Source organism: Alligator mississippiensis, chromosome 13 (assembly GCF_030867095.1).
Source record: "Alligator mississippiensis isolate rAllMis1 chromosome 13, rAllMis1, whole genome shotgun sequence".
Taxonomy (NCBI): Eukaryota; Metazoa; Chordata; order Crocodylia; family Alligatoridae; genus Alligator; species Alligator mississippiensis.
In genome coordinates this window covers 34823903-34895991 of record NC_081836.1, presented here as the reverse complement: position 1 = coordinate 34895991, position 72089 = coordinate 34823903, and positions in this window count along the sequence as shown.

Below are 72089 nucleotides of genomic sequence, written 5' to 3'. Positions count from 1 at the left end.
TTTTATTACAATGAATCCACAAATGAGGCCAACAAAACAATAAATTGAAGTATCAATCATGCATAAATGCATCTGCAAAGCAGGATAAGAAATTATTTGAAATACAAAGTATAGTACATGGATCATATAAAGATAAGAAATGTTAGCTTAGTGCTACCTGAGGGCACCAAGCTCCAGCAGAAGACAGGAAGCACTGTCTTCTAAAATACTGAGCACACTAGTTTGAACAAGTTTCTACCTTGAAGATCCATCCCAAATTACATGCCAACAATCATGGTTTATCATCCCATGGTTTATCATCCCATATGCTGATTTATCATGGAGCACAAACAAGCGAGGAGGATCAACTGATTCTGATTTTGAAGACAGTTGGATTTGCTTTCCCTCTGAAAGTTTCATCTCATGTCAGTGCTGTCTTGCCATTTGAAAGTTTGATAGCACCAACATGCCTTATTTTCTTTTTTGCATGCAACCTGCACGTAAACTGGTTAAACTTTGCATTCAGAAAAGAAAAGAGCAGCACAATACTCAGCTGAGTGGATGGGGAGATAAAACTGAAACCTCTGTTTTCCTCAGAGCCCAACTGCAGGTGAAAACCATTGTGTTCTTCTGTTAAGCTAGGGCAGGAAAAGCCTGCAATCCATGTTCCCCCACAAGTTTCTACTGGTTCTTTCTCCCCAGAGGGTTCTTTCAGATGTCACCATGACAACTAAATATTTTTGTATTTTAAGAAATTGTTTTGTATTTTTAAAAATGAGACAGTCTTCAGCATACATTTAACTTCAAGCATGTGAGCAATCCTGTGGACTAGGAGCCAGCTTTATGCATCTGCCTTTTGGAATGATTCAGATGCTTCAGGTTAAACATTTGCCTAAGTACTTCTCTGGATCAGGACCTCTGTCTTCTCTTTATTAAAGTAGGACATTTTAAATCCTAGCAATAAAAAAGCAAAATGCATAAAGCTGGTTAGTGACATGATAAAGTTCACTTCTATACATGAGGCAATAACTTCCGTAACTCCTTCAGGTTTTTATTTGTAAATATTTGGGCACTGCAGACTACCATAATCCATATAGTTTTCTGAAATGTTGTATATTGATTGTTTGCCAGTTTAGACCTATACAAAAAAAGAATGCAGTCTCAGTAATTTTTTTTTCCACTTTTGTTTGATTTTCCATTCCATTCCCATCAAATTTAGGTACTATTAATTAAAGCGCATTAACACATATTTAGATGCAACCTAGCACTAACTTCAGTGTCAGATCTGCCCAGCCACTAAGGTCACATAGCAGGGCTGCAGGGACTTGGTGCTAAAGTTAGTGCCAAGTCTCTGCACATGTAGATACTTGCCAAAAATCACTTAATACACATTAGCTTAATATACATTAAATTTAGTTGTGCTTAAACACACATGTACAGGTGCCCTGAATGCCCACGAACAAAATAATTACAACTGAAATATGCCTACAAAAGAAATATAATTATGTAGGTCTATATTCTCCTTCCTCTGAAAAAATACTTACCCAAACCAAATGTCCAGACTTTGGGAAATATACCCATTATTAAGAGCTTATTTTATAATGCAATTCATTATTTAAAATGTAATATTTCCATGTATTCCCAATTCCCTGCCTTCTCTTAGACAGTGGTATTAAACCAAAAAAATAAAAATAACAGCAAATATTCCTCTTCAGAACTGAATCATCAACATGAAGAAAAAAAAAAATTCTCTTTCCAGTCTTGTATGCACCTGAATGCATTTTTTTTCCCCTAAATAAGAACATAAGAAAGTCAGACCAACCTGGCACAGTAAGGGCCCAAGGGACCATACTGGGTCAGACCAATGGTCCATACAACCTAGTATTCTGTGTCCAACAGTGGCAGGAGTTGATGCTATACTCCTTATAAGGTTGAGAGGAGACCTTGTGGCTGCCTATAAGTTCGTCACGGGGGCACAGAAGGGAATTGGTGAGGTTTTATTCACCAAGGCGCCCCCGGGGGTTACAAGAAATAATGGCCACAAGCTAACAGAGAGCAGATTTAGATTGGACATTAGGAAGAACTTCTTCACAGTTCGAGTGGCCAAGGTCTGGAACGGGCTCCCAAGGGAGGTGGTGCTCTCCCCTACCCTGGGGGTCTTCAAGAGGAGGTTGGATATGCATCTAGCTGGGGTCATCTAGACCCAGCACTCTTTCCTGCCTATGCAGGGGGTTGGACTCGATGATCTATTGAGGTCCCTTCCGACCCTAATATTTATGAATCTATACAGGGAAAGCACTGAACATCCTTGCTTGCCCTAGCTCTTGTTAAGCTCTAGCAGAAACCCCTTTTTCCCAGAAGATTGCTCATTCCCCAGAACCTAAGCAAGCTGCTTGTAGACCCCCAATTCAGCAATGTGTGCAAGTTTGTGCTTGAGTCTGACTGGCCTCAGTAACAGTCTATTTGAAGTCATGTGGGCTTCCCATACCCCTGTAGTTTTGCCCATCATGTTCTGTATTTGCAGAGAACTGAAATAACAGTCTATGTCCTTGAAAAGAAAAAGAAAACTCAGAGAGACAAATGGAAAGGTCAAATTTGATGGATGAAATACAATATAAAATTATGCTAACTAGATATGCTAATCCCAATGAGAAATAGGCTCCTATTGTAAAGTTTTCCCAGCAGAAATCTGAGACTCTAAAGGTTTGCTATCTCATGACAATTTAATAAATGTAAAGGAAAATTAATTTCTCTCTTACTACAGGCTAGGGAAATTTTAGTACAAAGCACTCTTGACCAAGACAAGGAATCCCTCTCAATTACTGCCTGTTGTGAGATACTCAAGTAGAAGTTTACCTTGAAAGGCTGGTGGAAGAAGCAGAATTATTATCTGATGACCAAACATTACCTTGAAATCAGGCACACCTGTGCATAATTATCATGAAGCAATAATCCCTTCTAAAACAGCTGCTTTTTGAGGCTTAGGTTTCTACTTCAAAGGGACTGTTTTGTGTGGGGGAGGTGAGGGGGGTAGTGTCACGGGATGGGGGTCCTTAAGGGTGGCTGTGATCTCCCAAGGCCCCTTACCATGCCAAGTTGACCCAATGGGCACCCTCGATTCTCACCCACCACGTCTTTGATGGAAAATATATAATAGGGAAGCTGCCTTTATGTCCCCTTGGACACAGTTTGCTGTACTCTCTGACCCTGTGGGCTCCTGGACCCCTTGTGGGTCCCATTTTGCAATAGGTGTTTCGGGGCACGCTAGCCTTATGGACTATGCGTGGCTCCAACCACCCCTTTACCAAGCCTCAAGCCTTGTAGATGGAACTGACATTGTTTGGTCTGGGCCTTGTTATAATTTGGTCCCCATGTTCTCCCTGGGCTCTCCGCAGCCCTGTCTCGCTCGGCACCTTCACTGGCTGTTGGGCTCTCTGCAGCCCTGTCTCGCTCGGTGCCTCACTGGAGCTTTCTGCAGCCCCCCCAAATGCTGGGCCCTCTCTGGTGCTGGGATTCCTACACTGCCAGGGGTCCCCTATGAGGCCTCCTCCATCCCCTAACAGCTTCACCTAAACCACCGGTCTTATGAGACAATAAACAAAACACAAGCCCCTGGGCTGTAACATACATTCAAGCCACTCAGCTATAACCTCATCCAAACCCTACTGGGGAATGCTCCATCCCTTAACAGTATCGGAGGGTGCTCCTGCAGACAAGCCTCTCCCCCCCCTTGCTTGCTCTCGGAGAGCTCCTTCCCCTTGGCTGCTGGCAGGGAACTGCCTTCCTGGCCTCAGCCCTGGGTTTTATATGTGAGCCAGGCCCTGCCCCCTCCAGTCAGCTGACTGCTGGCAGGTGTGGGCCACTAGCTCACTCTGGTTGCCCTGGTAACCAGCAGCTTGGGCCTCCAACTCACTGCTAGGGCTCTTCCCCTAGCATTTTCAGTTCTTTAAAGGAGCAGGGCACCCTAGTGCCCTGAGACAGGCAGGTACAGATGTGACACTTTTTCCAGTTTAGGTGCTTGGAAACCAGTCTACACCTGTGACAGAGCAGAAGTTTGGATCATGAAGATTGGTTGAAAAATGGTGATCCATGTTTAAGATAGACCTGGACTGATGTGGTATCAGACTTAATTGATCTAGGTTAGACCAGTAAATCAAACTTCAGTACCAAGTCTGCTCACAAATCAAAGCAGATCATTGTCTGCTGGTATCCCAGGTATCTTTGTGGGTCCCTGCTAGCCACCCTCTTAGGTTGCTATACAAGCTGCTGATGCCTATCACTGATGCTGACTGGTGATGGGAGTGGGGAAGAGTGGCCCAGCCATGCCTGGTTCCATGGCATTATGCTGGCTCACTAGAACCATGAGGGTCCCAGGGTGGGTGTGTGGGAGATCACTGAAAGACCCTCATGGCCTGTGAGGGAGTATACTGACTGAGAGCAGACCAGGCTGGAGATGTCTGTCAATGACTTGGCAATCTCCAGCAGCCTGGGGAGGCCATGGGTCACACTGGGAGGTGGTTTCAAGTGCCCTCAACCTGCTGGCCTCAGCCAGTTCAGGCAGCCTGTGTGCCCTGCCACCACTAAAGAACAAACTTCTATTCTCTTTGCTCCCAACCTAAACTAGGGCACTTACAGAAACCTGCATAGGTCTGAGTAATTCCACCTTGGGCTTTTTGAATGTTTATCTAACCTGTGTGTGTGTTTGCACGTGTGCACGTATTTGCAGACACAAATCATACTTATATGTCATCAAAGGAAAAAAATCTGGTGGTTAAGGTACAGGACCAGACACCAAGCAATATAGATTCTTTTCTCATCTCTGCCCCAACTTCTCCTGTGACCATACGCAGCTAATTTTATCATTTCTTGAGGAAATGATAAAATGAGCTGCCCAGGAAAAAGCGAACTTGCTAAATAGGTACTTTGCATCAGTTTTTCACCAATCCCATGGGACAGTCCTGCCCACTGTGGGTCAAGGAGGCCCAGGTGAGGGAGATTCCTTGCCCTCCATTGAAGCTGACCTCGTGGAAGAACACCTTGATAGGCTGGATACCTTCAAGTCAGCCAGCCCTGATGGGTTACACCCAAGGGTACTCAGGGAGCTGGCAAGCATCATAGCTCAGCCCCTGGCACGGATCTTTGAGAGCTCTTGGTGCTCTGGTGAAGTGCCCGAAGATTGGAAGAAGCCCAATGTCATACCTATCTTCAAGAAAGGGAGGAAGGTAGATCCAGAAAACTATAGGCCCGTCAGCCTGAACTCTATACTGGGGAAGGTCTTGGAAAAGATTATCAAAGAGGCCATCCTTAACAGACTAGCTGAAGGCAATATCCTGAGGGATACCCAGCATGGGTTTGTTGCGGGGAGGTATTGCTTGACCAATCTCATTTCCTTTTATGACCAGGTGACTTATCACCTGGACAAGGGGGAAGAGATTAATGTCATATATATTGACTTTAAAAACGCCTTCAATCTGGTATCCCATGATTACCTCTTGGCTAAACTGGCTAGCTGTGGCCTCGACCTCACCATGATCTGCTGGCTGGGGAACTGGCTCCATGGTAGGACCCAGAGGGTGGTGGTCAACGGGAGCCAATCGTCTTGGTGCAAGGTCACCAGTGGGGTCCTTCAAGGCTCCGTCCGAGGACCTATACTATTTAACATCTTTATCAAAGATGTGGACATTGGTGTCAGAAGCAGACTGGACAAGTTTGCTGATGACACCAAACTCTGAGGTAAAGCATCCACACCTGAGGACAGGAGGGTGATCCAGGCAGATCTTACAGGCTCATGAAATGGGCGGATGAGAAGTTGATGGTGTTCAACACCGAAAAATGCAAGGTTCTCCACCTGGGGAGGAAAAATCTGCATCATGCTTATAGGCTCAGCAGTGCTACGCTGGTTAGCGCTACAGATGAAAGGGACTTGGGGGTCATGATTGACCACGAAATGAACATGAGCCTTCAGTGTGATGCTGCAGCTAGTAAAGCAAGCAAAATGCTGGCTTGCATCCATAGATGCTTCTCAAGCAAATCCTGGGACATCATTCTCTCATTGTACTCGGCCTTGGTAAGGCCACAGCTGGAGTACTGCATCCAGTTTTGGGCTCCACAATTCAAAAAAGGATGTGGAGAAGCTTGAGAGGGTGCAGAGGAGAGCCACGTGCATGATCAGAGGTCAGGAAAACAGACCTTATGATGAAAGGCTGAGAGCCATGGGACTCTTCAGCCTGGAAAAGCACCGGCTCAAGGGTGATCTGGTGACCACCTATAAGTTTATCAGGGGTCCTCATCAGGATCTGGGGGAATATCTGGGGGAAACTTCTTCACTGTCCAAGCCCCCAAGATTTTGAATAGACTGCCAAGCACCCACTTTGAACACTTTCAAGACACATTTGGATGCTTATCTTGCTGGGATCCTATGATCCCTGCTGGCTTCCTGCCCCTGGGGCAGGGGGCTGGACTTGACGATCATCTGGGGTCCCTTCCAGCCCAAATGTCTATGAAATCAATTAAATTAAGGATCATGGTACTTCCTGTCAGATGTGGGAGGTGTCATTTATTAATGTTGTAAGCCACTTTGACATTCTCCAGTAGAAGGTGCTATGTGGCATCTGTTCTAGAACTCAAGGGGAAAAAGGACTCTATGTCTATTGTTTTCAATGGAAGAAAGAGCAAGCCTATAAAAACAAAAGTTAAATAGGTGTCACTTGTGACTGTGCCACAAACCTCAATCATAGTGTGGCAGGGCACTGGATGTGCCTGCCACTTTAAGGGAGCCAACCAGAGTTTGGAAGCCCTGGCAGGTATGACTGGTCCCCATTAAGGAGTCAGCAAACAAAAAGGCTGGCAGGTGGGGTGAATCAGGAGGCCTCACTTGACTAAGCCTGGTCTGAGTCAAGGCATAAGCCCATGCTGAATGGTTGTAAGATGGGTGACACAACAGAGGAGAAGAGACAGCCACACTCATTTTGGAAAAGAGCACATCTCTGGAAGGCCTTTGGTACTACTGGGGTAGGACTTACAGGGGAGGCAGAGGTTCCTAGGGACCCAAAGTGGAGTCCCCAACCTATCCAGCAAGCTGCAAGACTGATCAGAGGGAAAGAAGACCAGTGGTCTTGGGAAGAGTCAGGCCATACAAGATGACCAAGTGGACCTGGAGGGCTAGAGCCAGGGGTACAGGAGACGAAGTGTCCTGCCAGAGTGTACCTGAGGGGTAGAGAGGATAAGATCATGGTGGAGTTCCATGCCCAGTAGAGAGTGAGTGACATGAAGAGGCTCAGAGAGGAGGGATCAGGAGAAAACAGGGAAGGTGGCCTTGTGTGCTGGTATCAGAGACCTCTACGGGCCTAGTGGCAGCCAGGGCCCAGCAAAGGCCAAAGGGAATGAGTCCCACCATGAACGGTGGCCAATGTCATGAAGAGCCTGGTGCCTTGACTGGCTGGAAATTGGGGCCAGTCCTGGATAGGTGAAAGTCCCTGGATTGGGACTGCCAGTGAAAGGTAGGAGGCCAGGGTCATCAGAGCCTGCATGATGGTGACATGCAAAGTCACCTGAGGAGTGGGGATATGGAACAAGGACCTGAGAGAGGATTTGGACCAGGAAGACCATGAAATGGAGTCAGGGCTTGAGAACACCAGTACAGCTGGTGAAGGGAGAAGGGCAGGGGAAGTCTAGGAGCAAGTATAGTGAGATCAGGGTGGCCTGATGGAGTGGACCTGGGCCAGATCGAAAACTGCACCCAGCTGGAGTTGGTTTGTGTGGTAGGACTGCTTGTGGTTGGGCAGCCCCCAGGAAATGCCACACCTGTGCCTCCCCAGTGAAAGCCTCAGCTCCCACTTCCTTCTGGGTTACCCCATGTTGGGGAAAGCCAAGGGAGTATACTGTGACAGAAAATTGAGGGCTTGGAGAAAGATCGTTTGGGCCAGGAGGGTCCAGATGCCTCAGGATGGAGTGAAGAGAGGCCTGAGCAAAGTAGAGCCAGGCTTACAGAGTGGCTTGAACATACCAGAGCCAGGTCTGGGGCAACGGATATCGGCCTGAGTAGACAGAGCCAGGCCACCATGAAGTGAAGAGGGCCTGAGTAAGCAGAGTCAGGTCACTGTGAAGTGGATATGGGCCTGAGTAGGCAGAGCCAGGCCACTATGAGTGAAGAGGGCCTGAGTAAGCAGACCCAAGCCAGTGAGAAGTGAATCAGGTCTGCATATAACTCAGAATGGAGCAGAGGGGCCTGAGTGGGGCTAGGACCCATGAGCGGAGATGTGTGAAAGACCAAAATGAACGGTGGCCAATGTCATGGAGAGCCTGGTGCCTTGACTGGCTGGAGAGTGGGGCCAGGCCTGGATAAGTGAAAGTCCCTGGATTGGGGCTGCCAGTGAAAGGTAGGGCCAGGGTCATCAGAGCCTGCATAATGGTGACATGCAAAGTCACCTGAGAAGTGGGTGAAAGACCGGAAATGAGTGAAAGATCAAGGAATGCAGCCTAGTGGAAAAGACCTGAGTGATGAGGAGGCCTGGTAGGGACTAGAATCAGCTGAGACAGTGGAGTATACCATATGTGACAAACCTGATGTGACAGGAGAGTAAATACAAGGAACAGCTAAGTGTGGACCAACTGGGGCATGAGCTGGAGTGTGGCCCAGCTCAGGGAGCATACTGGATGTGACATAAACCAGACATGACTATAAGAATGCCATCTGCAAAGCATGGGACACAGTGTAAGGAAGGCAGGAGCTGTGTGTGGTAGCCTATAAGGCCAGGGCCATGAGAGCAGCCTGCATCACTAAATCAGAGTAGCCTCCCAGGGTGTGTCCAGACATGTGTGGATGTTTGGTTCCCTCAGGACAACTAGCAGTGGCACACTTTGTGTCACAGCTACTTGTCTCTGGGGAATGCCTGTGCCATGCGTGCTTTGATGCATGGCAAATTACTCTGGGGGCAGTAGGGTAGGTGGAGGCCAGGACTGTGATGGCCCCAGAAGCCTTACCTGGGATCCTGGAGGCATCCAGGGCTGCAGCCATGGTGATCCTGCTGGGTGGAGCCTGGTTGGCAGCTACAGTGTGGCTTTGAGTAACCCAGGTACGCTTTTCAGTAGTGTGCACTGCCTGAGTGTGTGCTGCTTGTTTTTTTTTCCTCACCATTTTTTTTGACCTACGGATATAAAAACCCATGGAAAAAAAAAAAAACTGGAGCAGCACATGCACGGGAAGCACACCCTTGCAATGTGTAGAACACTGGACTGTGGGGTATACAGCTACGTGTTTGCAGTGCCACATACTGCATGATCGTGCTTGTCTGGATGCGCCGTCACAGTCTAAATATTCACTAAGATATCAAGGCATGGCATATAACTGTGGGGTGGATGGGCTTGAAACAAGGTGGTGGAAAAAAAAAATTGGGGGGTGCCCTGGCACCACCGTGTTACACATAGACTGCCCCATGGGAAGATTAGGATTGGGCCAGAGAGAACTTCATCTAGTTACAATAAATCCTTGTTCTGTGGCAAACAATTGACATCAGTCCTGTACCTAGCAAGGCCCCATATCTAGTGCATCAGCATGCCAGGGAGTACCTGTTTTGACCCATCCACTTCTGTCCCATGTGGTGTGGGGAATTAAGCTTCTCTGTGATGCTACCCATAGTACGCATAAATAGTATAAATTAAGCAGGTGCCTTGCAAACCTCCGAATTCTTCTGTTCCTATGCACAAAACAAGCTACAATTGTGTCCATGTAATGTTATCAATTATATATGGTAATTACATTCTGTATTTATATGGAGATTTGGACTAGATGACCCTCCAGGTCTCTTCCAGACCTAAGATTCTTTAAATAAATTAATCTGATTATGCATGTGATACTTCAAAGCGTGTATAATGAAAATAAATCATAGTGAGTTTTTGTTTTCCATCCTAATGAAAGTGCATTTTTCCAGTCATTTAAGCTAAGTATAGATGTTCAAAAAGCCCAAGGCAGAAGTGCTCTAAAGTACTGCTTTACTCAAAGTGTTCTAGGTTAGGTAGGGAGTGAACGGGGGGCTTGGAGTCTGCTTGCACTGGCTAAGGCCAGAAGGCTGGAGGTGCTTCTGCACACCTCCCAGGAGGCTGCTGAAGAATGCTGAGCCCAGATGAGTTCAGCCAAGCATCCAGACACCATTCCCCCCTGCCAGCTGGTACCTGTCAGCACTGGTGTTTGGAGGGTGAGGGGAAAAACTGAGCCCCCCACCACATAGCTTCCTCCAGCTTACTGTCTCCTGGGGTGGGCTGGGCCAGGTCAACGCAGCAGGGTGTCCCAACTCAGCCCCTGCCTACTGACAGTTACAGCTTGGAGAAGCGTACAGCTTTTCACTGTGTCAGGAACTAGGGGCAGGCAGGAGAATGGAGCCCCTTGCTATGCAGCACCCCCCAGCTTGCTGACTTGGGTCCTGGGTGGGTCTGGGCCAGGCCTGCATGGCAGGGGGGGCTCTATTCTCTCCCTGCCTGTCCCCAGTTTCCAGTTCAGTGAAAAGCCATGCATGGCTGAGCTGTAGCAGTCAGGGTGTCCAGACTGTGGAATAAGCTCCCTCCAGAGGTGCTGCAATCACCTACCCTGGAAATCTTTAAGAGGAGACTGGACAGTCACCTTGCTGGGGTCACCTGACCCCACTTGTCTTTCCTGCATAGTGCAGGGGGCTTTACCCAATGATCTTCCATGGTCCCTTCCTGCCTTACAATCTATAAATCTGTGAAACTTGTAAGGAATATTTTTGGTGTACATCACCGTTCTTTTCTGTTTAGTTTATTATCAAATAGTGGTGACATTATTTGTCAAGATTGAACTTCCTGACAGATAAGTTTCCAAACAATATCTTTCTCATAGTATCCATGAAAGTGAGAAGAGCCGATCCAAAATATATAAGAAATGGCTGTCTCAAATCTTTCCTGTATTTCTAAGGACTAATAGACTGACATTCATGAAAGTCTGTTTAAAATGAGAAGACTATTCTATTTCATTGCGAACTTGTGCTTTCCAAAAGTCTTTTCATCCTCTTGTCCTTGACATTTCATTACATTCCATATCCATTTTGACAATCTAAACAGAACTTGATCTGGACATTGTATTTTTTAACTTAATGATCTTTATATCACCTGACACTCTCTTTTCCATTCTTCTTGAAACATGTTTTCAACATCTGGTAGAGCCAGTTGTAGCTGCCAGAACTTTTTAAATTCAATAATAAAAGCAGGTGCCAAGGAAGTAAATCGGCAACTGTTACTTTTCAATTTCTGCTCTTGATTTCTGCATTCCTTAATTGTTTTGAAATGAATGTCAGCTCAACTAGAAGGATTAGAAGGGTTTTGGCTGTCTCACCTTCAGATATGAGAAGTAACTTTCCATTAAAATCTAAATTGAATAAAGTTTGATTTGGATAGTGCTTGAGTAAAGTAACTTCATACAGCTAGTTCTAAGGCAAAGTTGTTTTTTTTTGTGGGGGGAGTTCTGGGGTTTTTTGCAGCATAAGAGGGACAGGAGTCCCCTAACTTTTGTGCTAATTCAGAAAACCAGCTATATCCAGCATAGTCAATAAGTTTATTGACTGTAAAAGGGTTTTAAGTTAAGCCAAGTGTATAAGTGCTTTGCTTTTCAGGAACAGATGTAAGTACCCACTTAAGTTTTTATAGTCAAACACATTTAATGGTTTTGAATGGGACTATCTCCTTAGTACAATTGGGAACTGATTTTTGTGTAATCAGGAGATCTTACTTTTTATTGCTCTGCGTGTGTGTATATATATCTATATATGTACACACACACACACACAAAATACACAGTCAGTCTGTGAAAGAATTTATTTGTGAATACAACCAATAATCCAAGGCTTTCATCTGGTGACAGTGCAGTTGTGGAAAAATCTCTCTCATCCTTTCTGATGTGACAGTTCAGTTTGGTTTAACAGTTAGAGCAAAGAATCTTTAACTTGTGTCATGTTTGCCATTGACTCTCTCTGTGACTTTGGACAACAACATTAGATTCCTGTGGGATATAGTTATTGTTGGCAAAGCACTATGGTAATCGGAATAAAGAATTCAATTCAAGTGCCAAGTATCATTGTATATCACTAGGTATTTCAGTGAAAATGTCCTGCTTCCTTAGCAATTAGAACAGGAAAACTTGGAGCAAAAAAATATATTGCCAGTAACTGGAAAAAGAGAGATTCGCTCACAGCTGCACTTGGTTGGTTCTGCCTAATTTAGAGGGCCAGTCTCACAAATGTTTTTTGGAGGGAAAAGTTCCCATCAAAGGGCAATCCTACACTGGGGATAGCAGAAAGTTACTAGGAAAGCTGTTCCTGAAGAAACGCTTGGATTGGGGTGTTCTCAGCAATATATAGCATTCATTAATGCATTACATACTATTAAGGACCCCAAACAAACATTTTTTGGCTGTGAACCTTGGTGGAGATGCTCTTCACATTCAGTCCCAGTCCGTTTTTCTCTCCTTCCCTTACTTTAGTGACTCCATTCTGTCCTTGCTGCTTCTCTGTCAAAGCCTTGTAGACTACAAAGGTTCTTGGATTTGTTGGCTGTGTTGCCACAGGGTCAGCTCCCTAATGAATAGCAGGCAACTTGCAGTGCATGGCAGCAAAACTGGTGCTGCTGTTACAGGTTTGGCTCATTGTCAGGTTCCTTCTAATCAAAGTGAAATTGCACAACCCTGCTTTTTAACTATATTTGCAGTTAGCAATGACCTTTCTGTTTGTCACCAGGATGACTTGCACAGCTACAGAAAGGGGCTGGCTTATATAAGGGAGAATGCCAAGTAATAAGAGTGTAGAGAACAAAATAATTATGCATTATGAAGGCCAGTAAGTGAAAAGTTTGCAGCTGCTCTTTATGTCCTGGCAGGCAGTAATTGAGGCCTATAGGTGGAATCTGTTGGGTACAAAGGGCCCAGGTATGCTAATCTCACTGCAGTGTGCATCTACATTGCTTGTTAACTCTACCAGATTCCTCAGTGACTTTTGCTAATCTCCTAAACCTGCATTTGAAACAATCTGAATTTCAGTCTGAATTTCTAAATTCCCAAACTTGCCCTGGATGTCCAGATTGTCACCATGATCGAAATTGCATAGTAGGAAAAAGTTTCCTGGTATACCAACTTCCTCTCTTTACCAGTCTTATTCTATATCATTAAAGAATAAAAGTCTGTAACTTTTATGCATATATTAAATATGTAGCCTATATTTTATTAGGTTTGTAGGTTCATAAAGAATTTATGAGGTTCTTTAGAGATATATAGAGTTTTATTAAAATTAGGAAAAAAGATATCTTGTTTAATGCAACAAATGAGGCGTGTTTCACTTGAATATTTGAATAATCCAAAACAATGAGTACACAATTTTCTTTGCCTCCAGCCTCATATGATTATCCAAAATGATTCATAGATTCATAGAAGTAGGGTAGGAAGGGACCTTGTAGATTATCAAGTCCGAACCCCTGCCCTGGGCAGGAGAGAAAACCGGGCTCAAATAACCCCAGCCAGGTAGACATCAAGCCTCCTGTTAAAGACCCCCAGGGTAGGAGCCATCACCACTTCCCTTGGAAGTTGGTTCCAGATCCTAGCCACCCTGACTGTGAAGTAGTGCCTTTGGATGTTTAGTCTAAACCTAGACTCTAACAATTTGTGGCTGTTACTCCTTGTTATCCCGGGGGGTGCTAGGGGGAACAGGGTCTCTCCCAAACCCTGCTCGTCCCTCCTGGTGAGTTTATAGATGGCCACCAGGTCCCCCCTCAGCCTTCTCTTGCTAAGGCTGAACAGGTTAAGGTCCTGTAGCCTTTCTTCATAGGGTCTGCCCTGCTGTCCCCGGATCATGTGGATGACCCTCCTCTGGACCCTCTCAATGCTGTCCACATCCCTCCTGAAGTGTGGCACCCAGAACTGAACACAGTACTCCAACTGTGGCCTGACCAGTGTCGCATAGAGGGGGAGGATCACCTCCTTGGCCTTGCTTGTGCATCTGTGGATGCACGACAAGGTACGGTTAGCCTTACTGACCGTGACCTTACGTTGTCAGCCCATGCTCATCTTGGAGTCAATAATAATCTCTTTCTGCCACCATGCTCTCGAGAAGGGTGTTTCCCAGCTTATAAGTGTGCTGCCGGTTCCCACTGGCCAAGTGCAGCACCCTGCACTTCACAATGGTCAGACTTCTGGTTCAATTCAGAGAGCAACTCTCAATTCAATGCAATGAAGGCCATGCCTATGTTATCATCAGCTTCCATTGTTTCCATCTAAATGTAGGAGTCAGCTGTAAAAAGTTCATGCTACCGTGCTTTCAAATGTGAGGGACAACTTGCACCAGTGCTGAAAACATATTAACTGCAAGTTTAGACAAGGACAGCATTATGTTAGAAAATAGAACAGGAAATCTGGTCATAGCACCAGACAGCAAAGCTAACCTATTTAACAATTTCTTTACCTCCATTTTTATGGGCAGGGACCAAGTCACCCTCTCCACCAGGACCCCTGTAGGTCCCAGGGGAGGTGCACCCAGGCCTAGGGTCAGGCAGGACCTAGTTAGGGAACTTCTGGAGGGACTGGACATATTTAAATCAGCAGGTCCTGACGATCTCCACCCTAGAGTGCTGAGGGAATTAGCAGAGGTCATTGCGGGACCCCTGGCATGGCTTTATGAGCATTCATGGTGCTCTGGTGAGGTGACAGAGGATTGGAAATGAGCCAATGTGGTTCCCATTTTCAAAAAAGGGAGGAAGGAGGACCCAGGAAACTATAGGCCAGTCAGTCTTACCTCAGTCCTGGGTAAGCTTTTTGAGAGAATTATTCTGGTGCATGTCCGCAAGGGGCCAGCAGCAGAGATTATGCTTAGGGGCAACCAACATGGGTTCATTAGAGGCAGGTCCTGTCAGACCAGCCTGGTGGCTTTCTATGACCAGGTCACAAAATCCTTAGTTCCAGGTGTAGCAGTGGATGTAGTGTTTCTGGACTTTAGGAAGGCCTTCGACATGGTCTCTCACCCCATTCTTATTAAAAAACTAGAGGACCGTGGTGTCGACACCTACACAGTCAAGTGGGTCACTAGCTGGCTGGAGGGCCACACTCAGAGTGTGGTGATGGACGGGTCTTATTCGACCTGGAGGGATGTGGGCAGTGGGGTCCCCCAGGGCTCGGTCCTCGGGCCCACACTGTTCAACATCTTCATCAACGACTTGTACGAGGGTGTAAAAAGCACCCTGTTCAAATTCGCAGATGACACTATGATGTGGGAAGAAGTGGGCACACTAGAAAGGAGGAATAGGCTGCAATCAGACCTAGACAGGTTACAGGGGTGGGCGGATAAGAACAGGATGAGTTTCAACACTGACAAGTGCAAGGTGCTGCACCTGGGGAGGAAGAACCAGCAGCATACCTACAGGCTGGGGAACTCCCTTCTTGTCAGTGCAGAGGCAGAAAAGGATCCTGGTGTCATTATTGATGCCAAAATGAACATGGGCCGACAGTGTGGGGAAGCAGTCAGGAAAGCCAGCCGTACCTTTTCATGCATCCACAGATGCATCTCAAAGAGGTCCAAGGAGGTGATCCTCCCCCTCTCTGCAACACTAGTCAGGCTGCAGTTGGAGTACTGCGTCCAGTTCTGGGCGCTGCACTTCAGGAGGGATGTGAACAACATGGAGAGGGTCCAGAGGAGGGCCACCAGCATGATCAGCAGGCAGCAGGGCAGGCCTTACGAGGAAAGGCTAAGGGACCTGAACCTGTTCAGCCTTAGCAAGAGAAGGCTGAGGGGGGATCTAGTGGCCGTTTACAAACTAGTCAAGGGGGACCAGCAGGCATTGGGAGCGTCCCTGTTTCTCTGAGCACTACCAAGAGTGACAAGAAATAATGGTCACAAGCTGGCAGAGGGTAGATTCAGGCTAAATATCAGGAGGTGCTACTTCACTGTCAGGGCGGCTAGGATCTGGAACCAAGTTCCAAGAGAAGTGGTGCTGGCTCCTACCCTGGGGGTCTTTAAGAGGAGGCTGGACAAATACCTCACTGGGGTCGTTTGACCCCAGTACTCTTTCCTGCCATGGCAGGGGGTTGGACTTGATCTGCTCAGGTCCCTTCTGACCCTACCAACTATGAAACTATGAAATTATAATGTGATTTAGGAAGTTCCTGGGTAGATTTACAATGTCCATACAGAGCAGCCATACAATATGTTGCAGAGCCTTATATGGATCACCAGTTTAGAAGCTTTTGGGCAAAAGAAAAAAAATATAATACCAATATTTACCAAGGTTCTTATCTGAAAAACAATTGTCCCTGAAGAACTAACCATTGGGAAAGTGTGTGGCAAGAATACTAAGCTTTCATCCAGGCTGCAAGTGTGAGAGAACACCAGGCAAGTGCATTATATGACAGGTTTACAGGGTGCCTATCATTTATCCCATAATTCAGGATGGAATCTCTTTACCTGAGCTGCTGTGTTGTTGATTAATCATTTAACCAGTATAATTATCATTTAATAAAATAATCTTCTCTATTTACATCCCTAGTTTTAGCATGCTTTTCTCAGTCCCTTTTCTCTACCTCTCCTTCCTGTACCCTCAAGGAAAACAGAGGCCACCAGAGAAAGACCTGTCTGTGAAGATTTCAAGTCTTGCCTTCAGCATGAAAACTCTACTAGCAAAACCCCAGGTCCTTATGAACTTTATCTCCACTGGTAACTGAGGGCACCTATACATGTTCCCTGCGCCTGTTGGAGCTGACTCAATTAATCGAGTGTCCAATGCACTCCAGCAGCCTCAGCGTCACATGTATTCAGCCTCTCTGTGCTTCAGAATGGGGGTGAGGGTGCTTTAACTAAAGCTTGTCAAATGAGCTTAAGTTAAAGCATCCCTGCTACTATTTTGAAACATGGGATGCTGAATACATGAGAGACTGAGGGCACTTTAATTAGAGTGGTTCCTGAGAGCTGCTCTAAATAAAGTGGACCCCTCACCTTCTGCACACACACTCTGGAGTATGTGTAAAGATACTCTGAGGGTGCCGGTAAGTTGGTTAAGTGTCACATAGTCTGACACCTAACACTTGGCTGAACCATGTCTTGGGCATGCTTTCATCAAAACAGATACACCACACAAATAAAAATCCTTTGGATGGACAGAAAGTAACCAAAATACAGGTATAAAGTTATACTTTGCCAATGAGCAATTTGAACCACACTTTCTAACCATGGCCACAAACAAGAAATATTAAACAAAGTACAGCAGATGGTGTTTACTGCCTTATGCATTGTTAAGCATCACATCCAAGGGCATATCTGCAGGCCTGGCATTAGTAGGTTCTTAAAGCAGCTAGCTACACATTTTTCTATCAATTCCACCAGTAATTATTCCTGAACTATATGTTTAAATCTAAAGATTTCAAGTTTTTCATTCAGACAGGACTCACTCTCTCATATGCTATTAAAGCATGCTGAAAACCCAGTCCACAGTAAGTCTAAGTCACATTTTCTTTTCTCATACTGGATTTTCCCCACCCTTCACGATAACAGGCAAGTGTACCATTCTGATCCTGCAAGCTTCCTACTAAATAAAAACAAAGACTTTGAACAGATAGCTTCCACATGAACATTTGGTTTGGCAATAAAAACCTACAGCCAGGACACAGAGTACAGAGTCAGACATTCTAAACCAGATCCTAAGATCTTTCTTAGCCCATCAAAGTGTTGTAAGGGAACTGAAAATAGAAAAGAAAACATCATCATGCCATGATATACATCTATGGTGTGCCCACACCTTGAATATGGTGGAGAGTTCTGGTCTCCACATGTCAAAAAAGATGCAGTGGAATTAGAAAAGGACAGAGAAAGGCAACAAAGATAAGCATGATTGTGGAGCAGCTGCTGTACCAGGGGAAACAAAAGAAGGTAGGACTCTTCAGTTTGGAACAAAGAAAATTGAGGTGGGATATGACAGAGGTATCCAAACTCATTAAAAATTTGGATAAAGTGAAAAAAGAACGGAGTCACCGAGTCCCAGAATACTATAACCACGTGGCATCTAGTGAAATTAACAAGAGAAAGTACTTTTCTATGCAGAGCATAGTTAATTTGTGGAACTCGTTGCCACAGGCTGTAGAGGAAACAATACAATTGGCTTTAAAAAAAGGATGAGACAAATTAATAGATTAGATCTATATCTATATCTATAGATCTATCTAGATTCATAGAGCTATATATATCTAGATCTAACGATTTACTCATATAGGTTTAGATATAGATATAGATATAGAATGTGTCCACAACCACAAAACCCTCTAACAACTCTCCTACCACAACTGAGATAACAAACAATAATAAAACATTAGATTGGACACTTCCCAGGGGGGACAACCACACATTGGACTACTTCATTGACTGTTTCAGGAAGAAAGCTAACAGTTAAATTCTTAAGAAAAGCCAGGACCACAACAACTTCTCTCCCTCAGAGAGAAAAGCCACACAGCCCATAAGAACCAACAATGAAATAGTAATCAAACAGGTGGACAAAGGTGGAGCTATAGGGCATGTGTAGATGAAATGAGAGGCATGTGTGCATGACACTTTAAAGCAGGTTGAATGCTTTTGCACCACTTTAATGGTGTTGGTGTTTGCACGCATCGGTGGCATATTGCACATTAATTCCAGCTGCTGGAGTACATTTGGCAGCATAATGCACCTTAAATGACTTAGGGACGCAGCAAACTAAAACACCTCTGAGGAGTTTCTTCCACCTAAGAAAACAAAGCGGTGAACCTAATCTTCCCCCTCCCTCCTCCCAGCCCGGAGCCAACCTGCCTGCATGAGCTGCATGGGGACCCAGTTCTTCCCTCCATGGCTGTAGTATTCCGCAGGATGCCTATGGGTGGGTGCCTCCTGCCCCCCTTTCCCTTCCCCCTGCAGCCCAGGGTCTGCTCTGCCTGCTGGCAGCTCACCCTCCCCTCCCCACAACCCAAGAGGCAGTTAAGACACAGGTGTACATGACACAGGGTTTTACTTTGCCCTAAATTGAAGTGATGTTTTTAAAAACCCACTGTTTCAATTTAGGGCTCCCGTTTCATCTAGACATGCCCATAGTTATCCTCAACCATCCAGAGACATCAGTGAAGCCAAAAGAAAACTCTCTGACACCTGGGGGGGACACCACACCAGAATTCATTCTGAAACTGGAAAAATATAATCAAATCCTTTGCAAGGTAGTTTCAGGAAAAATCTACTTCCACTTATCCCCCACACTCGCTCAGGAAATGTCTATATGCTTCACAAACAAGATGATCTTGGCAGACACACTATATCCACATGAAGAATTATTTGGATTCATAGAAACTATCCTGAAACCATTTATCACTCAAAGAGCAAGTTTTCTACAAGACACCACAGACTTCCTCAACAGAATCCAGAACATCAATCACCTCTCTGAGAGGCCATACTTGAAACCATAGATGCCACCAGTCTGTACACTAACATCCCACACTATGCAGGAACAGTTGTCAGCTTGAAATACCTACAAGAACACAGTACACTTAGATTTGCAACAATATGTTGCACAAATCACCCACTTCATCCTCAGTAAAATTCTTGAAGACTGCACCATCCAAACTTTACCATACCTGCATTACAGAGATGATGCACTGACTTACTCACTTTTACCACAGATTTAACAGCTCTCACCCCTTGATTAACTTTCTATATACTACAATCTACATGTGGGATGCCACCCTAGAAACCTCCATACACAAAAAACCATGGACCACGAAACCTACATGCACGAAACCAGCAATCATTCCAAGCAAACTAAAAAAACCCTGTAATTTGTGATCAGGCCCTTGGATACCACTGTATCTGCCCAGAGGAGAACACTTGTGATATTCACCTGGCCAGCCTAAAATCTTCCTTCCTACAACAAGGACACTCCAGTCCCCTGTGATCACACACACTTGGGCATCATCTATCACTCCACACTGGAACTGGTCAGAAAAATTATCACACAATTACAGCCTATACTCAACAAAGATCAGACCTTGCAAGAAATATTCTCAGACCCTCTGCTCCTGGCTTTCAAACACCCCCCTAACCTTGCTCAACTCAACATCAGAACCAAACACCCCACTGCCAAACAGACATCAAGTGGAATACAGCCTTGCCTTAGGAAATGCTTAACCTGATAGCACATCTCTGCTTCTACACCCCTAAAACAAAACTATCAGAATCCATGGTTATTACACACAGCTTTCTCAAAATGTGATATTATATTTACCTGAATCCAATATGAAGTTATTTTTTTTCCCCCCATTCAACACTGGAGGGGAGGGAAACCATCATCCTAGATTTGAGTACAAGAGCAGGGGGAGGGAGGTGAGAGTAGTGCCTTCAGCTTTGACTCTGATCCTGAGCCCAGGGTCAGAGTTAGAGCAGCAACCACCTCCTCCCTGCAGCCTCCCCACTGCTGCCAACACTTACCTTTCCATCACAGCTCTAGCTCCAGATGTGGCCCCACCCTGGCCCAGGCAGGTACCACAGAGCATGAAGCACATGCTGCCTCTAGCCCTGGGCCCCGAGCCATGCAGCAGTGGTTATGGAACCAGTTCTGGCCAGGGCTATGATGGGAAGGTGAATGGCAGTGACAGGGGTAGAGGGAGGTGGCAGAGGGCAAAGGACGGGAAGCAGTACTGGGGGCAGGCAGCAGGGAAGGCAAAGTAGGGCAGGAAAGCACCATGGGGCTGGTATGGGGGGGGGTCACAGTAGGAGGGGGGGCAAGTGGTGGTGCAAAGAGACGGGTACCAAGTGAATGTGGGTACAATGGGGAAGGCAGGTGGTGGGGCAAAGTGCAGGGGAGGTCCAGGCAGTGAAGGGGGACAGGTGGCAGAGAGGCAGGAGTCAGGGGGTACAGGCATTGTGGGGGGCACAGCAGGCAGGCACTGTGGGAGGCAAGCAGCTGAGAGGTACAAGTGGTGGAGGAGACAGGTGGCAAAGTGCTGGGGTCATACCACTCAACTCCCCTGCACCTGTCCTCCTGTTGGTGTTTTCCCTGCTGAAGCGGTAGTGAAGAGACAAATTTAAGACAATCCACCAAAATTAGGTTCTATATGCAACTCTTCTTCTGAGCACCTGTCAGCAGCAACAAGGGCCAGGTTCAATTTTGCAGTACTAAATATTAAGGCTGTGCGAAGCTTTGGTCTCTGATTTGATTCAGAGGAGATTCAGCCCAATTCGGCGGCTGAATCTCGAAATCTGAATTAAATCAGGATACCCATTAATCTCTCCGAGTCAAATTGTAAGCCCTCAATTCAATTCAGAGAGATTCAGAGAGACTCAATGATTTGGCCATAGACACAGCTTTATATGTTTTTTCTACATACCTCAAGGTACCTGGTGCAGCTTATGAACATTGAGATGGTGGGGCGGATGGAGTGTCCCATGGGGGGGGGGGTCCCCTGTGTGCTCCATGGTGGACCTGGAAGTGAACCAGAAGTATTTCTGGTCCACTTCCGCATCCACTGTGGAGCACGTGGGGGACCCCTCCCCACTCCCTGGCTTAGCAACTTGTACCTCCTGGGTCTGGGGGGGCACCCAGGGTCCCCCCACACCTGGTTGCTGAGCCGGGGGGATGTGGGGGGTCCCCTGCAGTGGATCCCCTGCACTCCTGTGGGGTGCTCCATCCACCCCACCATCTCAGCGGTCACAAGCCGCGCCTGGTACCTTGAGGTACGTAGAAAAAACATATAAAGTTGTGTCTGTGACAACATTGCTGATTCTCCAAATCAGAATCAAATCTTCAGATTCATATTTGGCTGAATTGAATCAGGACAGTGATCCAAATCAGCAAATCAACTCACTGTGCCCTGAATCGGGCCAAATCCAAATCAAATACTGCCCGCTTTGCACACCCCTACTAAATATGTTTTACCTTGGCTTGAGCCCCCACCCAGTCTACCTGGGAAACACTAAATGAATTACTAGGGTGTCCAATAATATCAACAACACTTTTTTCACAGGTAGTATAGACACACATTCCAAATTTATTGCAAAGAATAAAGAAAAACCAAAAGTAAACACTAACTATAATTTTACAACACTATACAAAAAACTGCAAAACAAACTCTATAGGTGGCATGCTCTTGGGGAGGCTTTACCCATACCCAGGCAGTCTGGGACTTTGGACTCCTCAAAGGGTAGTTTTGGGGGCCTGCCCCTATACCTGCCCTTCAGCAAAGGTCTGGAGGGGGGAAGGGGCATACCAGAGAGTCCTATGAGCTGCTCATAGGACCACTGTACCACAGGGAGCTGCTAGAGAGCATAGGTATTGCACAGACCCCCTCGTTGCTCCCTGCAAAATTGTAGTGCTGATCTTCAGATCCACATGATGGCTTTGATGGATTAATTGTCCTGTGGGGCCAGGCCAACTCTTAGGATCTCAATATTGTGCTGTTAGATGGGAGGGTGTGACACAATTGCACATATACAAACATACAAATCAATTAGGTGCATACACACTACCAACTCAGGCACATACACATTCAAACCAGCCTAGGCACATGCATACCTATCACCAATTCCAGCACATACACACTATACACACCAAAAAATAGACAACAATCAGTTGTCAATACCCGCACACTCAGTACACATACATGGATCACTAATTTGTATATTACGCACACAATTACATATATATATATTCACCAGTTCACACACAAACCACCTACCTACACTTACACACAGGTGAGTTCCTAACATGAATGGAACAGTATGTACATGTGTGTTTGGGGTACTTGGGATACCTGGGGGAAGGTTAAGGTGAGAGAGAAAGTGTAAGGAGTGAAAGTTGCCAGAACCAGGATTAGACCTGGTAGACTAGAGAGAAGCTGGCTGAGGAACTGAGGCTTGGGGTTAATTAAAGTCAAGTGGCCCCTGTGTTACTCAAGGTCACTGGAGCAAAGGGAAAAAGCCTGGTGGCAAGGAGGAGACAGCCATGAAAGAAAGAGAGGCAGAAAGCTGGGAGCTTGGGGCTAGAAATTGAGGCTGACAGCTGGGAGATCAGGGGGCAGATAAGTGGTGGCAAGGAGGAAACAGTCAGGAAACAGACAAAACCCAACTCAGGGTTTCAGAACAACAGGTTTATTAAACAGACAACACACTACACAGCTCTATGAAGTTATTAGTTCCCCCACACACAATCACAATGGCAGCAGGAGAAAGACTCAGTGGAAGGTCTGGAGTCCAGGTGGGGAAGAGAAGCAGAGTCCAAGTCCTTGGTTGAAGGGAGGGTAGAGGTGATAGCTACCTATCCAGGCTGGAAAGGGGTCTTTGTCCAGTAGGTGTTGTCCAGAGGGGCATTGCCAGCATGGCCTCTGGGTGGATAGGTAGTGTGGCATGGTGCTGGTCCAGATGGAGAGGGCATCCCAAGGAGTCAGTCTTCACCACCCCTTTTTATGGGGCAGACTACCTCTGATCTCCTATGGGGAGGGCCTGTCCAGGCAAGGTCAGTCCTGTTCCAGGGAGTTCCAGGTGTTCCTACTGAGCACGTGCAGCCTTGGCACAATGGTGGGTTGCTTCATCATTTGTTTCTTGAATGCTGAGGGTGGTTCCAGTGGCTGGGTCATTGGTCCAGGTATTGGTTTTGATGGTTTGGTCATACAGAGGGAGCTAGTTTTAGACCTACTGCCATGGTCTCTCAAGTACCCTCATTCATCCCCATTCATTCAGGTACCAAGTTACATAGGTGTGGTAGGTATGAGTCATAGGTTACACAACAGGGCATGGGGACAAGATGGAGACTTGACAAAATGGAAACTTGACATGACTTATGCTAACTTATATATGTAGGCCTAAATTATACAGTATCAGTAAAACAGTAATATAGAACAATAAAAATCAATATAAACATAATAATTATACAATATAAAGAAGGAGAAAAAACAAAACAAATACAACTTGCTACCAAAATAAAATGCTGGAGCTTATCCTATGTCTTAGCTCACTTATACTTACCTATAGGGAATAGAGAGGGGAAAAAAAAGTCAGAAATGGTTGGGGAAGGGGAGGGAATGCATTTTTAAATTAAAAAACAAAACAAAACTGGGGGTTTTGCTACAGTTTAACTGCAGCTTTTGTCAGGATATCACCCCCCAAAGTTTTCAATGCTGATCCCAGCTCTGCTGAGGCATGAAGCTGCAAGAGAACTCAAAGAAAAGCCAGCCAAACAACAAAAGATGCTGAACTGCAACCAGTACCAACCACACTGTTTGGTCAGGACACAAGGATATGCCAGGCCTAAAATTGGGCACAGACATGCAGCAAACATACAATGGGGCTCAGCAATACAGTTATGCTGAGACAACAGCTGTAAAACAATAAAAGGGGGACTCAAACCGCTCCTGCACCAGGGCCTGAACATACAACAAAAGAGCACCAGGCCTCTTTGGCTGCAGCCTGGACATATACTCTCACTTACATGGCTACGCTGATATCTAACAGCTATGATACAACTAAAGGGGGGCCAGGCCTATCTTGGCTTGGACCTGAACTACAACTAGCACCCAACCACACTGCTTGGTTGGGGCATAAACTATGAAAGGAACAAAAGGCTTAGGGACAGAAGTTACACATAAACTGGTTTAAGTCATTAGAAACTGGTTTAAACCTGTAACAGAACAGAAGTTCAGAGTATATAAACCAGTTTTAAAATGGCTGAAAGTGATTTAAGGTAAGTTTGGTTAACTGTAGTATCAGACTTCACTGATTTAGGTCAAACCGGTTTATGAAACTTCTGTCCCAGACCCCTTCCTATTTTAAGTTAAATCAAAGTCTCCAAACATGATTTCTAGCCCTGGCCTCAGCTGGGAGGTGCTGTCTGCTCCAGCAAAAAAGGATTGGGGGGAAGTGGGAGGCAGGGACTGCCCCTCCCCGGGCAAATTTTATCTGGGGTATGGGGCCAGGGAGAGGAGTTAAACTTCCCCTTCTCCAGATTAAACCCCACTTCCCTTGCGTATGGAGCTGCCTTGCCTTGCTAAAATTACTGAAAGTTACTGCTGGCTGCAACTGTGGACTACTAATCCCAGAGGCACCAGGAAAAAGGAAGGGGAAGTGATGAGCAACCCTGGAGAGTCCTGCTTACGTGATTCTGGACTGCAAATCCCAGAGAACTCAAGGGCAGCAGGAAGAGTAAATGGACACATAGCCCATGCTAGCTACGTGTCAGAGAGCCCCCCCGGCTTCTGGCCTGAGCCACTGCAGGCACATGGCTGCATTTCCTGAATCAAAAGTGAATGTGTGTCAAGGTTGTTTCTCAGTTTAATCGTTGCAGTTTAGACAAACCTGCAAAGAATGAATTGATTCAGCCTCAGGCTTTTTGACTGTCTGTACTTAACTAAGAAGGCCAAGGTCTATTTTATTGGGCCTGGAGTGAGCACCCAAAAGCCGGCCAGGCCTGGACAAATGACAAGAAGTGCCAGGGCTTCACTCTGGCCAAAATCTGCCAGCCAACAAATGGTTGGTATGGCTGTGCAAAGCTTTGGGTTCTGATTTGATTTGGAGGAGATTCGACCCAATTTGGTGGCCACATCTCCAAGTTTGAACCAAATCAGGGGACCAATAAAAAGGTCTGAATTGATTCAAAGCTCTCTGAATCTTCCGAAAAGATTTGGAGAGCTTCAGAGATTCGGGCAGTCCCTGCCTGCTGCAGCAGAGACCTGCAGCCAGATTCTGAGCTGGTAAGTAGGTGCAGGGGAGAAGGGCTGGACAAGGAGGGAGGGAACCATGAGGGGACCCCTGCCAGGCCCCATCCCCTGTCTGCTCTCCCAGCCTCCCAACCTCCACCCACTCCCCCAGCCCCACCACAGCTGCCCTGCCTCCCCCAGCTCCCAGTGCTTTAAAAAAAAAAGCCTCAACTTACTGGGTGCTGCCTGGTTAGGAGGCGATCCCCATTGCCTCCCACTGCATGGGGGGGCTCTTCCACTAGCTCCCTGACCCTCCCCTCACTCCCCCAACCCCCTCATGGCTGCCCCACCTGGCCCAGCTCTGGCCATTTAAAAAAAAAGAAAAGAAAAAACCCAGGACTCCCCACTCCTGCAGTGGCCTCAGAGTTTTGGGGGATTTGTGGCAGAGCTCTGCACATCGTGTGGGGCAGCGGGAGCTACCAATTGGCCAGGCCTCAGAAGCTCCTGAGAGCAAGTAGCCCTGAGCTACTTGCCAGGGCAGCTTTTTGTACTGATAGGGACAGGACAGGGCAGTTTTTTATGCTGCTGGGGGCAGCATAGGTTCTGGCCCTGGGATGTAGCTCCCCCTGGTTGCAGAACCAGGAGGATCCAGGCAGGGTTATTTTGCACCAAGTGGCACAATTTGCTCCACAATGAAGTTTATATCTGAGCATGTGCATTGAGGCAAATAACCCCAGCTCAAATTTGCACCACTTGTATTTGAGCTGCCGCAAGCACATCTGCTTGCATGTGTGAACGTGCTCAATGAGGGGTAGGAGGTGGTCCTCTCCAGTCCTAGAGGAGGCACAATATACAACAATTATGTCACACAGAAAACATGATCATGCTTTTCTTTTGCTGTTTGTCTGTTATCCCTGGGAGTTTCTCTTCTCCCTCTTATAAATGTTTTTTATTATGCTGTGCTTGTTTTTTACTGCTCAGACCTGACGAAGAATATTTTGCATTTGAAAACTTCTCTAACTCCATCCCAACTATATAGTTGCTCCAATAAAAGATATCACCCTAAGAAATCTTTGCCTCCCCTCAGAATGAAAGTATATGTAACAAGAGAATTACATCTCCCAGGCTTCCTTTTGCAAAATACACTTCTGTATATATCAAAAATTTCAGTCAAATTTTCCAGGTTTTGACTACTTTAAGCTTCCTGAGTTTTCTTCCTTCACCTTTCACTTTAGAATGAGAGGGTTCAAAAGACCCAGGCAGAAGTTAGAATTAATGGAGTGGGAGACTATGAAAGACCATATAATCTTGTCAGTCTGACTCATGCGGTTCTCAGCAGTCCAGTATACCACACCATTATTGCTTGCAGGATACAGCATGTTCAGAGATACAAAGGAGATGTCTTCACATACCCTACATTCCACCTCAATTTCTTAGGTATTGGATGACAATTTGCACAGCACAGCAAAATATAACAGCAGATCTTTCTAACCTGCCCGGCACTAAAAGACTCCTGATGACTGATTTTTTTTTGCATTCACGAACACTGATTACATTTTGTTATTTTACCACTTGTGAGCAAGCATAACATACAATATGAGACATATAATTACCAGTGTTGCACAAAACATCACAAGTATTTTTTCATACCCTCTCATACCCATACTGTCACTGGGGTCATGCTGGTGTGTCTTACCCAAAAGTTCAATGTAAACTCAGTTGAAACCACGCTGAATCCACACAAAAGAGCAAATGCTGTTTGGAATATTTAGACAAATTGGACTGGAGTTTGAGACTTTTTAAAGAGCTCTGAAACGAGGTGAATTTTTCACTCAGCATTTATTTAAAAGGGAAAAAAAAACATATTGATTTCATGTCTTCCTTTTTGCTGAAGACTTCAAAATACCCAGAGAAACTAATAACTTGCTTTAGACTATAGGTGCATTCATGAACAATTCAATCAAAAGTGCTGTTAGTCCAGAAGAAAGTTTGACAGATCTGTGGATTTGGCATTCATTATTACTTTATTAATATTTGATTATTTTCATATTGGAAAATGATCATTATTGCAAGAGCACATGTTTGGAACAGTGCAGATACTTTCCATTTCTGTCACATTAAAGCTGTTCCTCAGATCAACAAAAGCCATGACATTTTTACTTAAGGCAGAATTTGCATGCTTTATGTGCCCCTATCTCCTAGCATAAGGATATTGCTAAAGTTAGAGCAGCAGTAGAGCAAAGAAAACAGGTTCATCTTTTGTGTATTAATACATTCAGTTTATGCAACAATCATAGTAAGTACATACACATGTTCAGAGGACCCGATCTATGATCATACCGCTTGCTTTAAGCTTGTGATCATAGATCAGGTCCTGTTTATCCAGATATTTGCCAGTGATTTCTATGAGTCACCATGAGTAAGACCTGCCAAGTTTCAAGAAGATTGGTGCAGGGGTTTGGGGGAAACTGCACCCCAAATTCTTGAAAGCAAAAGTCATCTCACATGTATATGTTATACCACAGCAGGGTGAAAACTGCAGGGGTGGTCACCCTTGCTGAGGCCATGAAGTCTGCCAAGTTTCAAGGAGATAGGTGCAGGGGGAGTCTGGCTTCTGGGGCCCTGCACCAGGCTGCTAACAGGAAAAACTTGTGACATAGATGACCTTGTGTATGTTAAGGCACAGAGGGGTGAAAACTGCAGGCCTGCTAGCCCCTGCTAAGGCCACAAAATCTGCCAGCTGTTAAGGAGATAGGTGTAGGGGGCTTCTGGGGTCCCTCACCCCTAGCTGCTGACAGGCAGAACTCATGACATGCTTGCTTGTGCAACTGACTGTCTGTGTCTTGGGGCAGTTGATTGTCTGTATTGATTATTTCCTCTCCTTAGTTTGTGGTTTTGTAGGTGTTAATCCTTGCTCATTAATTCATTACATTAGCTAGCTACTGTGTATTGATCTGTTTCCTGAGTGAATCATGATTGATTGGTAACACAGTAGCTTGGCAGCCAGGCCTGCAGTATTTCCCCTCCTCACCCCTCGGTGCCCCAGGACAGACATTGTTGCACAAGCACGCATGTCACAAGTTTTGCCTGTCAGCAGCTAGAGGTGCAGGGCCCCAGAACCCAGAACCCCTGCACCTATCTCATTAAAAGCTGGCAGGCTTCGTGGCCTCAGCAGGGGCTACCATCCCTGCAGCTTTCACCCTGCTGCACTTTAACACACACAGTATCACCCATGTCATGAGTTTTGCTTGTCCACAGCTTGAGGAGCCATTCCCCCCAAACCCCTGCACTGATCTTCTTGAAACTTGGCAGACTTTGTGGCCTCTGAAGGGGCTATCACACCTGCAGTTTTGACCTCACTGTGGCTTAACACATACACATGACATGAGTTTTGCTTTCAAGAATTTGGGGTACAGTTTCCCCCCAACTCCTGCACCTATCTCCTTGAAACCTATCAGGCTTTGTGGCCTCACCAGGGGCTAGCATTTCTGCAGTTTTCACCCCACTGTGGCATAACACACAAACGTGACATGCATTTTGCTTTCAGGAATTTGAGGTGCAGTTTCCCCCTACATCTATCACCTTGAAGCTTGGTGTGAATTATGCTCTCAGCAGGGGCTACCATATCTGCAAGTTTCATCCAAATCAGCCATCAGACAACAAAGTTATAGCTATTTCATTGATTCCCTGTTATACTCTATGACCGAATCGGCTCTGAATCTTTTCCAAAGCAATTTGGAAGCTCCAAATCTATTCAGAAAGCCTAAAGCTTCCAGTGATTCAATTCATATTTGTAGATTCATCCTATGAATCATCTCCAAATCTGAATCACGATCTGAAGCTTTGCACAGCCCTACTTCTTCCTATGCTGGCTCTGCCCCTTTAGCCCCCACCTTCCCCCCAGCTTTGTTGATGTTTCTGGGTAGGAGTGCAGAGTAGGCAGGGGAGGGAGTTCCCCCTTATGGAATTCCAGCCCCACTGGAATTGGGAGGCAGGTAAATTGTAGTCCCCTCCAAGGTGAGGGGCTTCAATCAACTGCCCCTTCCCCCTCCAGCTGGGGACTTGGACTGGGGTGAGTCAAGGTTCCTGCTGGGACCAAAGCCAGAGGGTCCCAGCTAGATGGTCTCTCTACTTGGCTCAGGGTCAAACTGATTGCCATCTTTAGTGTTAGGGATAAATTTTAGTCCATGGTCAGGTTGGTATGCACTGTGGGGGGTTTTGCCTTCCTCTGTAGCAGGGGGTTTGGCTTTCAACCCAGGATCTCTTGAGAATATATTGTCCTTCTTCCATGGAATGCTGTCATTGGATGCCATGGTCCCCTGCTTCACCTGTGGCAGGTGAGGGTGTTCACAGATATCATAGCAATTATGTGCTGGAAGGGACCTCAAAAGATCATTGAGTCCAACCCTCTGCTCTGGGCAAGAATACTGCTTAGATCAAAGGGTCCAGTCTCCTCCTGAAGACTTCCAAGGTTGGGGACTACATCACCTCCCTGGGAAGTCTATTCTAGATTCTGGTCACCGTTACCATGAAGAAGTTCTTACTTACATCCAATCTGAAACCATTTTCTAATAGTTTATGGCTATTGCTCCTTGTCCTCCCCTGAGTGTTATGTCTGTGTTGTGTCAGGGTTGACAGTAGACTTATGTAGAGTATGATTATGGTTTGTATGGGACAGTTGGATAGGGATGATTGTGCCTCAGGCAAGGGGGTTTGACTAGATGACCTCTGGAGGTCGCTTCCAGCCCTACTTCTCTATGATCATCTGATTCTCCAAGCAGAGTCAAATCAGATAATGAATTATCTAAAAGGACTTAGAATGTTTTTGGGTTAGGTGAAAAGTAATTTCAAATGGCATGGGCATTATTAGTATTTATCTGCTCATACTGATTTATTTTACAGATAAATGCACCATGCATTTTGAAATCCCAAGCTCTGCCTATTTTAGAACTAGAACCATCAGTATGGATGATGATGATGATTATTCTAGTGGAATGAAAACAGCAGTCTGATAGATCTGAGGCAGGGGAGGGGAGGGCAAAAAAAGGAGATGAACATTTCATTTGTGCTACAATGATAGTAGGACAGCTAATTTTCCAGTGCTGTGGCACTTTGCTGATTTAAACTAATGGGATTGCGTGACTGCCACAACAGTGTGATGATGCCACATGGTAAAGAGAATATGTTTTAGCAAAGAGGCATGAGACTTATGAGATCTTTGTTCTATTAAAGTATCTGCCACTTACCAGCTATATGAATTTGTCAAGTCTGTTCACTTTGTGCCTTTTTTCCTAGTCCATTCCCTAATCCAGTCTTTTTACCTAGTACATTTATATAGATTGTAAGCTCTCTCCTATCAAGGACTGTTTCTCACTATGTGCTTGCACAGTGCATGGCACCCATCTTGATCTTGATGGGTACCTGTAGATGCTACCTTAATACAAGTTGCTAATGCTGCTGCTTCTCTTTCCTTCCTTCTTTTGCCTTCTTAGGTTTTCATAGATTTCATAGACATTAGGGCTAGAAGGGACGTCGGAAGTTCATCAAATCCAGCCCCCCGCCCCAGGGGCAGGAAGTCAGTAGGGATCATAGGATCCCAGCAAGATAAACAGTAGTTTTAGGCTTTTACTTATGGTTTTCTTTGCAACATGACTTCATTATTTTTACTTATATATGAGCTCTTATAGTAGGCCATTTCAGGCTTATACTAAATAGTTTTGAAAAAAAAACAACAACTGTTTTATTATTATCTTAAATATAATTTTTTACTGACTCAGAAACAACTTTTGGCCAGTTATTTGCTTGTCTGTTTTGCCAGCAGCCATTTTGCCTTCACTGTGGGTCTCATGGTGCTTTGGGAATTAACAAGATGGTGCTGAAACACTTTAAGTTTTGTTTGAAATAGGTGGCTCTTTGGTTCTAAAGTCCTTTTTGCTGGCTAGAAGTTTTTAGCACAAAGAAACTGTTAAATGTGCAATAAATACCTTTGTTGCAATTATGTTATAAAAAGAGACAAGCAAATGCAGTGTAATTATATTAAAAAAAACAGGACTTAGGAAAACCTACTTACATAAAATAATTCACTCTGCCTGCCTCTTCTAACTTATACAAAATGTAGGGCCCACTTACTATTCTTGGTTTTCAGTTGGAAAAATCTTAGTTGTTTTATTTCCTTGCAGTCATTTGTTTACTTCCAATTTACAGCAAAGGCCAGGGGCTTTAATCCCCAAATGATGATTGGGTTATGACATGCTTACCTAAAACACAAACAAGAAGTGCAGCATGTGTTACAAAGGTACCAGTTTTCACAAGACGTGCATTCTAATATTGTGGGCCCAAGGGTATGAGATGAACCTTAGATGAACACCTGTATTGTGAGATGTTTAATTGCACTGGACTGAAATTCTGTAAACCTTTCTGACTGTGCCAGTCACCAGGAATAACACATCAAACATCGTAGCAAAAAACCTAATCCCTAATTTACATAACTTGCTAAATGTGTATTACAATGCTTTATTAGAAATACTTGTACTTATTTCTCAAAGCATTTCATGGGGGGTGCTTAAGGGGAAGAAAAAAAATTAAGAAAGTAAATAGTATTCATTAAAAAGAAATCAAATTGGCAACAAATTAATGCAGTGCCTGAAACTATAAACAGAGAAATTTATATCAGCATCTGATACAGCAGCAGGGTTCAGATGGAAAAATAAAAAGACATGATTGAAAACAAAAAGTTTCTCTGTAAAGCATTCTCCTCCTAGTTTACTGAGAATAAAGCAGGGGGCTAGGACAGGTCAAGACTAGCCCTTTTGGACTGACACTTTCAAAATTGTCTTCAGGATCAGGACATGGACAGGCATCCACAGATTCACACTGAGTATGTCTACACATGCATTTCCTATGGCACCAGTTTACTTGTGAGTAAATAACTCACAGTAAATGGTGACAGGCAGGCATCTACCTGTGCAGGGAAGTAAGTTCAGATCTGCCACTGCTCCCATTTGTGGGGGGCCATGCAATGGGTCACTGCCACCACCAGGGGGACCTCTGGGCTCCAGCTGGAGCTGCCAGCAGCTGCAGCCCTCTTCAAAAGGCAGACCTGCTCACTTCTCTCTGGCCAGTCCTCCCTGGCCAGAAACAGCATGCCCAGCATAGGGACAACATGCAGCAGCACTCTTCTCACTGCCTGTCTCCTTGTGCTATGGCTGCTCCAGCCGGTGCCCCTGGCAGCAATGACCAGCACCGTGGGCTCCTACTGGCCACTACACTGGGTGGGGTGGCCCACTGTGCTAACTAACACCTGGCCCATGGTTGTGTTACCCCACCCAGCTACCACATGCCATCCCAGGGCTGCCACCACGCACCTGCCACCTCCATTCCATCCACCCAGCTAGACCCCAGCAGAGATGCTACTGACAGGCTCCAGGATACCACTGGTAGGGTCACTGTCACCCTCCTGGGCTTCCAGCCCCATCACCTCTGGGCTCACCGGGCCAACCAGGACTAGTGGCAGCATGTTATCCAGTACATCTGAGACAATGAGCAGTGAGTGGAGGCCTTCCAGATGACCTGGGCCACCTTCCAGGCCTTCTGGAGCAGCTCTGGCCACACTTGGAGTGGCAGGATAGTGGCATGTGACCAGCTTTCTTCACAGACACCCATCTGGCCCTTGCCCTGCTCAAGCTGGCCATGACTATCAGCCTAAGGTACATCAACCACCTATTTGGTGTGGGCAAGGCCACCTCCAGGGAGGCCATCTTGGAGGTATGTGGTGCCTTCCAGGACTGTGCTCCATATGCAGAACCCCCTGGAGGTGGTGGCAGTATTCCATGCTCTGGGATTCCCCCAGTCCATCAGGGCCCTGGGGACCCACATCCTCATCACCTGCCTGCCCCATGGAGACTGCCCCTACTACTGCCAGAGAACTTTCGCTCCATGGTGCTCCAGGCCACTGTGAACCACCAAGGTGCCTTCACACATGAGCCCCAGGTGGGCAGGCAGCACCCATGACACCCATGTATTCCAGAATACTGGCCCGCTGGGCCAGATGGAGAGTGTGGCCTCTCCCTCATGTGCAACTGCAGGCCCTGTAGAGCCATGAGACAGAAGCCGTTTGTAAGAATTTGCAACATTTCAGAGATAAGGTGCTCTGTACCAGGGCCTGTGTGCTGCCCAGATAGGGGTAGGGTGTGCAAAGGTAGTCAGGGATCAGGGTAAGTTGTCTGGGCAGGCCTGGGCCAAGGCAGATGCGGGCCCAGGCAAGTGCTAGCCGAGCCTCCTGTTCCTGCTCACTCTCCTGTGGCTGGTAAGCTGCTGGGTGCTGGCTACAGGCAGCCTGCCTCTCCCCCACCCCCATCCTGTTCCCAGGCTGGGACAGGCCAGCGTCCTGGTAGTACCTGCTGCCATGGCTCCAGACCTTGCTTTTCCCATTCTGCTCCTGCAGGCCTGCAGGGGGCATCTTTGGGGGGTGCCCCAGGTCCAGCTTCCCACCATGCTGCCACCACACCCAGAGTGTGTCCCTGCTATGTGTACCTTAGGCAGTGTGAGAGGAGCTGTTTGCACAGACTGAGTGGTACCCAACACACTATGCCCTGCTGCTGCTGATCCTCATGGTTCCTCAGGTGCACCTGCACACGTGTTATGGGATCCTGAGCTACAACAGCATGGGGGGGGGAAGGACTGGGCTGCCCCATAACCTCTACCACCACCTGGAGGGCTAAATGTGGCTGTGCTCTATTTCTCTGCCCCCAGTAGTCAAGGAGGACATTGCTGCTAGCTTCAATGCGTTCCCCAGCATGTGAGACACCCATGCTTACCTAGCTGTAGGTGCACAGGCTGCTCAATAGTTTTGCACTGTCTGTCACCTCCCTGTGCACTGTTGGGGGTGGAACCCAGGGCCAGGGGAGTGTGGGAGGGCCAGGAAGTAGAGGGGCAGGGTGGGGAAGCCAGTGCAGGCCTTACCACATGGGTGGGGCTGGTGTGGCTGCTGGCTCTGCACAGTCATGGCGTTTGGCCATAACATGCAGCTCCAGTCAGTGTCCTCAAACATCAGGGCACAGTGGGTCAGTGCCTGGATGGCCTCCCCTCCCACCCCTGATTGGAGCTGGTGCTGCTTGCAGCCAGTGGTGTCATGGCCAGCCACACCTCATGGTGGGGGCTGGGGACATGGTACTGGCCCGGGCTCCCCAAGCTGCTGGTGGAGGGTGCAATTGGTGAGCTTGGCAGGATAGGCTGCTGGAAGCCTGAGGGGCCCTGCCCTGGTGATGTGTCACTGGGGATGCTAGGCTGGGGTGGGGGCTTGGTCAGGCCACCCATGCTGCTATAGACAGCATGGCTACAGCCTGGTTCCCAAGGTGCAAGGATGTCCATCAGTTGCTGCATAAAACACATGGACTTGTGGGTACTTGTAATAGTAAGGGATTTGCTTAATGCTCATAGCAAGAGTTTTGTAAGCTGACTCCATAGTATGCCAGTATTATAGCACGTAGCTTCTTGCTCTGCGAGTGTGACTGAACCATGAACCTAGACAGTAGAATGTTGTAATACAGTGGAATGTGGTAAACACCAGGTGTGCTGAATCACAACTCATCCCCAAATTCTTATCTTGAGATAACCAAATCCTTAGTTCAAGATAACATTATTTACTCCAGATTATATAAACTGTACATTCTTAAATTACGGGGAGTTCTTCAACTCTGACAAGAATCCTGACTTGCGCAGAGCCCGGCACAGGTTATCACATCCCCAGGATCAGGACACTCCAGGGCCAGGTAAACTATGCGGGGTGACGGCTGCTGCCTAGAGCCAATATGAAGTGATCATCCTCTCTGCTCTGTCCTATTGCCTGCCTCTGCACGAGTATCCTTAAATAAAGCTTTGCAAGGGTGAGAACAACCGTAAGCGCGGGGAATCTTCTGAACCCAGTAGTTCATTCTAAGACAGTACTCCTCAACCAACGATTACAGTTAATGATGGCAACCTCCTCTGCCCACAATGCCTTGACCTTTATTTGGCACTACTATGCTGACCAGTCATGCCCATGCTCCTTCATCTGGCTTGAAAGCCCCTCATAGACATCAGCATTGGAGTGCCCACCCCACTCAAACTGGTGCTATACTCTGCCTTACTCCATAGCACCACGAGTTTGCTAGTCTCCTTCTGTGACCAACTGGGGCTCTGGGTTGTGTGCATGGGAGTGGGAATGGCTGCAAAGAAGGAGGACACCATTTTGGGTCCTGCACCAGCTCTGTCGGCTCCTGCATGCTGTCCCTGTTCTGCCAGGATGGACAGCTGCCTGCAGCACCCAGCAGAGGGGTCTGGCATGGGACTGCGTGACAGGGAGCCTTCCTGGGGCTAGATCTTGAGTTAGCCCATCCACCTGCCTAGGGCAGTGCACCCTGATTCACCTGCCATGAATTGAAAGTTTCTCTGATATATTAAGCGGGAGACTGTCCATTTACTACCCTGATGACAGGGGGCACTATTCACAGCTCTGTACCTACCCTACAGCATGGCCCATGCCTCACAGATTGTATCCAGATTATTATTACTCCCCAGCTTTAAGCCATGACAGACTCAGTACACTGCTGGGCCTCTTTCACACACACACTGCCCTCTCATAGGGGCCTCTTGCACTGCTTTCTTGAGCAAACCCACTCAGCCATCAGGCTTCACTACTTTCACTCTGGGCCAGCACATGTAGCGACTTTTTTTTGCTTGAGCTTCCCTACTCTACATGGCCTTGTCCTTGTGCCAAACATTGGGCTGACTCTGCCCCTGGCCCCTCACCAGGCAACAAAATTCTTGTCTCACTCATGTGGCTGGCCCATATACGCCCCTTCAAGCCACCCCTCACAGCCCTACTCAGTATGCCTATGGTGTAGCCCTTTGAAATGACCACAGCAGCCTTATTCTGCACCTCACACACACACACAGTCCTCTGAGTGCCTCTTTGCACCCTACTCTGTGCAGACCTACCCATCTTTCACCAGGAGGGTAACTGGTCTGATATTTCTTGGGGCTGTCCCACCACAGACAGTCCTGCCAGACCCTCCCTCCCCCAACAGGGTGCAATTTTATGTCATACCCAAGACCAGGAGCCTCCAGCCATCCCCAGAGCTCCTGCCTTTACCTCCAAGTTCCAGTAGCTCAGCCAACTGATGTTACTCCCTCAGTTACTAGCAGCAAACTGCTGCCTAAGCCTGTGTGTGCTGGGTCCTAAAATGGCCACCCTAATCAAGCACCTGCCATCTGCTTGCCTCCAGCCCTTAGAGTGGCAGGCAGCAAAGGTGCACTGCCACAGACTAGCAGCTGTGATCTCAGGGCAGGCTGCTGGTGATTGGCTCTGAGCAGGTGGAACTGGCCCCAGCAGCCAGTTCCTGCAGCTGTGCCTGGGGGCTGACAGGCCAGGACAACATAGGTCTGGCCATGGGTGACTGGTGCTGCCTTAGTCAGAGTGGGCATGTGCCCCGCACAGTGAACAGTCAGTGACCAGGGAGGAGTCCCCCCCATAGCTGATTGTGAGGCTGCCAATCACTGTAGTCACTTCCGGAAGTGGCTGCGGCCAATTCGGCACTTCCAGTCCCTGGCTGGCATTTGCAGGGGAAGCACTGGCACTCCCACTTGCCCCCCTTGCCCATTGTCTAAGTGGTGAGTTTAACTGGTTAGGGGGTGCACCAGTACTCTCAGGGGGTGCACATGTACCCCCTTGCACCTCCTCCATGTCACCACTGGGCCTGGCAGGTGAGTTGCAAAACAGGGCCAGGCACCAGCACCAGGGTGCAGGCAGGCTGGGGCAACTGGCCTGCAACCTTCCCTGGGGGACACAGATGCCTGGAGTGGCCTCAGGCCCCTCCTTGTATCCCTCAGGGCTCAAAATGCCTGCAGACTGCTAAAGCCTGAGGTAGGAGCTGCCATAGGGGCAGCCCAGCCCTGGGGCAGGAGAGACTTCCAGCCCAGAGCCCTTGCTCCTGGGTCACATTTACGTGTGTGTAATTATGCAGTAACTAATCATATGTAAATTTGCTGCCTGTACTTTCAGGTACCAAATTTAATCACAATTACACATTTTTACTGTGCAGTAAACTACACTACTGTGCAGTTTCATAGTAGGTAGGGTTGGAAGTGACCTGAGCACATCATCAAGTCTGATCCCCTGCCATAGGCAGGAAAGAATGCTGAGGTCAAACGACCCCAGCTAGGTGATTGTCTAGCCTCCTTTTGAAGACCCCCAGGTTAGGAGCCAGCACCACTTCCTTTGGAAGCTGGTTCCAGATCCTAGCCACCCTAACTGTGAAGAAGTGCCTCCTGATATCTAGCCTGAATCTACTCTTGGTCAATTTATGGCCGTTATTCCTCAATACTCTTGGTAGTGCTTGGGGGAACAGGGAGTTTCCAATAGCCTGCTGGTCCCCCTTGGCCAGTTTGTAAATGGTCACTAGATCCCCTCTCAGCCTTCTCTTGTGGAGGCTGAACAAGTTCAGGTCCCATAGCCTCTGCTCATAGGCCCTGCCTTGCTGCCCCCTGATCATGCAAGTGGCCCTCCTCTGGACCCTCTCAATGTTGTCCACATCCCTCCTGAAGTGCGGTGCCCAGAACTGGAGGCAATCCTCCAACTGCAGCCTGGCCAGTGTCACATAGAGGGGGAGGATCACCTCCTTGGACCTGCTCGTGATGCATCTGTGGATGCACGACAAGGTGTGGTTGGCCTTCCTGACCGCGTCCCCACACTGTCGTCCCACGTTCATTTTGGAATCAATAATGACACCAAGATCCTTTTCTGCCTCTGTGCTGACAAGAAGGGAGTTCCCCAGCCTGTAGGTGTGCTGCTGGTTCTTCCTCCCCAGGTGCAGTACCTTACACTTGTCAGTATTGAATCCCATCCTGCTCTCATCCACCCACCCCTGTAACCTGCCTAGATCTAGTTGCAACCTGTCCCTCTCCTCCAGCATGCCCACTTTTCCCCACAATTTAGTGTCATCTGCGAATTTGAACAAGGTGCTTTTCATCCCCTCGTCCAATTCATTGATGAAGATGTTGAACAGTGCGGGCCCAAGGACTGAGCCCTGGGGGACCCCACTGCCCACATCCCTTCAGGTTGAAAAAGACCCGTCCACCACCACTCTATGGGTGTGGCCCTCCAGCCAATTTGCAACTCATCTGACTGTGTAGGCATCGACGCCACAGTCACCTAATTTCTTAATGAGAATGGGGTGAGAGACAGTGTCAAAGGCCTTCCTAAAGTCCAGAAAGACTAGGTCCACTGTGACACCTGCAGGACTTCCCTGTACTAATAATCCCTGATTCAGGTACAATATCTCTGCTTGAATTTGAGTATATCTTTTAGAAAAAATTTCTAGTCTTGATTCACAAATGTCTGGTGATAGAGAATTTACCACACACTTAGGTGGGTTGTTCCAATGGTTACTTAATCTAGCCCTTTAATATAGCTAGTAACTCTTCTGGGAATGCTTTCCAGTTATTTAACATCCTTCTGGAAGTCTAGACACTGAACCAGACTTGTACATGGACCAGTGTCAAGTACAAAAGGAATATAACCTCTTTACTCCTAGGTAACAGTTCCCCTGTATACATCCAGAGAATAGTCTTATTGACCACAGTTGTACACCAGGAGCTCACATCCAAAAAATTATCTGCCATAATTTTGTTGTTTTTTTTTTTAAGTTGTTGCTTCCCAGGAGAGAGTTCCCATCCCATACTATGGCCATTCTTTGGAATAGGACCTTCCATTTGATCATATGCAAGTGAATATTGAATGCCCCCAGCCAGCTTACCAAATGAACCAGAGACTTGCTTTTATCATTATTTACTGTTCTCCCAATTTTTGTGTCTTTTTCAGGGGTTACCAATAATTATTTTGGTTTTTTTTTCCTCAAGTCACTGATAAAAATAATAAGTAAGTAATGGTCAAGAAAAGATGTCTGCTAGGCCCTACTAAAAAAAAAGTTCCACCGTGATTCCCTATTTATAGTGACATTAGGGACCTATTGTTTTGCCAGTTTATAATACAACTCCTGTGTGAGGTGTGATCCAGCATCCATTTCTCTTTCTGGCTGCTGCTCTGATCTTGCAGTGATGTATTCCTTCTTGTACCTCAGCCTTCTGACCAGATCATTCAGCCCTGTTTCCTCTGAGAAACAGAAAATCCAATGATAAAATCCACCATAATCCACATAATATGGCCAATAATTGTATCATAATCCACATAATATGTTCCAACCCCCAGACCTTCTTCTGTTTCCAATCGCTTTAATTTTGGACTTGATGACAATTCATCACTGCTGGAAAGAAGCTGTCAACTGGCATTCAAGATAAGAATAATGTTGCCCAATAGCTAGTTCAGGGTATGATTCAAACACCATATATAGCTTGGAAATTGAACACAGGGAGGGTGGTCCTTAATATATGTGATCTTCCCTGGAAAATTCATCTGATGTGTCATTAAGCAACATCCATGACTTACGTGTTGTCTTCTGTGGGCTAGTAGGCACTAAATTAGTTTCTCTGCCTGCATTATTCAACAGCACCTTGTAAGCCCTGGTCTGATCAATACCTTCAGTCATCCTTGTCACTGGCAACTTTCTGCTAAAAAAATATTTTTTTAGGTTCTTCTAATGAGGAAGTAACTAGTTCTACTCAAAGTTCTAAACCCCAGATCTAAAAGTGCTAAAACCTAAGTTTCCTAGAAATGGTGATATGGTGAATTATTAAATTATTCAGAATTGTCTTGTAAATAACTGAGCTACCTTTTCCACCTGTTCCCTTCATCTCTAGCAAGCCTCTCCTCTTATGCCACAATAAAAAGGAAAGTTCAGAAAGCCAAAAGGGCTTATAAGGGACGTATTCTCACAATTTCACAATCCACATTTTGATTTGAAAAATGAATTCCTTGTGTGCTGTATTTTCAATGGTGTTTTTCCCCCCAGATACTGTACTCCAAGATACAGCACTAAATTACAGTGATTCATTATTCCTATTAAAACAAACAATAACCTCAAATTGCTCAGCAAACCAAACAATTGCAAACAGTAAATTTAAACAGTAAAACAGGGAGCACACTGGGTAAATGTTATTTCCCTGAACAAGGAAAGCTTTCGGCAAAGTGCTTAACTTGAATACAACAAAAGGCAATTTAATTTAGCAATACAGCTGGATGAAAAATGGAGACCTCAGGTTTAATAAGAAGGGGAAAAAAGACAAGCATATATCATCCAAAAGGATAATTATGAGAAACTATTTTGTATGATCCTGCTAAATCAAAGCTTTTAATGCTTTCTTACTCCTGTCAAAGGAGGGAGATTTAGTGCCTTAAAAATGGGGATTTTGCAGACTTCACTGCCAAGAAAAAATGATTTGTCTCTTGATAAATTACTATTGGGCTTTCTACTTGAAAAAAAATACACTTACATTGAAATAAATGCCAAGGAATGGCTAGAGAATTTATATTATTCACTCGTATCTGTCACCGGATTGGTTGAAAAGCGACAGTGCTATTAAAAATGTCTTCTAGCTTCTAGACATAATGCCACAAAGGGGCCATGAAAGCCTTTCGTGAATGGGAAGGATACGTGTACAAAAATAATAGTAAGCAAATCTCACTTTCCCCTTCCCCTCCCCCCCCTTCATTCCTGGCATACAAGACTGAGAATAGCGCTTGGTGTTTAGAGGCTGCAAATTCCACTGAAAACTCCATCTCTTACAGGAAGAAATTGTCCATTCATTTTCCTAAGTATTTTCAAGGGTTCTTAAATAAATCCTAACATTTTTTCATCTTCTACTAAAGGAGGGGAAAACAGGCTCACTAAAAATGTATCTAGAGTGTTATTAGCTTGAGAAAGAAGCTGCACTGAGAGCTCTTTTACCCCCCTGGGAGCCTGGACAAAAAGAGTTGCCCCTGAGGTTCCGATTACTGATACTGGACTGGGAAAACTCCCTTTATTCTTTTTATGTCCAGCCTGAAAAAAAAAAGAGACCTATATACAATCTTTAACAGACAGGAGGACACTTAGACTTCTGCACCAGGTACAAGCAGATAAAAGTAACATTCAGAATGAAATTGCTGTGCCCGATGAGAGTTAGTCCAGCATAATGTCTGCGGGATACACTAAAAAAAGTAGTAATCTACAATCAGGCCTTCAGATCTGTTCTGAGGAAAACACTTATGAGACTCATGTCACCAAACTGAAAACTGCCTTTACCTAGCAAACAGGGGTGTAGGTTGTAGCCGTGTTGGTCTAAGGACATAGGCAGACAAAGTTCTTAGGGTGCATCTGATATCTTTTATTAGACCAACTTAAATAGTTTAAGTTGGTCTAAAAAAAGATATCAGATGCACCCTGAGAACCTTGTCTGCCTATTTACCTAGCAAAGACACTCCAACAGAGCCATAGGTTGTATCTTGGAATAAGCCACCCAAATACATTGCAGGAACCATTACAATGGAAGAAGAAAAATACAAAACATTAACTGAACACCTTTGGTTGTCACTTACCACTCCACATTTGACCCAATAAGAAGGATCATCAAAAGTAGAAATTAAGATCAAATCTGTAATTGTAGTGTACCCTCAAAAAGGACTAGACCTTGAGATAAATATTCCTAGCCTCCTCCTCTCTTTTCCACTCTTGGCTTTCAGGCAGTCCCCTCACCTCGCCCAATTCATCATCAGAAGTAAACTCCCCGCTGATCAACAGGCGCCTAATAGGATGCAGCCTTGCCTTTAAAATAAATGCAAGACCTGTCAATTCATCTCTACTGCCACAATAAATAACACTCCCCACAACTAAACCATTACAATCCACAGATCATGGACATACCTATTCTAGCACACCAAATGCTCACAAACTAGTATATTTACTTGAATACAAGACAATCCCCCAATATTTAGATTCCACATATGGAAAATGTATAAATATATTATAATTTTCCAAGTACAGAATTTAATTATTGGAGGTTTGCCTTTAATTTGTCCTCCTTTCAGTGCTAGAGCATGGAAAATAAATCTTGGGGGGTTAGGTATTCCCCTTTTCTTCTCTCCCTGCAACTTCTTCCACCTTCCCCCTGTAGTACTCCCCTTCCTTCCTCCTTACTGTCAAACCTGCTCTCCCTGAGCACAAGGAAGTAAGGGGCAGATTTGAAAATGCAGATCTTGAAATAAACAAACATTTAGTAAATTGCATATTAGCGAATTACTATAGGTACCCACAGACTTAGTTAATCCAGAATTGATTAATTTTGCCTTTTTTGAAACTGATGCAAGCTTTAGCACAGGTACTTCATAAACACACCTTAAGCAGTACTTTAGTACCTACTTATATGTCATACAAACTATTCATGATTTTTTTTTCAATGTTGTGTCTCAGGCCAAATTAGTCAAATCAGTTCCAAATTCCATCCACTGAGCAGAGCTTACCACCAGCAAGTATCCTACCTCCCAGACTCTTCAGTTTGGGGCTTCAGATACTCCCAATTCCATGGCAGGCATCCAATGTGCAAGCCCCAAGCCTGGAGATTTTGGGGTTCAGATGCCCCTGAGTGTTACTTGCCCCTTGCCAAAACAGCAAGCTAGGGAGAAATCTCCCGTCTCCATAAAACAGTACATAGCTTAGATCCTTCTATTTGGAGGCTATAGTAGACATTTTCAGGGGCAGGCTGCCTTCCTGCAGTACAATGGACAAGTCTCCACCCTCAACTACATAAAATTATTCAAAGAAAAAGAAGAAGGGTATCTCCCTTTCCAGTTTCAGCAAAAAAAACCCCAAACACCTGGATCAATGCCATGGTACCCACCCTGCCAGGTTTGTTTGTTTTAACATTTTTAAGGAAACATCCTCCACCACCATCTGGGGCTTCAGATGTTTCCAAAACCTTTGGTGGGCATCCTACTTGCAGGCCCAAACTCGGAGGCTTGGGGTTCGGATGCCCCAAGGTTTTGCTTGCTCTTAGCTGTAAAGTCCCAGGGGCAAGCCAGGGAAGAGTTTCCCATTTCCATAAAGTGGAATTAAAGCCAAGACCTTCCCATTCCAGCAAATAAGCGGGAGGTTTACTATACATTACCTTGGCAGGTACTAGCCCTGTGCCAGGAGAGTGTTCTTCCCCAGTGCAGCTAGGAAGACTGCGTCTGTGGTTTTGGTGTTTCCCTTGCCAGGTAAGCATAGACTACGCTTGATATGAGCCTTCAAATTATACATATTACTCCAAAGCGTAAAGGCTCATGATTTATGATATAGTTAATTGGCCTGGACCCCACAAGAGTCAACAGCATTTCAATCCATGGTGACCCCACAGCTCAGCACTGTTCACTATGTGTGTGTACTCCAGATATCCCCCAGAAAGGAGCTATGTCCTAATTAGACTCCCACTTATGACAGGAACTGGGTGTTCTTGTCACAAGTCCTGGGATCCTTGAAAAATGTATATGCAGATGAGGTGCAGGACAACCTGGTCTGGCTCTACTTCATGGAGGGTAGACCCATACTAATCATGTGACAGGTTGCAAAAGGAGGTGACAGAAGGATTCTGGACTAAATGTTTCAGGCCCATTTGATGATGTTTGCCAGATATTTAAGGCTTGTAAAGAAACAGGAATTGTTGGAATTTGGAAAGACAGGTGCAGCTCATCTGTGGAAGTGAAGAAGAAGTTGAAATATGTGCTATATGGTGGCTCACCATGACTTTAAAAAGAATCAGTACTGAAGGTTACTGAGCACCATGGGCACTACCATAAATGTTATTCAGATTGGCTGCACTAACCTGTCCTTGTGATAGATTCCTATTAGTATATATGTCTAATATGGGTAGGGTGACCATATAGGACCATAGGAAATCTGGGACACAGTGCCAGCCTCCCTTCCCCCACTCTCCCAAGTCAGCAGCACCAATGCGACTGAGGCAGAGGTGAAGCTTCATGGTGCACCAGGCAGGCAGGCAGGCAGAAGCAGTCCCTGCTTGCCCACCTGCCTGGTGCACCATGCCATTTTGCCTCCCTGCGAGTCTATTTCCCTCCAGCCCAGTGCATGCATCCTCTCACCTGGTACAGGGCCCTCTGGCACCCTCTAGGCTCTTGGCTGCAGTGCCTGGAAGGGGACTCAGACTCATATGCAGGGGGTGCCTGGCTCCATGCAGACCTGGGTACATAGCATCCTAATGGCCACCACAGCCAGGCGCATGGCTCTGGTGCTCCCTGTGCCTATCCTGTGTGAGCAGTGGATCCAAGCACCTGGTTCAGCAGTGGCTGTATCCAGGTGGCCTCTTGCTGCTGTTGTTACAGCCACTAGCCTGGCAGGGGCCACATTCCCAAGCAAAGTCTGGAGCCCAAAGCCAAGCTGTCAAACATGGGTCCCTGCCAGCAACTGGGTGGGCAGAGACTGGGAGAAGGATGCCTGCTCCCCTCAAGGCTGGGGTTTGAGCCACCCCACCATGTCCTACTCCCACTTCCCCCCAGAAACCACACACACACGCGTATGCATACACACGTATGAGTAGCCTGCACTCAGAGCAGTGCTCTCCCCCCGCCCCCCCCCCCCCGCTTTACCAGTCCCTGCCAATCTGGGACTTCTGTTTCTATTTTAACCAACCATCCAGGATGCTGGGACACCTACAAAATCCAGGACTGCCTTCGCCAAACCAGGATATAGGTGTCTTACAGTCAAGTTCACTGTTGGCTGCATTTAATCAACTTCATTGTTAGTTTCCATTACTGAGCACATGATGCTTCTGGCAGCAGTTTAATGATAGAGCATTTGATGCAGTTTTCTTATATGCAAATATAAAACAAGGGGCTTTTCCCCCCATGCTGATTAAGGGAAAAAAAAAACCTTCTCCAGACATGCTTGTTCACAGAAAAAAGATAAAGGATAGAGACACTAGAGAAACTAGAACACAAGTTGGAGAACATTTTTCACAGAAAAAAAGCATTCCCTGTCTGACCTCTCAGTTCTTGTGCTAACACCCTCAAAAGATGAGCCTGGTAATAAAAAAATCCTTAGCCTATAGGACACTAAGAACTGGGGACATACCATAGATAATGTTTTCATGGTCCATTACAATCTATCTGATACTTGCTAGTCTCTGCACTACGCAGGTGACAATACCTCTCTCTTGTCTGTTGGCTACCTGATAATTGCTCTTATATCCTGTTTTTATTTACTTATGGAGTTTTACACAAGCTTTTGTTCTATCTGTTTCTTTCCCAGAGACCAGAGGAAACCTAGCATGCTACCCAACATGTTGTCTAAAGCCATCCCGACCACTCAGTTGTTAAAGATAAAAGATATGTAAAAAATATCACCCACAAAAAATATTTCCCTTGAAGATGCAAGGCAATGCAAACAGGTATATTACATAAAGCTGCAGAACTCTCCTGGCCCCTTGCTCATCCAGACACACAGCTGCCAGGAAGCCCCTGGCTGGGAAGTGCTTCCCTGTCCTGCAGGGGGCTGCTGAGAACTGCTTGGGGCAGCTGCAGGTGGTTCTCCTGCTGGGCAGGGGCCCCAGGGCTCACCAGCAGCTGTCCTGGTTGGCATGGAACCAGCTGCTCCAGAGAATGAGTGGGGGCTGAGAATCCAGCCCTCATTTCATCTGTCTCTCGGAGAAGCCAGCTCCATGCAGAGCATCCTACTTGCAGGCCCAAGCCTGGAGGCTTGGGGTTCGGATGCCCCAAGGTTTTGCTTGCCCTCAGCTGTAAAGCCCCAGGGGCAAGCCAGGGAAGAGTCTCCCATTTCCATGAAGTGGAATTAAAGCCAAGACCTTCCCATTCAAGACCTTCCCATTCAGCTCCAGGCAGAGCTGGCTGCTCTGGGGAGTGAGTGGTACCTGGGAATCCAGCTCTCACTCTGTGCTCCATGCCACATAGCACAGAGTTGCTCCAGGGGACAGGTGAGGGCTGAATTCCCAGCACCTTCTCTCAGCATGGAGCTGCTCTGAGATACAGGCGAGGGCTGGATTCCAAACGCCCGCTCACTTGCCATAATAGCCAGCTCCACTGAGGGAGCCAGGACAGGGGGCAGAGATATAAGCAGTCCTGGGGGGCTGGGGAGCTGAGAGGCACCAGGATAGGGACAGAGAGCATCCTGTCCCCTGTAGCAGGGACCAGGAGCAAATTTGTTCCCGGTCAGTGTCTACACCTGTGTTCCTGTGTAGTATGTACTGCACAGTTAGTTTACTACCTATATTTACAGGTAGTAGCTAACTGCACAGTAGACTCATTTACTGCACAGTGAACACACCCAGTTACATGTAAATCCAGGAACTGAAGCATCGTTTTTCAGGATGCGGTACCTCGTGTGGTTATGTATGCATCTACAAAGTAGCTGTCAAATCAGAAGGGTGGACCTTTGCCTACAGTTTATAATCTTGCACATGACCATATCAGGCACAATGCAGTGGAGAATTGTGCCCACTTCTAGAAACTTTTTTTCCCTGCTAGGTAATTTCAGTGGATGGTTTCTATTTGCTTCAGTGGCTGTCTCACTTGTATGTGTTGTAGGAGACAGCAAATTTTCTGGGCGATACACTCCAGTTCAAAAAAATGCACTACCTGTTAATGCCTAGTGAATGGCAGATAGCATCCAAACCTTTCTAGTCAGTACAGAACATTACTATTATTCATAAAATATATGAACCATCGCAATTCTGATGTTTCATTCTTTTGACAAGGATTGTGCTAACAAGAACAGAAGATGGCACAATGCTTGTGACAAGCATATCTTAGAGAATATAGAATCGTATAAACTTTATCCATTTATCTTAAGTAAATTATCTTCTGATCCTTCTAAAGAGACACTGCATAAATGCATGACAGAAGCTAGTTTAGGTAATAACAATACAAACTTTCATATAACATTTTTGTGTGGCCCTATTATCATATTATTTGATATAAAAGGAGTAAGGGACTTGTTTATCAATAAAAAGGAAGCTAGCAAATTACTTAAATTTTCAATTTTTTTCCAAGTTTTGTTTTAAAATAAAGTCCTTTAATTATTCTAGTTAGCAATGAAACCAAAGAAGTCTTTCTCATCTCCTAGAGGCATAGCCCAATGACTATGGGTTTGCAAAAAAAATTTTAATACCTACATAGGAAAAAGATTTCTAGACAGTGGCTGCTTTAATTCAGCAGAAAAGTCATCATGAGATTCAGTGTTTGGAATCTGAATCTAGACAAATTTAGACAAGAAATATGGCACACGTTTTTTAACAGGGAGGGGGCTGGAATGACTGACTTATAAAGCTGGTGGATTCTCCAAAATTTCAGGTTTTTAATAAACATATATTAAAAAAAATGTGGGTTTCCTTTAGAAATTACTAGGTGTGGTCACTGGTCCTCTAAGGCCCACGACAGGTGTCATACACCTTGTTAGCACTTGACTAACAAGTTAATTGTGTGATAAATTGTAACTTACCACATGTTCCGACAATTTATAGTAGTTTCATAGTTTCATAGTAGTTAGGGTCAGGAGGGACCTGAACAGATCATCTAGCCTGACCCCCTGCCACAGGTAGGAAGATTCAATTCTGATTCAGAGAATCAGCAATTCAGACACAAACACAGTTTTAAAAGATTTTTTCTACATACCCTGACATAGCAGACACAGCTTGTGAACTCTACGATGCTGGGGTGGATGGAGCATACCACGGGAGTGCAGGGAGGCCCTCCATGTGCTCATCAGTGAACCTGGAAGTGGACCAGAAGTACTTCTGAGCCACTTCCAAGTCTGCCGGTGAGCACACTGGGGAGCCCCCTACGCTCCTGTGGGATGCTCCATGCGCCCCAGCATTGTAGCATTCACGAGCCTCTACTACCTAGAGGTATGTCAAAAAAACATTTAAAGCTGTGTCTATGTCTGAATTGCCAAATCTTTCCATAGTTTCATAGTACCTGGGGTCAGGAGGGACCTGAACAGATCATCTAGCCTGACCCCCTGTCACAGGCAGGAATGAATGCTGGGTTCACAAGATCCCAGACAGGTGATCATCCAACCTCCTCTTGAATTTGCCCAAGCTAGGAGTGAGGACCACTTTCCTGGGAAGTTGGTTCCAGATTTTGGCCACCCTAACTGTAAAATATTGCCTTCTGATCTCTAACCTAAACCTATTCTCCATCAGCTTATTACCATTGTTCCTTGTCACCCCAGGTGGTGCTGGGGAGAAAAGGGCTCGGCCTATTTGCTGTTGATTTCCCCTGATGAGCTTGTCGGCAACCACCAGGTCTCCCCTCAGCCTCCTCTTGCTGAAGCTGAACAGGTTCAGGTCCTTCAGTCTCTCCTCGTAGGGCCTGTCCTGCTGCCCTCTCACCAAGCAGGTGGCCCTCCCCTGAACCCTTTCCAGGCTGGCCACATCCCTTTTGAAGTGTGGTGCCTAGTACTGGACGCAGTACTCCAACTGCGGCCTGACCAAAGTTGCATAGAGGGGGAGTATCACCTCTCTGGACCGGCTTGAGATGCACCTTTGGATGCATGAGAAGGTATGGCTGGCCTTGCTGGCTGCTGTCTGGCATTGGCGGCTCATGTTCATCTTGGAGTCAATAATGACTCCAAGATCCCTTTCCCCCTCTGTGCTTCCAAGAAGGGAACTCCCCAGCCTGTATGTATGCTGTGGATTCCTTCTCCCAAGGTGCAGCACCCTGCATTTGTCTATGTTGAACCCTATCCTATTCTCGCCTGCCCACTTTTGTAGTCTGTCTAAATCTAGTTGCAGCCTCTCTCTCCCTTCAAGTGTTTCCACCTCGCCCCACATCTTAGTATCATCAGCAAACTTGAACAGCGTGCTTTCCACCCCCTCGTCCGAGTCGCTGATGAAGATGTTAAACAGTGCGGTCCCAACGACCAAGCCCTGGGGGACCCCACTGCTCACATCTTGCCAGGCTGAGTACAACCGGTCCACCACTACTCTCTGGGTGTGCCCCATCAGCCAATTTTTTACCCATCCAACTATGCAGGCATCAATGCCGCAGTCGCTTAATTTATTGATGAGGATGGGGTGGGAGACAGTGTCAAAAAGCCTTTTTAAAGTCTAGAAAGACTCTGTCCACAGCGACACCATCATCCAAGGATTTAGTTACTTGGTCATAAAAGGCAATCAGGTTGGTCAGGCAGGACCTGCCTTTGATGAACCCATGCTGATTGCCCCTGAGCATGATCTCTCCTGCAGGCCCCCCACAGATATGCTCCTTGATGATTCTCTCCAAGATCTTCCCAAGCACCAAGGTGAGGCTTACAAGCCTATAATTACTTGGGTCCTCCTTCCTCCCCTTCTTGAAAATAGGGACCACATTAGCCAGTTTCCGATCCCCTGGCACCTGGCCAGATGACCATGAATGCTCATACAGCCGGGCCAATGGCTCCGCAATGACCCTTGCCAGCTCCCTCAACACCCTTGGGTGAAGGGCATCTGGACCCGCAGATTTAAAAATGTCTAGCCCTTCCTGAAGATCCCTAACTACATCTGCATTGACTGAAGGCTTGATAGAGCTATCCCCAAGATTGTCCCTACCTGTGGTAAGTGGGATATCCTGGTTCCTGTTCAGGAAAACAGAGGCAAAGAAACTGTTAAAAATATCAGCTTTCTTGTCTGGCGTGGCCACCAGATTACTGTTTGTGTCTTGCAGAGCCCCTACATTGCCTGGTGCCCTCTTCTTGCTCCCAATGTACTTGAAAAAGGACTTTTTGTTGTCCTTAATCCTGGACGCTAGCCTGAGTTCCATCTCTGCCTTGGCCTTCCTAATAGCCCTCCTACACTCCCGGGCCAAGGAGGAGTACTCCTCCTTGGTGATAGCTTCTCCCTTCTATTAGTTGTATGCCCCCGCTTTTAGTCCTCAGGCATTCCTGTATGCCCTTGCTGAGCCAAGGGGGTTTCTGAGCACTCTTACCCACCTTGCTTCTCTCAGGGACTGTTATTCTTTGGGCCTGGAGGATCGCCTCCTTAAGGTACGACCATCCCTCATGGACTCCCATCTCCTCTACCTTCTGGGCCCTTAGTGCCTCCCCCACTAGTCTCCTAAGCTCATTGAAGTTGGCCCTTCTGATGTCAAGGGCTTTAGCCTTGGTGTAAGTCCTAGACGTCCTGCGTTGGATAATGGAATCCAGCAGGTGATGATCCCTATTGCCCAGGTGGTCAAGGACCTGCAGTCCCCTCACCAGGTCAACCCCTGTAGCCAGGACCAGGTCCAGCAAGGCGTTACCCCTAGTGGGGCTGTGCACTTCCTGGATAAGGTGAAGGTCCTGTAATACAGCCAGGAACCTACGTGAGCGATCAGACCCGGCTGTCTGCTCCTCCCAGCAAATGTCTGGGTAGTTTAGGTCACCCATGACAATGACATCCCTTGACCTAACTGCTGACTAGGTCAAAGCTGGCTGGAGAAGTTCTGGTCTAGCTCTTCCCCCTGCTTGGGTGGTCTGTAGTAGACACCCACCGTAAGGTCCCTTTTGCCATGCCCCCCTTGTAGTTTGACCCATAGTGTCTCTACCCAACCCTCCTCTAACCCAAAGTTAATCCTGTTTATCATGCCATAAAAATGCAAACCAGCTACAAAAGTGTTTCACGTTTAATGAGGAACATCTTTGTGGCAGGTTTACATCACACTTTCATTTGAACATGTGGTATTGGCATCAAGATGCACAGCATGGCTTTAAATATCCTTGTGCATTGAGCCAATGGACTAATCCATACATGGAGACATTTAAAGTCACACTGTGCACCTTCATGCTAAGTTAGCAGGTCTCTGGCACAGGAACCTTGGAGCTCCCCAATCCCCAGCTGCCCACAGACAGATCCCAAAAGTCACACACCCTGCCATGCATGTCTGTGATAAAATTGTAAGATCCCAATCAGGCAAATAAACTATCTGCAAGGGGCTTGAGGGAAACAGAGAACAGTGGTGGCCAGTCTTTTTGGCTAATACACCAGAAGTTCACAAGTTATGTCCTGAGCCTCTCTTGAGTGCAGCTCTGATTCCTGTCCCCCTACCCACCCCCGACCAAGTGTACTTGATAGAGTTTTTACCTTGGACCACTGAAATACAGTCAGGGAGTTTCAGCCTCCAGCTGTCTGGAGCATAGTAGCAGTAGGATGCTGCTGTGAAAGAGGTGGCACTGCTAGAAATCAGGTTAACTCTTCCCTTCTTCCAAAACTGGTGAAGTTTTACATGATGAGTGAAGATCCAAAGCCCTGAATTGAGTGATCACTACAGCACCAGGAAATGATTAACTTGGGTCTTGCTGGTGGCTCCTGATAGCTCTTGCAGCTGTGTCCTGCCCGCACCCCTCTTTGTCCCCTGCCCTCACCACACTCTCCTCCATGCAGCCAGAGGCTGAAGACCCCTGTCTCCATTCCAATGTTTCCCTTTACTGAGTATGCCATACATATATCAATGCACATATTAGCTGCAAATGCCACTTTTGGCCTGCATGCCATGAGTTGAACACCCCTAAACTAGATCATAATAATTCTTTCTGTTCTTAAAATCTATGAACTGTTTTGGCTAGAGACCGAAACTTGAGTCTGCTTCTCTGTCAGTCTTTTTGTTGCTCTGTGGGGTCAGGCCAACTCTCAGGATCTCAATATTGCGCTGTTAGACAGGAGAGTATGACACAATTGCACATCTACAACACACACAAATCAGTTAGTTGCATACACATGCACACTACCAGCTCAGGCACATACACATCCAAACCAGCCTAGGCACATGCATACATATCACCAATTCAAGCACGTACATTATACACCCCAAAAGTTAGACATACACACACACACACACACACACACACACACTCACTCACCAGTTCAGACACATACAACCCATCATAGCCCAGCCTCTAGCACGGATCCTTGAAAACTCTTGGCACTCTGGTGTAGTGCCCGAAGACTGGAAGAAGGCCACCGTGGTGCCTATTTTCAAGAAAGGGAGGAAAGTGGATCCGGCTAACTATAGGCCCATCAGCCTGACTTCTATCCCGGGGAAGATCTTAGAAAAGTTTATTAAGGAGGCCATCCTTAATGGACTGGCCGACGCCAACATCTTAAGGGATAGCCAGCACGGGTTTGTTGCGGGTAGGTCTTGCTTGACCAATCTCATTTCCTTCTACGACCAGGTGACCTATCACCTGGACAAGGGAGATGAGATTGATGTCATATATCTTGACTTCAAAAAAGCCTTCGATCTGGTGTCCCATGATCGTCTCTTGGAGAAACTGGCCAATTGTCGCCTTGGGTCCCCCACGATCCACTGGCTGGAAAATTGGCTCCGGGGTCGGACCCAGAGGGTAGTAATTGATGGAAGTCACTCATCGTGGTATCCTGTGACCAGTGGGGTCCCCCAGGGCTCTGTCCTTGGACCCATACTGTTCAACATCTTCATTAATAATGTGGACACTGGAGTCAGAAGCGGACTGGCCAAGTTCGCCGATGACACCAAACTTTGGGGCAAAGCATCCACACCAGAAGACAGGCGGATGATCCAGGCTGACCTGGACAGGCTCAGCAAGTGGGTGGATGAGAATCTGATGGTGTTCAACGCCGATAAATGCAAGGTTCTCCACCTTGGGAAAAAAAACCCGCAGCATCCTTATAGGCTCGGCAGTGCTATGTTGGTTAGCACTATGGAAGAAAGAGACTTGGGGGTCATCATTGACCACAAGATGAACATGAGCCTGCAATGCGATGCTGTGGCTAGTAAAGTGACCAAAACGCTGGCTTGCATCCATAGATGCTTCTCAAGCAAATCCCAGGACGTCATTCTCCCCCTGTACTCGGCCTTAGTGAGGCCGGAGCTGGAGTACTGCATCCAGTTTTGGGCTCCACAATTCAAAAAGGATGTGGAGAAGCTTGAGAGAGTCCAGAGAAGAGCCACGCGCATGATCAGAGGTCAGGGAAGCAGACCCTATGATGACAGGCTGAGAGCCCTGGGGCTCTTTAGCCTGGAAAAGCGCAGGCTCAGGGGTGATCTGATGGCCACCTACAAGTTTATCAGGGGTGACCACCAGTATCTAGGGGAACGTTTGTTCACCAGAGCGCCCCAAGGGATGACGAGGACGAATGGTCACAAACTACTACAAGATCGTTTCAGGCTGGACATAAGGAAGAATTTCCAGGCGGGGGGCTGGACTCGATGATCTTCCGAGGTCCCTTCCAGCCCTAATGTCTATGAAATCTATGAACCCACCTACACATACACACAGGTAAGTTCCTAACTTGGATGGTACAGTGTGTATGTGTGTGCTTGGGGTGCCTGGGATACTTGGGGGAAGGTTCAGGTGATGTTGAGCCCCAGCTCAAGTCTGGGATCGTGCCCGGTATGCAAAGGCCAATAATGATACCAGGGGTGAAAGTACAAAGAAAGTTTATTGCTAGCAATAAAAGGTGCAAGCAGAATATTTTCACATAACAAGCACACCAGATTACTATTTCTAAGCATCTTTTATACAGTAGTTTTTGAGTCTTCATAAGCATCCGTGTTTGCTGATTGGTTATAAAGAAGTGACGCAAGGAGTTCTTTACTGAGCATGTCTCTATACCTGTGTTTTAGCCATGTATCTCATTTACATACATGTATGTTTCTTTAGCATACTTTTTCCCCACCTAGGGGCGTGATTTTTAGTATTTTAATGAGCTCTTTACCCCAGTACTTTGCTTCTTGCTTTTGTTTTCAAGCCCCCTTTATCTAAGACTGTCTCCTCCTTATCATTGCAGATGGGCATTCATCACATAACATTCTCTTCTGCTTCGTCTTTGCATAGTGGTTTCAAGGTCACTCCTTACATTCCCCCCTCTGGAGCATTTTTAATTATTATTATGATTGCTCCAATCAATTTGGCTTAACAAAAATCTAGTATCATCAGCTTTCTTTGTCTGTAAAATCATTTGATTTACCTTGGTTCAATTTTAAGGCAATTACCAGTACAATTAACCATTAGGAAACATTCGGAAGCATTAGCTGTTGCCTGAACCCGTACAGAAAACATGTTTCTGCTTTTCTCATTTACAATAGTCCCCCACTTATATATATATCCTGATATGTACTTTCCTTATCTGCATCTTTCAGCATAGTATAATTATGTAAAATCTTCAAAGGGGTTGGTACTGTGATTAAGCATGAAGTAAAAACCAGGTGAGCATTGATCCCTCCCACTAAGCAGAAGTCCGTTCTATTTAAAATTTCCTGGGCCAGATAAATCCAGACATTTTCCTGAGGGTCAAATTTTTGTTGTAATAGGTTTTTCCCTTCTATGAGAAGGAGTAGACAGATCAGGGCGCCCCACAATAAAACCTTGAATAATTTCATGATAAGGCCTGTAAAACTTGATCAAAGATTGACAAATAATTTAAAGTTCCTTTCTTTTGAATAGGAATTTTAAGTCTCTTATTGGCTCCACCTTCCACTGTTCTCTGCCTCCAGTCCCGGAGTCTGCAGGCATTCCTTCTTGTTCTGGTCCAGCCACTGGCTTTAGGCAACTGGAATGTATCCAAGTCTTGATTCCTTCGAGCTTTGCTGCTGTCGGGGTCATCAAAAGCACCCTATATGGGCCCTTCCATCTGGCTTGAAGTGGTTCCTCGTTCCAGTCTTTCACAAGGGCGTAACTCCCAGGTAATAGTCGGTTTTCCGGGGCAGGAGACTGATCCTGTGTCTGCAGCACATCCCGTACCTGCTGATGGATGGAAGACAAAACAGAAACCAAGGACCATACATATTCTCTAATCATTCCCTCTCCTAAAACATGTAACTGTTGTTCAGTACCCATGGGCAGACTCAGAGGGTAAGGCTTACCATACATTATCTCAAATGGGCTTAATCCCAATTTAGAATGTGGTGCGACCCTTACTCGCAACAGGGCCAAGGGTAGGGCCTCTGGCCATTTGAGTCGAGCTTCTTGGCAAATCTTTGCAAGGTGTCTTTTTAAGGTCTGATTCATACGTTCCACCTTTCCACTGGACTGGGGTCTCCAAGGCGTGTGTAAATGCCAGCTGATTCCCAGGAACTCAGAAACCTTCTGAGTAATTTGTGCAATGAAATGTGGGCCATTGTCTGACCCTATTCCTTTTGGAAGTCCGAAGCGAGGTATGATTTCTCATAGGAGCGCCTTGACCACCTCTCGGGCTTGAGCAGTCCGACATGGGAAGCACTCAACCCAATTAGAGAAAGTGTCCACAAAGACAAGGAGATATCTCATCCCTTGTTGCTGGGGCAACTTGGTAAAATCCACCTGCCATTCTTCTCCTGGCCCATTGCCTATTCTCTGATGTCCTGAAGTTTCTTTTCTCCCTCCTTTTGGGTTATTTCTCTGGCAGACCTCACATGTCTCTGATACCTTCTTGGCAGCCTCTTTTAATCCCACTCCAGTTACATAGTGACTGATCCATTTTACCAGGGCCCTGGGTCCGTAGTGGGTGCCATGATGAGTGCTCTTTACTACCGCATGAACCCAGGCAGCTGGGATGATAATGCGGCCATCCTTTGCTACTAACCACCCGTGTTCCCCCTTCTTTGCTTGAAACTCTTTTGTCAATTGTTTGTCTCTTTCCCCATACTGTGGTGTCACAGGCTGGTATAGGTCTGGGAGGAGAGGTAACAGATTACTTACTTCAGGCAGCAAGTCTGTCTGAGATCTTTTAGCTGCTCTCTTTGCTGTAGCGTCAGCAAATCGATTACCTTTTGTGGAGGAGTCGTTCCCTTTCTGATGTGCCTTACAATGCATTACCGCTACCTCCTTCGGTTCCCAGACTGCCTTGAGGAGAGCTTTTATTTGCTTGCTATGCTTAATGCTTGCTCCTTTAGCATCACTCTTTCCACAGCGCTCTGTGAGCATGTAAAACAAGGAAAACATATTTAGAATTAGTATAAATATTGACAGTTTTGTTGGCCGCCAATTGCAAAGCCCGAGTCATAGCAATGAGTTCAGCCTTTTGAGCTGAAACAGATGGGTTTAAAGGTCCTGCTTCTATCACATTCTGTGTAGTCACGATAGCGTATCTGGATTTTCGAATTTCATTCTCCATACTCGAGCTGCCATCCATATAGAATTCCAGTTCAGCATTTTCAAGAGGTCGGTCTCTCAGGTTTGGTCTTGAGGAGTAAATAGCTTCCAATGTTTGCAGGCAATCATGTACAAGATCTGGTGTGTCAGCCATAGGTGGCAACAGTGTTGCTGGATTTACAGTGCGAGAAATGGCCAATTTTATTTCAGACTTATCTAGGAGGATGGCCTGATATCGAACCATTCGTCCCGGGGTTAACCAGTTCCCTCCTTTCTGCTCCAGGACTGTAAGCACTGCGTGAGGCACATATACAGTCATTTCATGGCCTAGGGTTAACTTTTCAGCTTCTTGTATTAGCAGACAGGTGGGAGCAACAGCCCGGAGACAAGCAGGCCATCCGGATGACACAAGGTCTAATTGCTTGGAAAAATATGCCACCGGTCATTGCCAGCTACCCAATTTCTGTGTTAAAACCCCCACGGCTACCCCCCTTCAGTCATGCACAAAAAGGGAAAAAGGCTTACTCATGTCCGGTAGTCCTAAGGCGGGTGCTTCAATAAGAGCCTGCTTTAACTGGCTCACACTCTTCAGTCCATTCAAGCACCTTTTCATCACCTTGTGTAGCTCCATACAGAGGTTTTGCAATAACCCCAAAATTTGGAATCCAATTCCTGCAAAAACCTATTGTACCTAAGAAGCCCCGTAGTTGTTTCTTCGTTTTTGGGAGTGCTAGCCGGCATATAGCTTCTTTCCTTTCAGGCAACAGGGTTCTCTGACCAGGCTGTAGTTCAAATCCCAAATATGTTACCTTCTGGGACATTGATTGCATCTTACTTCTGGACACTCGGTATTCTTCCTGTCCCAGAAAATTAAGGAGGCAAATTGTTCCCTCCAGGCAGCTTGCTTCAGTGGTGGATGTTAAAAGCAAGTCATCCACATATTGCAAAAGAGCACAGGACAGTGGCAGTTTTAGCCTACGTAAATCCTTGCTTAATGCAGTGCTGAATAGGGTTGGGCTGTTTTTAAACCCTTGGGGTAAAACAGTCCAGCAAAACTGAGTCTTAATGCTAGTATCTGGGTCTTCCCATTCAAATGCAAATATTTCCTGAGATTGCCTATCTACTGGTATACAGAAGAAAGCATCTTTTCAATAAATAACCATAAACCAGTCATGAGCTGGGTTCAAGGCAGACAGCAGGGTGTATGGGTTGGGGACAACTGGGTGTATACTCACGACCACTTTATTTACAGCTCTCAGGTCTTGAACAAAACAATATTCGTCACTCTTAGGTTTCTTCACAGGCAAGATGGGTGTGTTAAAAGCTGATGTGCATTCACAGAGAAGGCCATACTCCAGGAACCGTTCAACTAACGGCTTCAGTCCTTTCCTGGCTTCCATCCGCATTGGATATTGTTTCATGCATGGAGGCTGGGCCCCTGGCAAAAGTTGAATCTTTACAGGGTCAGCATTTTTAGCCTTCCCGGGTCGGTGATCTGCCCACACCCATGGAACAACAGCATCAAGCAGGGTTTGAGGAATATCCGGTGCACTTTCCTCTCGGAGAAGGCTGAGAAGGCAGGCCTGCAGGTGCCACCCCTTTTCAGGAGGCACCATCAGGAACATTTGCCCATCCTGGAACAACAACGTAGCTTGCAGTTTACAGAGGAGGTCTCTCCCTAAAAGTGGAACGGGGCAGTCTGGGATATACAAGAATTGATGGGTGACTTGGGCCTGCCCAAGATTACTGGTCATTGGCTGTAGGAAGGGCCGTGTTACTGCCTTCCCTGTGACCCCTACCACCGGCACAGTCTTTTTACTTAAAGGTTTCAGTTTTTGAGTTAAGACGGAATGAGTACCACCTGTATCGACGAGAAATTCTACCAATTCATCTCTGTCCCCTAGTTGCATTTTAACCAGAGGCTCGTCAGGGGACACCGGGATCTAGATTATCTTTTCCTCCCAGGCCTCCGGTCCCCTTCAATCTGAATCCCTTCCAAAAGCAAACAGTCCACTGCTCTCCTCTCTTCTTTTCACCTTCACCTACTTTCCGATAGGGGCATTCCCGCTTCCAGTGTCCCTTTTGTTTGCAATAGGCACACTGATCTTTCTCTAATAGACCCCGCCTCTGAGGCTGTCTCCGGGATCCCTCATTTCTGGGTTTTCCCGTGATTGCAGCTGCCACTAGGGCTGCCTGCATTTTCATCTTTCTCTCCTCTTTCTTGCCCTGTTTCTTTTCCTGAACACTTTCTCGGTTAGTAAATACTTGGTAAGCAATGTCTACTAGTTGGGAAATAGGCATACCTGTTGCTCCATCTGTCTTCTGCAATTTCTTCCTAATGTCCGGTGCACTCTGACCTATGAAGATCATATTTACCATGCGAGCGTTCAATGCATCCTCTGGGTCCTCACGAGTGTATTGTCTGAAAGTAGTGTAAATTCTTTCCAAGAAAACACTCGGGGTCTCATTTGTCTCTTGTCAAACCTCATACACCTTATTGAGATTCTGTGGTTTTTTTCACAGCATCTCTCAATCCTTGGAGGATATATTCTCGATAGGCGCGGATGGAGGTCATATCTTGGTCTGGGTTCCAATCTGGCTCCTGGGTGGGGACATGATTGTCCCTATTTCCTTGCAGGTGCCCTGCGGTAATTTCCTTTTCCACGTACTCACGGGCTTTGTTTACTACCATTCTCCTTTCCTCTGGTGTCAACAGGACATCTAAAAGAGACTGACCATCTGCCCAGGTTGGATTATGGGTTTTGAAAATCGTTTCAAACAGGTTTCGTACCTTTTCAGGATCCTCTCTCAAGCTGGGGGTATTGTTCCACCAGTTATACAAATCTGAGGTAGTGAAAGGAATGTGCACAAAGGTTCAACGGTAGGTTGGCTCACCGTCATCTTTGAGGGGCCTGGGTACCACTTGTTCTCTTAGGGGAAATACCCCATTTCCCTTCCCACGGCCAGGATCAGATTCCCTGTGATGTTTTCCCTTAACCCCGGAGTCTGCTCCTAACTGTACTCTCCCACCCACCTCCCGGGGTTATATCAGGAGAAGTCGGGGATTCTGGAGATTGCCAAGCACCTGACGGCCATGGTTGGTGCTGTTCCCGATCCCTGGGTCGGGGGTGTTCTCAACCTCCACCTCGGGGGTGGGGGGAGGAAGAAGCAGGAAGAGCGGATGCCAACGAGGAATCAGACGAATGAGGAGGGGGGAGAGGAGGAGGATAAGGTGGAAGTGGCAAAGGGAGTGGAGCCTCCGGCTCCGGACATTCCAGGACAGGATTTGCAGTTGGTTGAGCCACTGCCATCTCACAGATCCCAACCCCCTCCCCCAATCCACATTCCTTCAAAACCTTTCTATCTCTACAGAGAGACATAAACGCTTGCGCATACAACAATTCCTCCCATTTACCATTCTGCCGGCAGAACAAAATCAGTTGTAAGATGGTATTATAATTAACACTTCCCTCTGGAGGCCAATGTTCTTGATCATCTAGCTTATAGCGTGGCCACGCAGTTTCACAGAAGAATTTAGCTTTCTTCTTAGTCATAGGATCCCCACCAAACTCTGCCCAATGTCCCAATACACAAGAGAGGGGGGTACATTTCCTAACCTTACTGTTAATAGTACCCATCTCAGGGCTGCCTTCCCAGTTCTGACTGTCCGACTTACCTGGGATCCGGGGATCTGTTCTTAGTCCTTGTCCTCACAGGGGAAAAATCACTGGTCTTGGACTCGGGCCAGACAGAATACTTACAGAGATAATCCCAGGCAGGCGTACTGACGGTAGGCCTTATGCCCTTCCTACCCTCTCACCCAGGTGCCTGTTACTGGTACTTTCACTCTATGGCGTTGCACCGTTAGGCTACTGCTGCCTCAGCGATCCAGCTCCCCCTGAAGCAAAAGTCTCACCGGGAAAAGAGATCCCAGGGTGCGCCTGACATTCGCTTCAGAGGAGCCAGAAGCAGGAGAGGGAGAAATGAGACAGAAGTTAGAGGGGCGAGGAGCAGAGATTGGAGCAGGGCTGAATGATAGTAAAGCAAAACCCAACTTAGGGGTCCAAATAACAGTTTTATTAAACAGACAACACTCTACACAGCCCCATTAAGTTATTGGTTTTCTCTCTCTCTCTCTCACACACACACACACACACACACAGACACACACACACACACAGAGGCAGCAGGAGAAAGAGACTCAGTGGAAGGGTTGGAGTCCAGGTAGGGAAGAGAAGCAGAGTCCAAGTCTTCAGTTGAAGAGGGGGTGAGGGGTGATAGCTACCTATCCAGGCTGGAAAGGGGTTCTTGTCCAGTAGGTGTTGTCCAGAGGGGGGTCGCTGGCAGGGTCTTTGAGTGGATAGGTGGTGTGGCATGGTGCTGGTCCAGATGGAGAGGGCCTCCCACTGGGTCTGTTCTCACTGCCCCTTTTTATCAGGGCATTCCTTGTGTGACCCTAGTGACAGGAGGCATGCCAAGGCAAGGGTCAGCCACTGGCATACTGAGCATATGTGCTTCATGCAGGGATGTGCAGTTTTGGGTGTCTGTAATGGTAGAGTTGCTGGTTCTGCAGGGTCTTTTTTATTTCAAATGCTGGGTTCTTGTCTCTGTTCCTGGGTGAGGTCCGTGGTTCCTGGATGAATCAATGTGAGGTGATGGCCCAGTCGTTACAGACCATTCAGTAGAGGCCTGCTATCATTGTATTTCAATCATTCCCAATCACTCTCATTTATCCAGGAACCGATTTACATGGGAGGGGTACATGAATCATACAGGTGCAATACAGGGGATGTCCGGGCAGAGGACATAAGATGGAGGCTTGACATAAACTTGACATGACTTATGCTAACTTACATATATAGGCCTAAAACAGTAATCACACAATATAAAAACAGTACAAACATAATAATTATCACTTATAAAACAGTAGGTATTGATATCAAAATAGCAGGGAACTTATTTGCAAAGCGGGGAGAGAAAAATAAAACTTACTACCTAAAATAAAATGTTAAAGCTTATCCTACATCTTAGCTTACTTATACTTATCTATAGGGAATAGAGAGGGAAAGAAAAAGTCAGAAATGGTTGGGGAAAGGGAGGGAATGCATTTTAAAATTAAAAAAAAAACTGGGGGTTTTGCTACATTTTGTCTAAGACAGAGAAGACTTGCTGACTGTATAGCTCTCTGCATTACATCTACTTGTACCAGCTGTGGACTGTCAGCAAACTAAAGGCATTTTGTCATGCTACCCTTCCATATTTTGTTCACACATTTGGGACAGGGAGAGTTTACACATCCCTTTTCAAGTACAGTTGGGTGTAAATAAGCATTCAAACAACCCAACTCGGATTAGTCAGCTTGCTTTGAACCACCTAAACCTGAGTCAGGTCCTGGCACATGCAGGCATTCATGCAGGGAGCTAGAGTTAAGACAGTCATGGGGAGGGACTGACAGGATTGGGTGGGCAGGCAGGTCCGTGGATGGTGGCTGGTGTTTCTGGATGGCTTGTTGGGATGATTAAAACATCACAGCACCACAGTGTGATGAGTGGCTGGGCTTTCCCAGCCCCAAGACTATGCTGTGAATGCATGCAAGGATTTGTTAGGTGGGGTTAACCCACTTCAGATTGGGTTAATTCAGGCCTATCTAAAGCTAGCTCATCTCTGAAGTGCCATTTTAGGGTGATTTAAGTCCTATAAATGTCTTCATAAGCAGTCACTCTGACCTAACCTTCACTAGATTGTTCTAAATATAATGCTTGTACATACCCTGAGAAAATAGGGGAGCTCTTATGTTCTTGGTTACTCCTGGAATCCCATAGAAGGCCTGCCTAGAGCCAAGGACCCTAAGTCTTGCTTAGGACCTCTGAGAATTAATCTTTCTTCCAAATTTAGGTGCATCTGATATAAAATATTTACCTGATCTTTAAAATCAAATGGTATACAGTGTATTACCAGCTACATTAGAGACTACTGCACCATCAAAGCAGGTGAGGTACATTGATGTATGTAGGCTATTTAAGTAAGTCAGTTGTGAACTGTTTTCATTGAAGGCAAGATAAAAAATTGCTAAGATCCTTTTTGAGGAGTTAAAATCATGAGGCATGTGTTAAGTTTAAGAGATAAGCTCTTTGACTGAGCCTATGGGCAAGATCCTCACCTGGTGAAAATCACTGTACATCCATTGACTTCGGAGGACCAGTTCCAGTTTATATTAAGAGAGAGCCTGACCCTATTTATTCTCTACATTTTTTCTTGCCATGACTTAAAAAGTGATGTCATGCATATTCATAAGAAATATTTTTTTTCTTTAAGAAAAATGCAAATAATTTATTCTAACCTGTACATAAACAAGTGGCTTCAACAATATCAGGCTACAGAAAGAATTTGATGGGAGACACTGATCAAAGATCTGGTATAGCATGTACTGTACATTATCTGAGCTACCTATTTATCCTATATTTAAAAGTTATAGCACTGTCAATTGTTGAACCTGTTTACACAACGTACAAAGAAGAGAATATATGCATAAAGTAGCCACAGTGAATTTCCTCATTTCTATGCCCATTAGCTGAGAGTATACAGCCAATTCTCAACCTTGTATTTCAGGCTATAAATTTGCTCCTTCTGTTCCTTGGGCAAATTAAAAGCTATATATCTTTTGTCAAAGTCTTCTGACACAGAGCTCCTACCTTTCTGAGCCTAGGGCTAACTGTGTGTCTAGGAAAATGATATACAATAGGCAGTGACAGCCATCGAGAGTCTAGTATTTAGACACCAGTCAACATATCTTTATATATAAAAATCATTCTGCTTCATTACACGAACAAAATTTATGAGTTCAAGGGTTGTGAAATAGGAAAATCTTTTGAAAGGAAGAGTTAGCCTTCTGAATTTGGCATACTGATAGTCTTTAAATGTCAATATTACACACATCTGCTAATACCTGTATTACACTAATACAGATAATTTGATTGGAATGTGCACAGTTTTGTTCCCTATTAATATTTATTGTGGTTTGGTTTCTGATGGATATATGGGCACCATTTTTTTGCTTCAGTTAAATGTGTAAGTGTACATACACTGTAATTAGGTCACAGAAAATTATGTTCTGAAGGATGCAAGCTTTGTCCTATGTCAAGCAATGGCTTCTCTTGTTAAACTGGAGTTTTATGGCCTAGAAACAGTGCAAAATTGCAATGTATAAGATGCCCCATATGTGTTGTTGTGTTGAGGAAGATTTCCTAGGAAATGCGTTTCTTTACATTTTCATAGGCTGCGAGTAGCAAGGAAGCAACGAATGATTCTAACTAGCAGGCTTAGAAGAAGTATTTCTGAACAATTGAGTTTTTCTCCATTTATTTGCTCAAAATCTACGCCTTGCCCAAGGCTGCAGCTGTTTGACAGTATATGCTTCTTGTTGCCCTTGCACTGCAAGTAGCCCTTGTTTTATACTTTTATCTGAAGAGCTACTTGCCCTCTTTAGACCTTTTTGGTTTATAGCTGCCATTCTCACTCTGTCATATTGCTTACACTGTGATCAGAGGTATTTATCTTTTTCCTTTCCTAAGTGATATTGTTGTCATATAATTTACTTTCTCTGTTGCTCTGACTAGAAAGGCTGCAAGGCCCGTCCTTGTTGTGTTTATGGAATGCATGATCCCACTCTGAGTAGTGCTTGTAGGTTGATCTGCTGTTTCCATTTATTATCCATTTTGAAATAAATACACTGTAGCATTGCTGCCTAAAAACATGGCCTGCTCCCATTTTTGAATGCATGGCTTCTATTCCTCAGTAGTCTGGTTTTCTTTTTAACCATCTTTTTTCCTGTCTCAGCAGTTTTGAGAGGCTTTTATGGGTTATTCAACTTTTGCTTCTGCTGATGGCGATAGTCAAGTTGGAGGATGTGAGGCAGCGTTAAGCTTGCCAACATTGTCTCATTTAAAATAGTATTTTAAGAGGCAAGGTTATTACCATGAAAGAACTCATTTACAAAATTAAAAATGGGTTATTCATACAATAAAAGGTGACAGCCCTGAAATGGTTTTCAGACTGTCATATAACAGGACAAGGTCACTGTTAAAAAGTGCATGTTCAGATTCCCTGAACCAAGGAAGTGCATGTCCATGCTTATCCTTTTTTGAACCACTTCTAGCCTCTTGGTTTGCATTTCTAGCCAAGGCAATTTGAGATCCCAGGTTTTGATTTAATTAGCGAGGCAGCATGATATAAATAGGGGACCAGACGTCAAGAACTTCAGCCTTTACATTGTGAAATTGGATTGGATTATATTTCCTAGGCTCTTAGAAACCAGAGAACACTCTAAAGCTAAGCATTACTATTACTTTCCAAATAATGGCAACTTATTCAATAAATTAAATAGCATATTTCAGTGTCTTAAGCTTGAGATAACGGAAATACTGAGCCAGATTAACAGTGGTATCACTTGTCATTATAACATAGAAATCATTATAGATATAGACTTAGATATAGATATCTAGTCTAGCTATAGATATAGACTTGCACAACCTGGTATGTTTATGATACATAGACCCATCTCCCTCTTCTAAGGGGTAGTTAGGTAAATGGGTACGCCCTTTGTGCGTACAAATTTATGTACACAATATGCTCTATTACACACTGCAGTGGCTAAATGAAAGACGTGTCTTTGATCATCTATGAGTCTGTAAGTATGAACGTGAATGTAGTTCTACCTGCTTTGTAAAAGAAGGTGTTCTTCTAACCCTATGAAGGGGTATGACTATGTATAATACTGGTGACATTTTTATATATAAAGAAAGCCACATTTTAGAATTGTAGCTTTATTTTTATCACTCAGTTATCTTACATTATAAATAAACCTTCACTTTCCATGATTTGTTAGTGCAAACTTTCTGTTTCAAATGCCCAGATCAGCTTCTGTTTTTTTTACTCATTTTGAATAGTACCTCATATCTTTAGAGGTCTCATTTATCTCAATAAGAACCCTTGGGTATTAAAGTAGTGCTAAGTGCAAAAGAGATCATGAGATTTGGGCCCTAAAAAGCAGAAATTACTCTCCTTTTCACAAGAAGTTTGAAATGGAAAACACTACAACTCTGGAATACCTGCTTTCATTATTATTTTAAATTATATCTATATAGCCTCTTAAAAGAAGAAATTATAGGCTCCATGGCTAACACATTTCACAGCTAGAAGTAGATTTAAAACTGTTTTTTACTAACAAATTGACACTCTTACCTAATACACTCATTCCTTAAAAGCGGAACCAGAGAGGGAAAGTAAAAAAATTGATTTACTATAATCCATTGCTTACAGAATTTGTGATAGATCTTTTTAATCACTCAAAGGAGAAAAAAATATTTTATCCCATTCCATATTAAACTACAGATTAGAGGTCAAAAGGGTGAGGATCAGAGACTACAATAAATGCAAAGAAGGTTAAAAACAGATACTCTCCTGTACTCCTGAAGATCTCTTCTATTTGTAAATTATTGTGCTCCTTTTTTGCTAAGGTTACAGCCTAGAGCCTGCACAAGAAAATACTGAATTTCAGTGTAGATTTATCACCTTTAACATTCTTGAGGGAGACAGACTTCAGGTACACTAGTAGTAGTAATATCTGTGAGAAATCATTTTAACTTCTCCATACTATGGACAGTCTATTTTTTTTTTTTCAGAATAAGTAGGAGGAGGAGAGGGGTAAAATTCAGTGGAAGTTGAGCACTTTCCCAAAGAGCTATGATAAGATGATTGAATAGTCACAAGAGGAATACAAAACTCTAAAACTCTTGGTTCAGAGGTCATACCTTTTATTTGACCAACTAGAAAATAGAAAAAAAATCTTTCTTTGCAAAGAAAAATAATTTTTTCTTGCTGTTTTGTAGTTCGTCGAATAAAATATATCACCTCTGAACCAAGAGTTTTAGAGTTCCTCTTTGTTTCAAACCAACATGGCTATAAAACAGATCCCTGAGTGGTCACAAGTTGCTTTCGCGCTCTCCCTCAGATTGTTGCTCTTATTTATTATGATAGTGACATAGAAATTCCCAGTCCAACTGAAGGTTCATGGTAGTAGACACTACACAAACCTGATGACTGCCAACCTGGTGTTGAGAGAGAAGATTGAACTAGCGAAACTGAGAACTGAAAGCATGAACCTCTAAAGCTCAAGGTAAAGGGAAACATTTGCATTTACTGATAATGTTTCCATTCTGAATCCAACAAGAAAATGGATTGCCTCCTTAACTTTTCAATGTGACACCCCTTCTAAAAAAAACCCCACAAAACTTTATTTTAGTGTTTTCATCTCTCTGTCTCTGGGAGCGAATTGATTATGCTTTTTAAAAAAAATCTCTTCCTACCTCATTGGTGCCCACAAGGTGGGGAGAGGATTTTGAGAACAGAAGCTTCAGTTGGGTCTTCTAGGTTCAAAGAGTAATTCCTAGCCAAACTATGCAACAATGCATCTTATTCCCCAGTCTATAGCATTATTCATGCAATAAACAAGATGTAATGCAACAGAGACCCTCAAGGACATACAAGCTAGAAAGGATTAACTAAATTCTACAGCTAAGAATGACTTATTTAAACGCATAGTAAGAAATAGCATTTCCCTCAAAGAAAGAGGAAGTTTAAGACAAAAAGTATTATCAGTTTTAGAGATTGAGTGATTTGCCTGAGGTAATAGAGGATGTCTTCAGCAGAGACAAATACTGAAGTTAGATCTCCTCAGTCCCATTGCAATGCTTTAACACCACTACTATCGCCTCTCCCTATGGTACAAAAAATATTTAATAACTTTTATTTTTTCTGCACATATTCAGACAATCTCATTATAAGAGTGTTTTTCTAATGGTAACATAAAGGATGCTATTTTAATGTAAGTTTTATCTTCGAGAATATCATTCATCCTTAAATAAATGGAATAAACCATCTTACCAAATTAAGGCAATAAAAAGTCAATATATCAACAAATTAAAATACTTTCTCTAAATCTAGTAATATTCTCCATGTGGCAATGGCTTAAAATCAACTGAGAGAAAAGCATCTGACTCTCCCATTCTCCTTTTCCTTCATTTTACTCCCTCTTCCCTAATAGGGTTGGACTTAAAACAGGGAAATTTGGAATTCAAACCATTAACATGTTTAGTAATAACACTGCTGTACTTAGGAGATGTTCTAAATTAATAACCCAGGGTTATATAGTTCAGGGCTGTCCAACTGGTGACCTACAAAGGGTTAAACCTTGGCTCTTGGATTTCCTCCTGGGTATCACTGCCCCAGCCACTCTGGCTGCTGCTGCTAGAGCCACCAGGCTCCCGCTCGCTCTTCTGACTTGCATTTCCCATCACTGCCCCTGAGCCGGGATGGCAAGTTCCAGGGAGCCTGGGGCTCTGGGATCCACATGGTCTTGTGTGGCAGCAGGAGCTCAAGGTGGCTTGCACAATGGCAGAGGGAACATGAGGCAGGGGGAGCACTTGGGAGACTGCATGGCAGTAAGAAAGCCCAGGTATGGAGATGGGTGAGCCCATGTAATATGTATCCCATGTGGATGCAGGCCTTATGGCATGTGGCCCCCAGCTACTCAGAATGTGGACAGTTGTGACATAGCTGATAGAGAAGAATTAAAACAAACCACAGTGCAGGGTAAAAAGACTAAGGAGCTATATTAGCCAGTGGCAGAAAATCCATAAAAAATTATATTCTTGCTACCAAGTACAGAAGTGAAAGGAGCTCAGATTATTTGTTGTTAATAGTCACATATGGCAATGGTACCATTGTAAGTTATTACTATCACTAATGCGTCTAATTGCATGTTCCCATGGATAACAACAAATCACTTTAGCTGAAGAATTTAAAGCATTTCTGTGAATGCAAGCTGGTCAGGATTTGGGGGAATTGTTTTTGTACAATATCAAACTTTTCACAGAAACACACTAGTTTCAACAAAACTTTGATTAAGGAAATATTCCCAGGCTCAAGATGGAATTTATGATAAAAGTGTGTGTGTGCACATGTGTGTGTGTGCGCACGTATGTGTGTGTGTGTGTGTGTGTGTGTGTGTGTGTGTGTGTGAGAGAGAGAGAGAGAGAGAGTACGCGCGTGAGAGAGAAACTGTTTTGTTTTTTTCAAACTGTATTATAAAAATATTAAAAACAAAAGGTAAAAGTGAAAAAAAATGTGTAGCCTTCCCAAGGGCTATTAAACACTTAACTCTGTATTGTCAGAGATTGAATCCCCCTTCCGTGCATTACCTTTCATGGGGTTACACATTCAGGACCAGCTGTCTATCTTGTACCTTGCCCCTCAGTGGCCCAGCATTACACAGCCTGGTCCACATCTTGTTGCAAGGTGAAATGTGAAGATAAAAACATGACACATGCCCAGATCAAGAAACAGAAGAGTTGGAGGGCATCATCAAAGCCAGCTTATGAGAGCTCATTTCTGCAGCTCTTCAGAGTCTCCATCATGGCCTAGTCCAGAAGGAAACTAGCCAGATAAATCATGCTTCACTTGGTTGCTCAGTATGAGATATAAAAGATATCCACAGTCTCAGAGAAATCTAAGTCCAGCACACCAAAGAAGGCTCTGAGGGTAGCAAAGAAAGGCCATAGCAAGGGGCAGTCCATGAAGGCATCGAAGAGAGTCTTCTCTACCTCCTTCTTGCAGAAAGGGCAGGCACTGGCACTCTTGGCACCACTAAATGGTAGACAGGGTGCCCATGGCCAGAGTTGGGCATGGGTCAGGGACAACAGGATACCTAGCCCATCACTCTCACTGTTGTCCATGGTCAGAGAAACAGGTAGTCATAGGAGGGATGTGTTTAGTAAGGTGCTATCAGGGAAGACTCATTATGTGTGGAGGTAGTCCTCCAGGCAGCAAGCACATCCATGGGGAGGGCAGCTCTAATTTCATACAAGAGGCATGAAGCAAAGTGCAGGCCCGTCCAGTCAGCCAGGACTTTTGCAGAGAGTCAAGTGGACCAGGCAGAGTTGAAGTGGTAGATAAGTTTGATGGTATGCAGCAGGACAAAAGAACTGATGAAGCTTCTGGAGGCTTGGCTCAGTGACCCTTGCTGCAAAGCCAGGTTATGGACCAGGCGCTCCTGTCACAGCTCTGGAAATTGCAGACACCTGTCCTGGGGTCTCAGTTGGAAAAAAGGCCCATCAGACTCAGGGAAGGCTCCAGGAAAAGGGCAGGCAGGCATCCCAGCTCAGGCAATCAGGATCCAAGAGGAAAAGTTCCTGATTAAGGTTGAGGTCCCCACCCAACATACGAAAGTGAGCAACAGCCAGCACTAGGAAAAGGGGTCACCCTCAAAGAGCGAACACTGAATGGCTTGCAGGTGAAAAACAGCTTCCCTACTTGCCAGTTCAATCAGACCCTTACCCACATTGTTGATGAGCAAGTAGAGGATAGCCCACTGCATCCAGTGGTGCCTATTCCAGAAGTTTTTGGGAAGTTTCTGGAGCCTTTTGAGCAGGATCATTGGCAAGTCCAGGATGATACACCTGAGAGAGAGACCAACATACAGAGACTCCATTGCTCAGTGATTCAGGTGGTCATCTGAATCAAGGAGATCAGAGACTTGAACCGGGTCTCCCACATCCCAAGATGATACCCTAGCCACTAGGTTTCTGGTTACATTAGGGGCTTCTATGTATCTTTAAAAAATTAAAAGGTCTCAGTTTCATTCCAACAAGGAAAGAAAACAATTTTTCAGACTTCAAAATGGAAACTCTGTAAAGCTGCAGAAATCAGCTCAGCCAACCACCTCCAACTCTTCTGCTTCTTGGTCCAGGCATATATCACATTTAAATATGGACAATTCACCTTGCAACAACTTATGGACCAGTTTGTGTCATACTGGGCTACTGAGGAGGCCCACTGCAAAATGAAAGATAGACAGTGAGTCCTACATGTGTAACCCCAGGAGGAGCATGGGGAAGGGGATCTCAATCTCCAGTGTCATGGTGTTTCCTGTTGCTGACAAATATTTCATACTTGGCCCCAGGGACAGCTACATACCTTTGCACTTTCACTACTTGTTTTTAGTATTTGTATAGCAAGTTTTAAACAGTCAAAAAAATTAGTGAAGTAAAATACTTGTTTTTCAGCCATCCCTGTAGGAAATTCACAAGTGACAATTCTGTCATACAAAATTTTTTTCAACCCTAAAACTTGAGTAAATGTTGAAAACCAATTTATACTGAGATTGGAGGGAACACTGTAATTTCATATATAACCATTGTGATAACCTGAAGCCAGAAAAAATCCCACCACTTAAACTACATTTAACGCTGTGCTTTAGGGTTCATTCACATTCAGATTCAAGCAAGGAGGTATGAACAACAAAGCAAAGATACGAGACCAGTATGCGTGCATTTGTTCTGGATTCAAACCATCATCATACGCATAATAAATATCACCACATATCTCTGACCCTTGACTTAAAACAATCTCAGGCCATCACAAACATCTTGCTAGTGTGATAGCATGACACTCCTTTTAGTTCATGAATTGTCACAAAAGCATAATGCAATTGCAAGGAACTCCCCTTAGAGTGAACTGGTTATATCTATGTAAGGGTAATAATAGATAATAATACTTAGCGTTTACAAAGAGATTTATATTTTTAAGCTCTACAAGAACAATAACTAGAGAGCCATCTCACTGAATGGAGCTTAAATATTTTACACCTGTGAAAGTGCTATTTTCACTAAAAGCAGAGACTGACTTAAAGAAAAACATCAAGTAGGTGAGATGGGAATTCTACTGGTTCTGCAACCAACCATTCAGACAAAGATGTCAATGTGGTTAAGTCTCATCTGCAGGGATCCAAGAAATCCATTTGCCACAGAACAATGCAGACTTTATGTTTTTACAGAGAATCTTTACAATTACTTGGGAAAAAAAAATACTTAAAATTAAATGCTGGCTCCCCAGTGGAAATCAGTGATTCTTATGGCTGCTTTGGCAGCCCACCTGGGGGAGAAACCACCAGCAATCAGGGAGGCAGCTAAGATGATGGCACCCCCGTCCTCCTTCCACCACCGATTGACAGATGGCTGCCCATCATGTGGCCCCACCCTTCTTTGCCAATCATCAGTAAGGAGTGGGGCCACATGAATGGCAGCCCTTTTGGCCAATCAGCAGCAAGGGGCACAGCTGCCTGAAAGGGCGGCCGTCTTACACCATCAGCATTGTGGGGGGGGGGGGGGGGGGGGAGGCTCATGATAGAAAAACAAAGGTTTTTATGGGGTTTTAATCATAATTTTTGGGTTTTTTTACCAGGGAAAACTAAGATCCCTGATCATTAGTGTAACCTCCACCCCAAGGTTGTGAGGGTTAATCAGAGAGGGGTGGGGCCACTCAAAGCCCAGGAACCCCAAACCCAGAGAGCTAGGTTGACCTACAGGCCCCATGCTGCTTCAAGGACTAGCAGGAGGGGA